Source organism: Schistocerca piceifrons, chromosome 3 (genome assembly GCF_021461385.2).
Source record: "Schistocerca piceifrons isolate TAMUIC-IGC-003096 chromosome 3, iqSchPice1.1, whole genome shotgun sequence".
Lineage (NCBI taxonomy): Eukaryota > Metazoa > Arthropoda > Insecta > Orthoptera > Acrididae > Schistocerca > Schistocerca piceifrons.
The window spans coordinates 8,695,884-8,767,972 of NC_060140.1; positions in this window are offsets into that span (position 1 = coordinate 8,695,884).

Sequence of the window (72,089 nt, forward strand, 5' to 3'; positions counted from 1 at the left end):
AGCTTTACCTCAGGTTTACTGTATCCCTTGGACCTTCTTATTGACGATGAAACACACATATTGTATCGGAATTAAATACAAAAGGCACAATGCCGACTTAAGTGAAAGAAGACTGACTCTCCTTTCTGACTGAGATTTGAACCATTCCTGTGACACTAGTTATGAATTCCGATGCTTCACTTCAGGTTTAATGTATCCCTTGGACCTGGTTATTGACGATGAAACCCAGAAATTGCATCGGAAATAAATAGAAAAGGCACAATGCCGACTTAAGTACAAGTAGACTGACTCTTCTTACTGACTATGTTTTAAACCATTGCTGTGACACTAGTTATAGATTCCGATGCTTCACTTCAGGATTACTGTATCCCTCCGACCTTCTTATTGACGATGAAACACTGAAATTGCATCGGCATTAAAAAGAAAAGGAACAATGCCGACTTAAGTACAAGAAGACTGACTCTTCTTTCTGTCTATATTTTGAACCATCCCTGTGACACTAGTTATAAATTCCGATGCTTCACTTCAGGTTTACTGTATCCCTTGGACCTTCTTATTGACGATGGAACAGAGAAATAGCATCGGAATTAAATACAAAAGGCACAATGCCGACTTAAGGACAAGAAGACTGACTCTTCTAACTGACTTTGTTTGAACCATTCCTGTGACACTAGTTATAGATTCCGATGCTTCACTTCAGGTTTATTGTATCCCTCTGACTTTCTTATTGACGATGAAACACAGAAATAGCATCGGAATTAAATAGAAAAGGCACAATGTCGACGTAAGTACTAGAAGACCGACTCTTCTTACTGTCTATGATTTGAACCATTCCTGTGACACTAGTTATAGATACCGATGCTTCACTCCAGGTTTACTATATCCCTTGGACCTTCTTATTGACGATGAAACACAGAAATTGCATCGGAAATAAATAGAAAAGGCACAATGCCGACTTAAGGACAAGAAGACTGACTCTTCTTACTGACTATGTTTTGAACCATTCCTGTGACACTAGTAATAGATTCCGATGCTTCACTTCAGGATTACTGTATCCCTCCGACCTTCTTATTGACGATGAAACACAGAAATTGTATCGGAATAAAATAGAAAAGGAATAATGCCGACTTAAGTACAAGAAGACTGACTCTTCTTACTGTCTATGCTTTGAACCATCCCTGTGACACTAGTTATAAATTCCGGTGCTTCTCTTCAGGTTTACTGTATCCCTTGAACCTTCTTAATGACGATGAAACACAGAAATTGCATCAGAATTAAATACAAAAGGCACAATGCAGAATTAAGTACAAGAAGACTGACTCTTCTTACTGCCCATGTTGTGAACCATTCCTGTGACACTAGTTATAGATTCCGATGCTTCACTTCAGGTTTACTGTATCCCTTGGACCTTCGTATTGTCGATGAAGCACAGAAATTCTATCGGAATTAAATACAAAAGGCACAATGCCGACTTAAGAATCAAGAAGACTGACTCTTCTTACTGTCTATGTTTTGAACCATCCCTGTGACACTAGTTATAAATTCCGGTGCTTCACTTCAGGTTTACTGTATCCCTTGGACCTTCTTATTGACTATGAAACACAAAAATTGCATCGGAATTAAATACAAAAGGCAAAATGCCGACTGAAGTGAACGAAGACTGACTCTTCTTACAGTCTATGATTTGAACCATTCCTGTGACACCAGTTACAGATTCCGATGCTTCACTCCAGGTTTACTGTATCCCTTGGAACTTCTTATTGACGATGAAACACAGAAATAGCATCGGAATTGAATACAAAAGGCACAATTTCGACTTAAGTGCAAGAAGACTAACTCTTCTTACTGACTATGTTTTGAACCATTCCTGTGACACTAGTTATAAATTCCGATGCTACACTTCAGGTATACTGTATCCCTTGGACATTCTTATTGACGATGAAGCACAGAAATTGCATCGGAATTAAATACAAAAGGCACAGTGCAGAATTAAGTACAAGGAGACTGACTCTTCTTACTGATTATGTTTTGAACCATTCCTGTGACACTAGTTATAAATTCGGATGCTACACTTCAGGTATACTGTATCCCTTGGACATTCTTATTGACGATGACACACAGAAATTGCATCGGAATTAAATACAAAAGGCACAGTGCAGAATTAAGTACAAGGAGACTGACTCTTCTTACTGTCTATGTTTTGAAATATTCCTGTGACACTAGTTATAGATTCCAATGCTTCACTTCAGGTTTAGTGTATCCCTCTGACCTTCTTATTGACGATGAAACACAGAAATTGCATCGGAATTAAATACAAAAGGCACAATGCCGACTTAAGTACAAGAAAATGACTCTTCTTACTGTCTATGTTTTGAACTATACCATTGACACTAGTTATAGATTCCGATGCTTGACTCCAGGTTTACTGTATCCCTTGGACATTCTTATTGACAATGAAACACAGAAATTGCATCGGAATTAAATACAGAAGGCACAATGCCGAATTAAGTTCAAGAAGACTGACTCTTCTTACTGTCTATTTTTGAACCAGTCCTGTGACACTAGTTATAGACTCCGATGCTTCACTCCAGGTTTACTGTACCCCTTGGTCCTTCTTATTGACAATGAAACACAGAAATTGCATCGAAATTAAATACAAAAGGCACAGTGCAGAATTATGTACAAGGAGACTGACTCTTCTTACTGTCTATGTTTTGAACCATTCCATTGACACTAGTTATAGATTCCGAAGCTTTACCTCAGGTTTACTGTATCCCTTGGACCTTCTTATTGACGATGAAACACAGATATTGTATCGGAATTAAATACAAAAGGCACAATGCCGACTTAAGTGAAAGAAGACTGACTCTCCTTTCTGACTGAGATTTGAACCATTATTGTGACACTAGTTATGAATTCCGATGCTTCACTTCAGGTTTAATGTATCCCTTGGACCTGGTTATTGACGATGAAACCCAGAAATTGCATCGGAAATAAATAGAAAAGGCACAATGCCGACTTAAGTACAAGTAGACTGACTCTTCTTACTGACTATGTTTTAAACCATTGCTGTGACACTAGTTATAGATTCCGATGCTTCACTTCAGGTTTACTGTATCCCTTGGACCTTCTTATTGACGATGAAACAGAGAAATAGCATCGGAATTAAATACAAAAGGCACAATGCCGACTTAAGGACAAGAAGACTGACTCTTCTAACTGACTTTGTTTGAACCATTAATGTGACACTAGTTATAGATTCCGATGCTTCACTTCAGGTTTATTGTATCCCTCTGACCTTCTTATTGACGATGAAACACAGAAATTGCATCAGAATTAAATACAAAAGGCACAATGCAGAATTAAGTACAAGAAGACTGACTCTTCTTACTGCCTATGTTGTGAACCATTCCTGTGACACTAGTTATAGATTCCGATGCTTCACTTCAGGTTTACTGTATCCCTTGGACCTTCGTATTGACGATGAAGCACAGAAATTCTATCGGAATTAAATAGAAAAGGAACAATGCCGACTTAAGAATCAAGAAGACTGACTCTTCTTACTGTCTATGTTTTGAACCATCCCTGTGACACTAGTTGTAAATTCCGGTGCTTTACTTCAGGTTTAATGTATCCCTTGGACCTTCCTATTGACTATGAAACACAAAAATTGCATCGGAATTAAATACAAAAGGCAAAATGCCGACTGAAGTGCACGAAGACTGACTCTTCTTACAGTCTATGATTTGAACCATTCCTGTGACACCAGTTACAGATTCCAATGCTTCACTCCAGCTTTACTGTATCCCTTGGACCTTCTTATTGACGATGAAACACAGAAATTGCATCGGAATTAAATACAAAAGGCACAGTGAAGAATTAAGTACAAGGAGACTGACTTTTCTTACTGTCTATGTTTTTAAATATTCCTGTGACACTAGTTATAGATTCCAATGCTTCACTTCAGGTTTAGTGTATCCCTCTGACCTTCTTATTGACGATGAAACACGGAAATGGCATCGGAAATAAATACAAAAAGCAAAATGCCGACTGAAGTACAAGAAAACTGACTCTTCTTACTGTCTATGTTTTGAACCATACCATTGACACTAGTTATAGATTCCGATGCTTGACTCCAGGTTTACTGTATCCCTTGGACCTTCTTATTAACGATGAAACACACAAATTGCATCGGAATTAAATAGATAAGGCACTATGCCGACTTAAGTACAAGAAGACTGACTCTTCTTACTGACTATGCTTTGAACGATTCCTGTGACACTAGTTACAGATCCCGATGCTTCACTTCACGTATACTGTATCCCTTGGACCTTCTTATTGACGATGAAACACAAAAATTGCATCGGAATTAAGTACAAAAGGCAAAATGCCGACTGAAGTACACGAATACTGACTCTTCTTACTGTCTATGATTTGAACCATTCCTGTGACACTAGTTACAGATTCCGGTGTTTCCCTCCAGGTTTACTGTATCCCTTGGACCTTCTTATTGACGATGAAACACAGAAATTGCATCGGAATTAAATACAAATGGCACAATGCCGACTTAAGTACAAGAAGACTAACTCTTCTTACTGACTATGTTTTGAACCATTCCTGTGACACTAGTTATGGATTCCAATGCTTCACTTCAGGTTTACTGTATCCCTCTGACCTTCTTATTGACGATGAAACACAGAAATTGCATCGGAATTAAATACAGAGGGCACAATGCCGAATTAAGTTCAAGAAGACTGACTCTTCTTACTGTCTATTTTTGAACCAGTCCTGTGACACTAGTTATAGACTCCGATGTTTCACTCCAGGTTTACTGTATCCCTTGGTCCTTCTTATTGACAATGAAACACAGATATTGCATCGGAATTAAATACAAAAGGCACAGTGCAGAATTATGTACAAGGAGACTGACTCTTCTTACTGTCTATGTTTTGAACCATTCCATTGACACTAGTTATAGATTCCGAAGCTTCACCTCAGGTTTACTGTATCCCTTGGACCTTCTTATTGACGATGAAACACAGAAATAGCATCGGAATTAAATACAAAAGGCACAATGCCGACATAAGTGCAAGAAGACTGACTCTCCTTTCTGACTGTGATTTGAGCCATTCCTGTGACACTAGTTATGAATTCCGATGCTTCACTTCAGGTTTAATGTATCCGTTGGACCTGCTTATTGACGATGAAACACAGAAATTGCATCGGAAATAAATAGAAAAGGCACAATGCCGAGTTAAGTACAAGTAGACTGACTCTTCTTACTGACTATGTTTTAAACCATTCCTGTGACACTAGTTATAGATTCCGATGCTTCACTTCAGGATTACTGTATCCCTCCGACCTTCTTATTGACGATGAAACACTGAAATTGCATCGGAATTAAATAGAAAAGGAACAATGCCGACTTAAGTACAAGAAGACTGACTCTTCTTACTGTCTATATTTTGAACCATCCCTGTGACACTAGTTATAAATTCCGATGCTTCACTTCAGGTTTACTGTATCCCTTGGACCTTCTTATTGACGATGATACACAGAAATAGCATCGCAATTAAATACAAAAGGCACAATGCCGACTTAAGGACAAGAAGACTGACTCTTCTAACTAACTTTGTTTGAACCTTTCCTGTGACACTAGTTATAGATTCCGATGCTTCACTTCAGGTTTGTTGTATCCCTCTGACCTTCTTATTGACAAAGAAACACAGAAATAGCATTGGAATTAAATAGAAAAGGCACAATGTCGACGTAAGTACTAGAAGACTGACTCTTCTTACTGTCTATGTTTTGAACCATTCCTGTGACACTAGTTATAGATACCGATGCTTCACTCCAGGTTTACTATATCCCTTGGACCTTCTTATTGACGATGAAATACAGAAATTGCATCGGAAATAAATAGAAAAGGCACAATGCCGACTTAAGGACAAGAAGACTGACTCTTCTTACTGACTATGTTTTGAACCATTCCTGTGACACTAGTTATAAATTCCGGTGCTTCACTTCAGGTTTACTGTATCCCTTGGACCTTCTTATTGACGATGAAACACAGAAATTGCATCGGAATTAAATACAAAAGGCACAATGCAGAATTAAGTACAAGAAGACTGACTCTTCTTACTGCCTATGTTTTGAACCATTCCTGTGACCCTAGTTATAGATTCCGATGCTTCACTTCAGGTTTACTGTATCCCTTGGACCTTCGTATTGACGATGAAACACAGAAATTGCATCGGAATTAAATACAAAAGGCACAATGCAGAATTAAGTACAAGAAGACTGACTCGTCTTACTGTCTATGTTTTGAACCATTCCTGTGACACTAGTTATAGATTCCGATGCTTCACTCCAGGTTTACTGTATCCCTCTGACCTTCTTATTGATGATGAAACGCTGAGATTACATAGGAATTAAATACAAAAGGCACTATGCCGACTTAAGGACAAGAAGACTGACTCTTCTTACTGCCTATGTTTTGAACCATTCCTGTTACACTAGCTATACATTCCGATGCTACACTTCCGGTTTACTGTATCCCTCTGACCTTCATATTGACGATGAAACACAGAAATTGCATCGAAATTAAATAGAAAAGGCTCAATGCCGACTTATGTACAAGAAGACTGACTCTTCTTACTGACTATGTATTGAACCATTCCTGTGACACTAGTTACAGATTCCGATGCTTCACCTCAGGTGTACTGTATCCCTTGGACCTTCTTATTGACAATGAAACACAGAAATTGCATCAGAATTAAATACAAAAGGCACAATGCCGACTTAAGTACAAGAAGACTGAATCTTCTTACAGACTATGATTTAAACCATTCCTGTGACACTAGTTATTGATTCTGATGCTTCACATCTGGTTTACTGTATCCCTCTGACTTTCTTATTGACGATGAAACACAGAAATTGCATCGGAATTAAATACAATAGGCACAATAACGACTTAAGTACAAGAAGACTGACTCTTCTACTGTCTATGCTTTGAACCATTCCTGTGACACTAGTTATAGATTCCGATGCTTCACTCCAGGTTTACTGTATCCCTTGGACCTTCTTATTGACGATGAAACACAGAAATTGCATCGGAAGTAAATACAAACGGCTGAATGCCGACTTAGGTACACGAAGACTGACTTTTCTTAGTGTCTATGTTTTGAACCCTTCCTGTGACACTAGTTATAGACCGATGCTTCACTCCAGGTTTGCCTTATCCCTCTAACCTTCTTATTCACGATGAAACACAGAAATTGCATCGGAATTAGATACGAAAGGCACAATGCCGACTTAAGTACAAGAAGACTGACCCTTCCTACGGTCTATGTTTTGAACCATTCCTGTGACACTAGTCATAGATTCCGATGCTTCACTTCAGGTTTACTGTATCCCTTAGACCTTCTTATTGACGATGAAACACAGAAATTTCATCGGAATTAAATACAAAAGACACAATGCTGACTTAAGTACAAGAAGACTGACTCTTCTTACTATCTATATTTTGAACCATTCCAGTGACACTAGTTATAGATTCCGATTCTTCACTCCAGGTTTATTGTATCCCTCTGACCTTCTTATTGACGATGCATCACTGAAATTGCATCGGAATTAAATAGAAAAGGCACAAAGTCGACTTAAGTACAAGAAGTCTGGCTCTTCTTACTGTCTATGTTTGAACCATTCCTGTGACACTAGTTATAGATTCCGATGCTTTACTCCAGGTTTACTGTATCCCTTGGACCTTCTTGTTGACGATTAAACACAGAAATTAATTCGGAATTAAATACTAAAGGCACAATGCCGACTTAAGGACAAGAAGACTGACTCTTCTTACTGACTATGTTTTGAACCATTCCTGTGACACTAGTTATAGATTCCGATGCTTCACTTCCGGTTTACTGTATACCTCCGACCTTCATATTGACGACGAAACACAGAAATTGCATCGGAATTATATACAAAAGGCACAATGCCGACTTAGGTACATGAAGACTGACTCTTCTTACTGTCTACGTTTGAACCATTCCTGTGCCACTAGTTATAGATTCCGATGCTTCACTTCAGGTTTACTGTATCCCTCTGACCTTCTTATGGACGGTGAAGCACATAAATTGCATCGGAATTCAATACGAAAGGGTAATGCCGAATTAAGTACAAGAAGACTGACTCTTCTTACTGACTATGTTTTGAACCATTCCTGTGACACTAGTTTTAGAATCCGATGCTTCACTTCAGGTTCACTGTATCCCTCTGACCTTCTTATTAACGATGAAACATAGAAATTGCATAGGAATTAAATACAAAAGGCACAATGCCGACTTAAGTACAAGAAGACTGACTCTTCTTACTGACTATGTTTTGAACCAATCCTGTGACACTAGTTATAGATTCCGATGCTTCCCTTCAGGATTACGGTATCCCTCTGACCTTCTTATTGACGATGAAACACAGAAATTGCATCGGAATTAAATAGAAAAGGCACAATGCCGACTTAAGTACATCAAGTCCGACTCTTCCTACTGACTATGCTTTGAACCATTCCTGTGACACCCGTTATAAATTCCGATGCTTCACTTGAGGTTTACTGTATCCCTTGGCCCATCTTATTGACGATGAAACACAGAAACTGCATCGGAATTAAATACAAAAGGCACAATGCCGACTTAAGGACAACAAGATTGACTCTTCTTACTGACTATGTTTTGAACCATTCCTGTGACACTAGCTATAGATTCCGATGCTTCACTTCAGGTTTACTGTATCCCTCTGATCTTCTTAATGTCGATGAAACACAGACATTGCTTCGTAATTAAATACAAAAGGCACAATGCCGACTTAAGTACAAGAAGACTGACTCTTCTTACCGTCCATGCTTTGAACCATACCATTCACACTAGTTATAGATTCCGATGCTTCACTCCAGGTTTACTGTATCCCTTGGACCTTATTATTGACGATGAAACACAGAAATTGCATCGGAATTAAATACAAAAGTCACAATGCAGAATTAAGTACAAGAAGACTGACTCTTCATAATGTCTATGATTTGAACCATTCCTGTGACACTAGTTATAGATTCCGATGCTTCACTCCAATTTTACTGTATCCCTCTGACCTTCATATTGACGATGACACACAGAAATTGCATCGAAATTAAATACAAAAGGCTCAATGCCGACTTAAGTACAAGAAGACTGACTCTTCTTACTGTCTATGTTTTGAACCATTCCTGTGACACTAGATATAGATTCCGATGCTACACTCCAGGTTTACTGTATCCCTTGGACCTTCTTATTGACGATGAAACACAGAAATTGCATCGGAATTAAATAGAAAAGGCACAATTGCGACTTAAGTACAAGAAGACTGTCTCTTCCTACTGTCTACGATTGATCCATTCCTGTGACACTAGTTATAGATTCCGATGCTTCACTTCAGGTCTACTGTATCCCTTCTACCTTCTTATTGACGATGAAACACTGAAATTGCATCGGAATTACATATTAAAAGGCACAATGCCGACTTAAGTACATGAAGACCGACTCTTACTACTGACTATGAGTTGAACCATTCCTGTGACACTAGTTATAGATTCCGATGCTTCACTTGAGGTTTACTGTATCGATTGGACCTTCTTATTGACGATGAAACACAGAAATTGCATCGGAAATAAATACAAAGAGCACAATGCCGACTTAAGTACAAGAATACTGACTCATCTTACTGTCTATGTTTTGTACCGTCCCTGTGACACTACTTATAGATTCCGATGCTTCACTGCAGGTTTACTGTACCCCTTGGACCTTCTTATTGACGATGAAACACAGAAATTGCATCAGAATTAAATACAAAAGGCACAATGCCGACTTAAGTACAAGAAGACTGAATCTTCTTACAGACTATGATTTAAACCATTCCTGTGACACTAGTTATTGATTCTGATGCTTCACATCTGGTTTACTGTATCCCTCTGACTTTCTTATTGACGATGAAACACAGAAATTGCATCGGAATTAAATACAATAGGCGCAATAACGACTTAAGTACAAGAAGACTGACTCTTCTACTGTCTATGCTTTGAACCATTCCTGTGACACTAGTTATAGATTCCGATGCTTCACTCCAGGTTTACTGTATCCCTTTGACCTTCTTATTGACGATGAAACACAGAAATTGCATCGGAAGTAAATACAAAAGGCTGAATGCCGACTTAGGTACACGAAGACTGACTTTTCTTAGTGTCTATGTTTTGAACCATTCCTGTGACACTAGTTATAGATTCCGATGCTTCACTCCAGGTTTGCCTTATCCCTCTAACCTTCTTATTCACGATGAAACACAGAAATTGCATCGGAATTAGATACGAAAGGCACAATGCCGACTTAAGTACAAGAAGACTGACCCTTCCTACGGTCTATGTTTTGAACCATTCCTGTGACACTAGTCATAGATTCCGATGCTTCACTTCAGGTTTACTGTATCCCTTGGACCTTCTTATTGACGATGAAACACAGAAATTTCATCGGAATTAAATACAAAAGGCACAATGCTGACTTAAGTACAAGAAGACTGACTCTTCTTACTGTCTATATTTTGAACCATTCCAGTGACACTAGTTATAGATTCCGATGCTTCACTCCAGGTTTATTGTATCCCTCTGACCTTCTTATTGACGATGCATCACAGAAATTGCATCGGAATTAAATAGAAAAGGCACAAAGTCGACTTAAGTACAAGAAGTCTGACTCTTCTTACTGTCTATGTTTGAACCATTCCTGTGACACTAGTTACAGATTCCGATGCTTTACTCCAGGTTTACTGTATCCCTTGGACCTTCTTATTGACGATGAAACACAGAAATTAATTCGGAATTAAATACTAAAGGCACAATGCCGACTTAAGGACAAGAAGACTGACTCTTCTTACTGACTATGTTTTGAACCATTCCTGTGACACTAGTTATAGATTCCGATGCTTCACTTCCGGTTTACTGTATACCTCCGACCTTCATATTGACGACGAAACACAGAAATTGCATCGGAATTATATACAAAAGGCACAATGCCGACTTAGGTACATGAAGACTGACTCTTCTTACTGTCTACGTTTGAACCATTCCTGTGCCACTAGTTATAGATTCCGATGCTTCACTTCAGGTTTACTGTATCCCTCTGACCTTCTTATTGACGGTGAAGCACATAAATTGCATCGGAATTCAATACGAAAGGGTAATGCCGAATTAAGTACAAGAAGACTGACTCTTCTTACTGACTATGTTTTGAACCATTCCTGTGACACTAGTTTTAGAATCCGATGCTTCACTTCAGGTTCACTGTATAACTCTGACCTTCTTATTAACGATGAAACATAGAAATTGCATCGGAATTAAATAGAAAAGGCACAATGCCGACTTAAGTACATCAAGTCCGACTCTTCCTACTGACTATGCTTTGAACCATTCCTGTGACACCCGTTATAAATTCCGATGCTTCACTTGAGGTTTACTGTATCCCTTGGACCTTGTTATTGACGATGAAACACAGAAATTGCATCGGAATTAAATACAAAAGGCACAATGCCGAATTAAGTACAAGAAGACTGACTCTTCTTACTGTCTATGTTTTGAACCATTTCGGTGGCACTAGTTATAGATTCCGTTGCTTCACTCCTGGTTTACTGCATCCCTTGGCCCATCTTATTGACGATGAAACACAGAAACTGCATCGGAATTAAATACAAAATGCACAATGCCGACTTAAGGACAACAAGATTGACTCTTCTTACTGACTATGTTTTGAACCATTCCTGTGACACTAGCTATAGATTCCGATGCTTCACTTCAGGTTTACTGTATCCCTCTGACCTTCTTAATGTCGATGAAACACAGACATTGCTTCGTAATTAAATACAAAAGGCACAATGCCGACTTAAGTACAAGAAGACTGACTCTTCTTACCGTCCATGCTTTGAACCATACCATTCACACTAGTTATAGATTCCGATGCTTCACTCCAGGTTTACTGTATCCCTTGGACCTTCTTATTGACGATGAAACACACAAATTGCATCGGAATTAAATAGAAAAGGCACTATGCCGACTTACGTACAAGAAGACTGACTCTTCTTACTGACTATGTTTTGAACGATTCCTGTGACACTAGTTATAGATCCCGATGCTTCACTTCAGGTTTACTGTATCCCTTGGACCTTCTTATTGACGATGAAACACACAAATTGCATCGGAATTAAATAGAAAAGGCACTATGCCGACGTAAGTACAAGAAGACTGACTCTTCTTACTGTCTTTGTTTTGAACCATTCCTGTGACACTAGTTATAGTTTCCGATGCTTCACTCCAGGTTTACTATATCCCTTGGACCTTCTTATTGACGATGAAACACAGAAATTGCATCGGACTTAAATAGAAAAGGCACAATGCCGACTTAACTACAAGAAGACTGACTGTTCTTACTTACTATGTTTTGAACCATTCCTGTGACACTAGTTATAGATTCCGATGCTTCCGTTCAGGATTACTGTATCCCTCTGACCTTCTTATTGACGATGAAACACAGAAATTGCATCGGAATTAAATAGAAAAGGCACAATGCCGACTTAAGTACAAGAAGACTGAGTCTTCTTACTGACTATGTTTTGAACCATTCCTGTAAAACTAGTTATAGATTCCGATGCTTCACCTCAGGTATACTGTATCCCTTGGACCTTCCTATTGACGATGAAAGACAGAAATTGCATCCGAATTAAATACAAAAAGCACAATGCCGACTTAAGTACAAGAAGACTGACTCTCCTTTCTGACTATGTTTTGAACCATTTCTGTGACGCTAGTTATGAATTCTGATGCTTCACTTCAGGTTTAGTGTATCCCTCTGACCTTCTTATTGACGATGAAACACAGAAATTGCATCGGAATTAAATACAAAAGGCACAATGCCGACTTAAGTAAAAGAAGACTGACTCTTCTTACTGTCTATGTTTTGAACCATACCATTGACACTAGGTATACATTCCGATGCATGACTCCAGGTTTACTGTATCCCTTGGACCTTCTTATTGACGATGAATCACACAAATTGCATCGGAATTAAATAGATAAGGCACTATGCCGATTTAAGTACAAGAAGACTGACTCTTCTTACTGACTATGTTTTGAACGATTCCTGTGACACTAGTTACAGATCCCGATGCTTCACTTCAGGTTTACTGTATCCCTTGGACCTTCTTATTGACGATGAAACGCAAAAATTGCATCGGAATTAAATACAAAAGGCAAAATGCCAACTGAAGTACACGAAGACTGACTCTTCTTACTGTTTATGATTTGAACCATTCCTGTGACACTAGTTACAGATTCCGGTGTTTCCCTCCAGGTTTACTGTATCCCTTGGACCTTCGTATTGACGATGAAACACAGAAATTGCATCGGAATTAAATACAAAAGGCACAATGCCGACTTAAGTACAAGAAGACTAACTCTTCTTACTGACTATGTTTGAACCATTCCTGTGACACTAGTTATGGATTCCGATGCTTCACTTCAGGTTTACTGTATCCCTCTGACCTTCTTATTGACGATGAAACACAGAAATTGCATCGGAATTAAATACAGAAGGCACAATGCCGAATTAAGTTCAAGAAGACTGACTCTTCTTACTGTCTATTTTTGAACCAGTCCTGTGACACTAGTTATAGACTCCGATGCTTCACTCCAGGTTTACTGTATCCCTCGGTCCTTCTTATTGACGATGAAACACAGAAATTGCATCGGAATTAAATACAAAAGGCACAGTGCAGAATTAAGTACAAGGAAACTGACTCTTCTTACTGTCTATGTTTTGAACCATTCCTGTGACACTAGTTATAGATTCCGATGCTTCACTCCAGGTTTACTGAATCCCTTGGACCTTCTTATTGATGATGAAACACAGAAATTGCATCGGAATTAAATACAAAAGGCACAATGACGACTTAAGGACAAGAAGACTGACTCTTCTTACTGACTATGCTTTGAACCATTCCTGTGACACTAGCTATAGATTCCGATGCTTCACTTCAGGTTTACTGCACCCCTCTGACCTTCTTATTGACGATGAAACACAGAAACTGCATCGGAATTAAATACAAAGTTCACAATGCCGACTTAAGTACAAGAAGACTGACTCTTCTTACTGTCTATGTTTTGAACCATTCCATTGACACTAGTTATAGATTCCGATGCTTCACTCAAGGTTTACTGTATCCCTTGGACCTTCTTATTGACGATGAAACACAGAAATTGCATCGGAATTAAATAGGAAAGGCACAATGCCGACTTAAGTACAAGAAGACTGACTCTTCTTACTGACTATGTTTTGAACCATTCCTGTGACACTAGTTATAGATTCCCATGCTTCACCTCAGGTTTACTGTATCCCTTGGACCTTCTTATTGACGATGAAGCACAGAAATTGCATCGGAATTAAATACAAAAGGCACAATGCCGACTTAAGTGCAAGAAGACTGACTCTCCTTTCTGACTGTGATTTGAACCATTCCTGTGACACTAGTTATGAATTCCGATGCTTCACTTCAGGTTTAATGTATCCCTTGGACGTTCTTATTGACGATGAAACACAGAAATTGCATCGGAAATAAATAGAAAAGGCACAATGCCGACTTAAGTACAAGTAGACTGACTCTTCTTACTGACTATGCTTTAAACCATTCCTGTGACACTAGTTATAGATTCCGATGCTTCACTTCAGGATTACTGTATCCCTCCGACCTTCTTATTGACGATGAAACACTGAAATTGCATCGGAATTAAATAGAAAAGGAACAATGCCGACTTAAGTACAAGAAGACTGACTCTTCTTACTGTCTATATTTTGAACCATCCCTGTGACACTAATTATAAATTCCGATGCTTCACTTCAGGTTTACTGTATCCCTTGGACCTTCTTATTGACGATGAAACACAGAAATTGCATCGGAATTAAATACAAAAGGCACAATGCCGACTTAAGGACAAGAAGACTGACTTTTCTTACTGACTTTGTTTGAACCATTGCTGTGACACTAGTTATAGATTCCGATGCTTTACTTCAGGTTTATTGTATCCCTCTGACCTTCGTTATGACGAAGAAACACAGAAATAGCATCGGAATTAAATAGAAAAGGCACAATGTCGACGTAAGTACTAGAAGACTGATACTTCTTACTGTCTATGGTTTGAACCATTCCTGTGACACTAGTTATAGATACGGATGCTTCACTCCAGGTTTACCATATCCCTTGGACCTTCTTATTGACGATGAAACACAGAAATTGCATCGGAAATAAATAGAAAAGGCACAATGCCGACTTAAGGACAAGAAGACTGACTCTTCTTACTGACTATGCTTTGAACCATTCCTGTGACACTAGTTATAGAGTCCGGTGCTTCACTTCAGGATTACTGTATCCCTCCGACCTTCTTATTGACGATGAAACACTGAAATTGCATCGGAATTAAATAGAAAAGGAACAATGCCGACTTAAGTACAAGAAGACTGACTCTTCTTACTTTCTATGTTTTGAACCATCCCTGTGACACTAGTTATAAATTCCGATGCTTCACCTCAGGTTTACTGTATCCCTTGGACCTTCTTATTGACGATGAAACACAGAAATTGCATCGGAATTAAATACAAAAGTCACAATGCAGAATTAAGTACAAGAAGACTGACTCTTCTTAATGTCTATGATTTGAACCATTCCTGTGACACTAGTTATAGATTCCGATGCTTCACTCCAATTTTACTGTATCCCTTGGACCTTTGTATTGACGATGAAACACAAAAATTGTATCGGAATTAAATACAAAAGGGACAATGCCGACTTAAGTACAAGAAGGCTGACTCTCCTTATTGACTTTGATTTGAACCATTCCTGTGCCACTAGTTATTGATTCCGATGCTTCACTCCAGGTTTACTGTATCCCTCTGACCTTCTTATTGACGATGAAACACAGAGATTACATCGGAATTAAATACAAAAGGCACTATGCCGACTTAAGGACACGAAGACTGACTCTTCTTACTGCCTATGTTTTGAACCATTCCTGTTACACTAGCTATACATTCCGATGCTACACTTCCGGCTTACTGTATCCCTCTGACGTTCATATTGACGATGAAACACAGAAATTGCATCGAAATTAAATACAAAAGGCTCAATGCCGACTTAAGTACAAGAAGACTGACTCTTCTTTCAGACTATGTTTTGAACCATTCCTGTGACACTAGTTACAGATTCCGATGCTTCACCTCAGGTGTACTGTATCCCTTGGACCTACTTATTGACGATGAAACACGGAAATTGCATCGGAATTAAATACAAAAGGCAAAATGCCGACTTAAGTATACGAAGATTGACTCTTCTTACTGTCTACGTTTGAACCATTCCTGTGCCACTAGTTATAGATTCCGATGCTTCACTTCAGGTTTACTGTATCCCTCTGACCTTCTTATTGACGGTGAAGCACATAAATTGCATCGGAATTCAATACGAAAGGGTAATGCCGAATTAAGTGCAAGAAGACTGACTCTTCTTACTGACTATGTTTTGAACCATTCCTGTGACACTAGTTTTAGAATCCGATGCTTCACTTCAGGTTCACTGTATCCGTCTGACCTTCTTATTAACGATGAAACATAGAAATTGCATAGGAATTAAATACAAAAGGCACAATGCCGACTTAAGTACAAGAAGACTGACTCTTCCTACTGTCAATGTTTTGAACCATTCCTGTGACACTAGTTATAGATTCCGATGCTTCACTTCAGGTTTACCGTATCCCTCTGACCTTATTGCCGATGAAACACAGAAATTGCATCAGAATTAAATACAAAAGGCACAATGCCGCCTTAAGGACAAGAAGACTGACTCTTCTTACTGACTATGTTATGAACCATTCCTGTGACACTAGTTATAGATTCCGATGCATCACTCCAAGTATACTGTATCCCTTGGACCATTTTATTGACGATGAAACACAGAAATTGCATCGGAAATAAATACAAAAGGCACAATGCCGACTTAAGGACAAGATGACTGACTCTTCTTACTGACTTTGCTTTGAACCATTCCTGTGACACTAGTTATAGATTCCGATACTTCACTTCAGGTTTATTGTATCCATCTGACCTTCTTATTGACGATGAAACACAGAAATTGCTTCGGAATTAAATAGAAAAGGCACAATGTCGACTTAAGTATAAGAAGTCTGACTCTTCTTACCGTCTATCTATTGAACCATTCCTGTGACACTAGTTATAGTTTCCGATGCTTCACTCCAAGTATACTGTATCCCTTGGACCATCTTATTGACGATGAAACACAGAAATTGCATCGGAATTAAATACAAAAGGCTCAATGCCGACTTAAGTACAAGAAGACTGACTCTTCTTACTGACTATGTTTTGAACCATTCCTGTGAAACTAGTTTTGATTCCGATGCTTCACTTCAGGTTTACTGTATCCCTTGGACCTTCTTATTGACGATGAAACACGGAAATTGCATCGGAATTAAATACAAAAGGCAAAATGCCGACTTCAGTATACGAAGATTGACTCTTCTTACTGTCTATGTTTTGAATCATTCCTGTGACACTAGATATAGATTCCCATGCTACACTCCAGGTTTACTGTATCCCTTGGACCTTCTTATTGACGATGAAACACAGAAATTGCATCGGAATTAAATAGAAAAGGCACAATTGCGACTTAAGTACAAGAAGACTGTCTCTTCCTACTGTCTACGATTGATCCATTCCTGTGACACTAGTTATAGATTCCGATGCTTCACTTCAGGTCTACTGTATCCCTTCTACCTTCTTGTTGACGATGAAACACTGAAATTGCATCGGAATTACTTATTAAAAGGCACAATTCCGACTTAAGTACATGAAGACCGACTCTTACTACTGACTATGATTTGAACCATTCCTGTGACACTAGTTATAGATTCCGATGCTTCACTTGAGGTTTACTGTATCCCTTGGACCTTCTTATTGACGATGAAACACAGAAATTGCATCGGAAATAAATACAAAAAGCACAATGCCGACTTAAGTACAAGAATACTGACTCATCTTACTGTCTATGTTTTGTACCGTCCCTGTGACACTACTTATAGATTCCGATGCTTCACTGAAGGTTTACTGTATCCCTTGGACCTTCTTATTGACGATGAAACACAGAAATTGCATCAGAATTAAATACAAAAGGCACAATGCCGACTTAAGTACAAGAAGACTGAATCTTCTTACAGACTATGTTTTGAACCATTCCTGTGACACTAGTTATTGATTCTGATGCTTCACATCTGGTTTACTGTATCCCTCTGACTTTCTTATTGACGATGAAACACAGAAATTGCACCGGAATTAAATACAATAGGCACAATAACGACTTAAGTACAAGAAGACTGACTCTTCTACTGTCTATGCTTTGAACCATTCCTGTGACACTAGTTATAGATTCCGATGCTTCACTTCCGGTTTACTGTATACCTCCGACCTTCATATTGACGACGAAACACAGAAATTGCATCGCAATTATATACAAAAGGCACAATGTCGACTTAGGTACATGAAGACTGACTCTTCTTACTGTCTACGTTTGAACCATTCCTGTGCCACTAGTTATAGATTCCGATGCTTCACTTCAGGTTTACTGTATCCCTCTGACCATCTTTTTGACGGTGAAGCACATAAATTGCATCGGAATTCAATACGAAAGGGTAATGCCGAATTAAGTGCAAGAAGACTGACTCTTCTTACTGACTATGTTTTGAACCATTCCTGTGACACTAGTTTTAGAATCCGATGCTTCACTTCAGGTTCACTGTATCCCTCTGACCTTCTTATTAACGATGAAACATAGAAATTGCATAGGAATTAAATACAAAAGTCACAATGCCGACTTAAGTACAAGAAGAATGACTCTTCCTACTGTCAATGTTTTGAACCATTCCTGTGACACTAGTTATAGATTCCGATGCTTCACTTCAGGTTTACCGTATCCCTCTGACCTTATTGCCGATGAAACACAGAAATTGCATCAGAATTAAATACAAAAGGCACAATGCCGCCTTAAGGACAAGAAGACTGACTCTTCTTACTGACTATGTTATGAACCATTCCTGTGACACTAGTTATAGATTCCGATGCTTCACTCCAAGTATACTGTATCCCTTGGACCATCTTATTGACGATGAAACACAGAAATTGCATCGGAATTAAATACAAAAGGCACAATGCCGACTTAAGGACAAGATGACTGACTCTTCTTACTGACTTTGCTTTGAACCATTCCTGTGACACTAGTTATAGATTCCGATACTTCACTTCAGGTTTATTGTATCCATCTGACCTTCGTATTGACGATGAAACACAGAAATTGCTTCGGAATTAAATAGAAAAGGCACAATGTCGACTTAAGTATAAGAAGTCTGACTCTTCTTACCGTCTATGTATTGAACCATTCCTGTGACACTAGTTATAGTTTCCGATGCTTCACTCCAAGTATACTGTATCCATTGGACCATCTTATTGACGATGAAACACAGAAATTGCATCGGAATTAAATACAAAAGGCTCAATGCCGACTTAAGTACAAGAAGACTGACTCTTCATACTGACTATGTTTTGAACCATTCCTGTGAAACTAGTTTTGATTCCGATGCTTCACTTCAGGTTTACTGTATCCCTTGGACCTTCTTATTGACGATGAAACACGGATATTGCATCGGAATTAAATACAAAAGGCAAAATGCCGACATAAGTATACGAAGATTGACTCTTCTTACTGTCTATGTTTTGAACCATTCCTGTGACACTAGATATAGATTCCGATGCTACACTCAAGGTTTACTGCATCCCTTGGACCTTCTTATTGACGATGAAACACAGAAATTGCATCGGAATTAAATAGAAAAGGCACAATGCCGACTTAAGTACAAGAAGACTGACTCTTCCTATTGTCTATGTTTGATCCATTCCTGTGACACTAGTTATAGATTCCGATGCTTCACTTCAGATCTACTGTATCCCTTCTACCTTCTTATTGACGATGAAACACTGAAATTGCATCGGAATTACATATTAAAAGGCACAATGCCGACTTAAGTACATGAAGTCCGACTCTTACTACTGACTATGATTTGAACCATTCCTGTGACACTAGTTATAGATTCCGATGCTTCACTTGAGGTTTACTGTATTTCTTGGACCTTCTTATTGACGATGAAACACAGAAATTTCATCGGAATTAAATACAAAAGGCACAATGCTGACTTAAGTACAAGAAGACTGACTCTTCTTACTGTCTATATTTTGAACCATTCCAGTGACACTAGTTATAGATTCCGATGCTTCACTCCAGGTTTATTGTATCCCTCTGACCTTCTTATTGACGATGCATCACAGAAATTGCATCGGAATTAAATAGAAAAGGCACAAAGTCGACTTAAGTACAAGAAGTCTGACTCTTCTTACTGTCTATGTTTGAACCATTCCTGTGACACTAGTTATAGATTCCGATGCTTTACTCCAGGTTTACTGTATCCCTTGGACCTTCTTATTGACGATGAAACACAGAAATTAATTCGGAATTAAATACTAAAGGCACGATGCCGACTTAAGGACAAGAAGACTGACTCTTTTTACTGACTATGTTTTGAACCATTCCTGTGACACTAGTTATAGATTCCGATGCTTCACTTCCGGTTTACTGTATACCTCCGACCTTCATATTGACGACGAAACACAGAAATTGCATCGCAATTATATACAAAAGGCACAATGCCGACTTAGGTACATGAAGACTGACTCTTCTTACTGTCTACGTTTGAACCATTCCTGTGCCACTAGTTATAGATTCCGATACTTCACTTCAGGTTTACTGTATCCCTCTGACCTTCTTTTTGACGGTGAAGCACATAAATTGCATCGGAATTCAATACGAAAGGGTAATGCCGAATTAAGTGCAAGAAGACTGACTCTTCTTACTGACTATGTTTTGAACCATTACTGTGACACTAGTTTTAGAATCCGATGCTTCACTTCAGGTTCACTGTATCCCTCTGACCTTCTTATTAACGATGAAACATAGAAATTGCATAGGAATTAAATACAAAAGGCACAATGCCGACTTAAGTACAAGAAGAATGACTCTTCCTACTGTCAATGTTTTGAACCATTCCTGTGACACTAGTTATAGATTCCGATGCTTCACTTCAGGTTTACCGTATCCCTCTGACCTTATTGCCGATGAAACACGGAAATTGCATCAGAATTAAATACAAAAGGCACAATGCCGCCTTAAGGACAAGAAGACTGACTCTTCTTACTGACTATGTTATGAACCATTCCTGTGACACTAGTTATAGATTCCGATGCTTCACTCCAAGTATACTGTATCCCTTGGACCATCTTATTGACGATGAAACACAGAAATTGCATCGGAATTAAATACAAAAGGCACAATGCCGACTTAAGGACAAGATAACTGACTCTTCTTACTGACTTTGCTTTGAACCATTCCTGTGACACTAGTTATAGATTCCGATACTTCACTTCAGGTTTATTGTATCCATCTGACCTTCGTATTGACGATGAAACACAGAAATTGCTTCGGAATTAAATAGAAAAGGCACAATGTCGACTTAAGTATAAGAAGTCTGACTCTTCTTACCGTCTATGTTTTGAACCATTCCTGTGACACTAGTTATAGTTTCCGATGCTTCACTCCAAGTATACTGTATCCATTGGACCATCTTATTGACGATGAAACACAGAAATTGCATCGGAATTAAATACAAAAGGCTCAATGCCGACTTAAGTACAAGAAGACTGACTCTTCTTACTGACTATGTTTTGAACCATTCCTGTGAAACTACTTTTGATTCCGATGCTTCACTTCAGGTTTACTGTATCCCTTGGACCTTATTATTGACGATGAAACACGGATATTGCATCGGAATTAAATACAAAAGGCAAAATGCCAACATAAGTATACGAAGATTGACTCTTCTTACTGTCTATGTTTTGAACCATTCCTGTGACACTAGATATAGATTCCGATGCTACACTCAAGGTTTACTGCATCCCTTGGACCTTCTTATTGACGATGAAACACAGAAATTGCATCGGAATTAAATAGAAAAGGCACAATGCCGACTTAAGTACAAGAAGACTGACTCTTCCTACTGTCTATGTTTGATCCATTCCTGTGACACTAGTTATAGATTCCGATGCTTCACTTCAGATCTACTGTATCCCTTCTACCTTCTTATTGACGATGAAACACTGAAATTGCATCGGAATTACATATTAAAAGGCACAATGCCGACTTAAGTACATGAAGTCCGACTCTTACTACTGACTATGATTTGAACCATTCCTGTGACACTAGTTATAGATTCCGATGCTTCACTTGAGGTTTACTGTATTTCTTGGACCTTCTTATTGACGATGAAACACAGAAATTGCATCGGAAATAAATACAAAAAAACACAATGCCGACTTAAGTACAAGAATACTGACTCATCTTACTGTCTATGTTTTGTACCGTTCCTGTGACACTACTTATAGATTCCGATGCTTCACTGCAGGTTTACTGTATCCCTTGGACCTTCTTATTGACGATGAAACACAGAAATTGCATCAGAATTAAATACAAAAGGCACAATGTCGACTTAAGTACAAGAAGACTGAATCTTCTTACAGACTATGTTTTGAACCATTCCTGTGACACTAGCTATTGATTCTGATGCTTCACATCTGGTTTACTGTATCCCTCTGACTTTCTTATTGACGATGAAACACAGAAATTGCATCGGAATTAAATACAAAAGGCACAGTGCCAACTTAAGTACAAGAAGACTGACTCTTCCTACTGTCTATGTTTTGAACCATTCCTGTGACATTAGTTTTGGATTCCGATGCTTCACTTCAAGTTAGCTGTATCCCTCTGACCTTCTTATTGTCGATGAAACACAGAAATGGCATCGGAATTAATTACAAAAGGCACAATGCCGACTTAAGTACAAGAAGACTGATTCTTCCTACTGTCTATGTTTTGAACCATTCCTGTGACACTAGTTATAGATTCCGAAGCTTCACTTCAGGTTTACTGTATCCCTCTGACCTTATTGCCGATGAAACACAGAAATTGGATCGGAATTAAATTCAAAAGGCACAATGCCGACTTAAGGACAAGAAGACTGACTTTTCTTACTGACTATGTTTTGAACCATTCCTGTGACACTAGTTATAGATTCCGATGCTTCACTCAGGTAAACTGTTTCTCTTGGACCTTCTTATTGACGATGAACCACAGAAATTCCATCGGAATTAAATACAAAAGGCTCAATAACGACTTAAGTACAAGAAGACTGACTCTTCTACTATCTATGTTTTGAACCATTTCTGTGACACTAGTTATAGTGTCCGATGCTACACTCCAGTTTTCTGTAACCCTTGGGCCTTCATATTGACGATGAATCACAGAAATAGCATCGGAATTAAAGATAAAAGGCACAATGCCGACTTAAGTACACGAAGACTGACTCCTCTTACTGTCTATGCTTTGAACCATTCCTGTGACACTAGTTATAGATTCCGATGCTTCACTCCAGGTTTACTGTATCCCTTGGACCTTCTTATTGACGATGAAACACAGAAATTGCAACGGAATTAAATGCAAATGGCACAATGCCGACTTAAGGACAAGAAGACTGACTCTTCTTACTGACTTTGTTTTGAACCATTCCTGTGACACTAGTTATAGATTCCGATGCTTCACTTCAGGTTTATTGTATCCCTCTGGCCATCTTATTGACAATGAAACACAGAAATTGAATCGGAATTAAATAGAAAAGGCACAATGTCGACTTAAGTACAAGAAGTCTGACTCTTCTTACTGTCTACGTTTAGAACCATTCCTGTGACACTAGTTATTGATTCCGATGCCTCTCTCCAGGTTTACTGTATCCCTTGGACCTTCTTATTGACGATGAAACACAGAATTAGCATCGGAATTAAATTGAAAAGGCACAATGAAGACTTAAGTACAAGAAGACTGACTCTTCTTACTGACTATGTTTTGAACCATTCCTTTGAAACTAGTTATAGATTCCGATGCTTCACTTTAGTTTTACTGTATACCTTGGACCATCTTTTTGACGATGAAACATAGAAATTGCATCGGAAGTAAATACAAAAGGCTGAATGCCGACTTAAGTACACGAAGACTGACTTTTCTTACTGTCTATGTTTTGAACCATTCCTGTGACACTAGTTATAGATTCCGATGCTTCACTCCAGGTTTGCCGTATCCCTCTGACCTTCTTATTGACGATGAAACACAGAAATTGCATCGGAATTAGATACGAAAGGCACAATGCCGACTTAAGTACAAGAAGACTGACCCTTCCTACGGTCTATGTTTTGAACCACACCTGTGACACTAGTTATAGATTCCGATGCTTCACTTCAGGTTTACTGTATCCATTGGACCTTCTTATTGACGATGAAACACAGAAATTTCATCGGAATTAAATACAAAAGGCACAATGCCGACCTAAGTACAAGAAGACTGACTCTTCTTATTGTCTATATTTTGAACCATTCCAGTGACACTAGTTATAGATTCCGCAGCCTCACTCCAGGTTTATTGTATCCCTCTGAACTTCTTATTGACGATGCATCACAGAAATTGCATCGGAATTAAATAGAAAAGGCACAAAGTCGACTTAAGTACAAGAAGTCTGACTCTTCTTACTGTCTATGTTTGAACCATTCCTGTGACACTAGTTATAGATTCCGATGCTTCACTTCCGGTTTACTGTATACCTCTGACCTTCATATTGACGATGAAACACAGAAATTGCATCGGAATTATATACAAAAGGCACAATGCCGACTTAGGTACATGAAGACTGACTCTTCTTACTGTCTACGTTTGAACCATTCCTGTGCCACTAGTTACAGATTCCGATGCTTCACTTCAGGATTACTGTATCCCTCTAACCTTCTTATTGACGGTGAAGCACATAAATTGCATCGGAATTCAATACGAAAGGGTAATGCCGAATTATGTACAAGAAGACTGACTCTTCTTACTGACTATGTTTTGAACCATTCCTGTGACACTAGTTATAGATTCCGATGCTTCACTTCAGGTTTACTGTATCCCTTGAACCATCTTATTGACGATGAAACACAGATATTTCATCGGAATTAAGTACAAAAGGCACAATGCCGACTTAAATACATGAAGACCGACTCTTCTTATTGACAATGATTTGAAACATTCCTGTGACACTAGTTATGGATTCCGATGCTTGACTTCAGGTTTACTCAACCCCTCTGACCTTCTTGTAGACGATGAAACACAGAAATTGCATCGGAATTAATTACAAAAGGCACAATGCCGACTTAAGTACAAGAAGACTGACTGTTCCTACTGTCTATGTTTTGAACCATTCCTGTGACATTAGTTTTAGAATACGATGCTTCACTTCAGGTTTACTGTATCCCTCTGACCTTCTTATTAACGATGAAACATAGAAATTGCATCGGAATTAAATACAAAAGGCACAATGCCGACTTAAGTAGAAGAAGACTGACTCTTCTTACTGTCTATATTTTGAACCATTCCAGTGACACTAGTTATAGATTCCGATGCTTCACTCCAGGTTTAGTGTATCCCTCTGACCTTCTTACTGACGATGAATCACAGAAATTGCATCGGAATTAAATAGAAAAGGCACAAAGTCGACTTAAGTACTAGAAGTCTGACTCTTCTTACTGTCTATATTTTGAACCATTCCAGTGACACTAGTTATAGATTCCGATGCTTCACTCCAGGTTTATTGTATCCCTCTGACCTTCTTATTGACGATGCATCACAGAAATTGCATCGGAATTAATAGAAAAGGCACAAAGTCGACGTAGGTACATGAAGACTGTATCTTCTTACTGTCTATATTTTGAAACATTCCAGTGACACTAGTTATAGATTCCGATGCTTCACTTCAGGTTTACTGTATCCCTCTGACCTTATTGCCGATGAAACACAGAAATTGCATCAGAATTAAATACAAAAGGCACTATGCCGCCTTAAGGACAAGAAGACTGACTCTTCTTACTGACTATGCTTTGAACCATTCCCGTGACACTAGTTATAGATTCCGATGCTTCGCTCCAAGTATACTGTATCCCTTGGACCATCTTATTGACGGTGAAACACAGAAATTTCATCGGAATTAAATACAAAAGGCACAATGCCGACTTAAGTACAAGAACACTGACTCTTCTTACTGTCTATATTTTGAACCATTCCAGTGACACTAGTTATAGATTCCGATGCTTCACTCCAGGTTTATTGTATCCCTCTGACCTTCTTATTGACGATGCATCACAGAAATTGCATCGGAATTAAATAGAAAAGGCACAAAGTCGACTTAAGTACAAGAAGTCTGACTCTTCTTACTGTCTATGTTTGAACCATTCCTGTGACACTAGTTATAGATTCCGATGCTTCACTTCCGGTTTACTGTATACCTGTGACCTTCATATTGACGATGAAACACAGAAATTGCATCGGAATTATATACAAAAGGAACAATGCCGACTTAGATACATGAAGACTGACTCTTCTTACTCTCTACGTTTGAACCATTCCTGTTCCACTAGTCATAGATTCCGATGCTTCACTTCAGGTTTACTGTATCCCTCTGACCTTCTTAATAACGGTGAAGCACATAAATTGCATCGGAATTCAATACGAAAGGGTAATGCCGAATTAAGTACAAGAACACTGACTCTTCCAACTGTCTATGTTTTGAAAAATTCCTGTGACACTAGTTATGGATTCCGATGCTTCACTTCAGGTTTACTGTATCCCTTGAACCATCTTATTGACGATGAAACACAGAAATTTCATCGGAATAAAATACAAAAGGCACAATGCCGACTTAAATACTTGAAGACCGACTCTTCTTATTGACAATGATTTGAAACATTCCTGTGACACTAGTTATGGATTCCGATGCTTCACTTCAGGTTTACTCAATCCCTCTGACCTTCTTGTAGACGATGAAACACAGAAATTGCATCGGAATTAATTAAAAAAGGCACAATGCCGACTTAAGTACAAGAAGACTGACTGTTCCTACTGTCTATGTTTGAACCATTCCTGTGACATTAGTTTTAGAATCCGATGCTTCACTTCAGGTTTACTGTATCCCTCTGATCTTCTTATTAACGATGAAACATAGAAATTGCATCGGAATTAAATACAAAAGGCACAATGCCGACTTAAGAACAAGAAGACTGACTCTTCCTACTGTCAATGTTTTGAACCATTCCTGTGACACTAGTTATAGATTCCGATGCTTCACTTCAGGTTTACTGTATCCCTCTGACCTTATTGCCGATGAAACACAGAAATTGCATCAGAATTAAATACAAAAGGCACAATGCCGCCTTAAGGACAAGAAGACTGACTCTTCTTACTGACTATGCTTTAAACCATTCCTGTGACACTAGTTATAGATTCCGATGCTTCACTCCAAGTATACTGTATCCCTTGGACCATCTTATTGACGATGAAACACAGAAATTGCATCGGAATTATATACAAAAGGCACAATGCCGACTTAAGGACAAGATGACTGACTCTTCTTACTTACTTTGTTTTGAACCATTCCTGTGACACTACTTATAGATTCCGATGCTTCACTTCAGGTTTATTGTATCCCTCTGCCCTTCTTATTGACGATGAAATACAGAAATTGCTTCGGAATTATATAGAAAAGGCACAATGTCGACTTAAGTATAAGAAGTCTGACTCTTCTTACCGTCTATGTTTTGAACCATTCCCGTGACACTAGTTATAGATTCCGATGCTTCACTCCAGGTTTACTGTATCCCTTGGACCTTCTTATTGACGATGAAACACAGAAATTGTATCGGAATTAAATAGAAAAGCCACAATGCCGACTTAAGTACAAGAAGACTGACTCTTCTTACTGACTATGTTTTTAAACCATTCCTGTGAAACTAGTTTTGATTCCGATGCTTCACTTCAGGTTTACTGTATCCCTCTGACCTTCTTATTGATGACGAAACACAGAAATTGCATCGGAATTAAAAACAAAAGACACAATGCCGACTTAAGTATAAAAAGACTGACTCTTCCTACTGTCTATGTTTTGATCCATTTCTGTGACACTAGTTATGGAGTCCGATGCTTCACTTCAGGATTACTGTATCCTTTGGTCCTTCTTATTAACGACGAAACACAGAAATTGCATCGGAATGAAATACAAAAGGCACAATGCCGACTTAAGTACAAGAAGACTGACTCTTCTTACTGTCTATATTTTGAACCATTCCGGTGACACTACTTATAGATTCCGATGCTTCACTTTAGGTTTACAGTATGCCCCTTACCTTCTTATTGACGATGAAACACAGAAATTGCATCGGTATTAAATGGAAAAGACACAATGGGGTCTTAAGTACAAGAAGACTGACTTTTCTTACTGTCTATGTTTTGAACCATTCCTGTGTTACTAGTTATAGATTCCGATGCTTCACTTCAGGTTTACTGTATCCCTCTGACCTTATTGCCGATGAAACACATAAATTGCATCAGAATTAAATACAAAAGGCACAATGCCGCCTTAAGGACAAGAAGACTGACTCTTCTTACTGACTGTGCTTTGAACCATTCCTGTGACACTAGTTATAGATTCCGATGCTTCACTCCAAGTATACTGTATCCCTTGGACCATCTTATTGACGGTGAAACACAGAAATTGCATCGGAATTAAATACAAAAGGCACAATACCGACTTAAGGACAAGATGACTGACTCTTCTTACTGACTTTGTTTTGAACCATTCCTGTGACACTAGTTATAGATTCCGATGCTTCACTTCAGGTTTATTGTATCCCTCTGACCTTCTTATTGACGATGAAACACAGAAATTGGTTCGGAATTAAATAGAAAAGGCACAATGTCGACTTAAGTATATGAAGTCTGACTCTTCTTACCGTCTATGCTTTTAACCATTCCTGTGACACTAGTTATAGATTCCGATGCTTCACTCCAGGTTTACTGTATCCCTTGGACCTTCTTATTGACGATGAAACACAGAAATTGCATCGGAATTAAATAGAAATGGCACAATGCCGACCTAAGTATAAGAAGACTGACTCTTCTTACTGACTATGTTTTGAACCATTCCTGTGACTCTAGTTTTGATTCCGATGCTTCACTTCAGGTTTACTGTATCCCTCTGACCTTATTATTGACGATGAAACACAGAAATTGCATCGGAATTAAATACAAAAAAGCACAATGCCGACTGAAGTACTAGAAGACTGCCTCATCCTACAGTCTATGTTTTGAACCATTGCTGTGACACTAGTTATAGATTCCGATGCTTCACTTCAGGTTTACTGTATCCCTCTGACCTTATTGCCGATGAAACACAGAAATTGCATCGGAATTAAATAAAAAAGCCACAATGCCAACTTAAGGACAGGAAGACTGACTCTTCTTACTGACTATGATTTGAACCATTCCTGTGACACTAGTTATAGATTCCGATGCTTCACTTCAGGTTTAATGTATCCCTCTGACCTTCGTTTTGACGATGAAACACAGAAATTGCATCGGAATTAAATACAAAAGGCACAATGCCGACTTGAGTATAAAAAGACTGACTCCTGCAGTCTATGTTTGACCCATTTCTGTGACACTAGTTATGGAGTCCGATGCTTCACTTCAGGTTTACTGTATCCTTTGTACCTTCTTATACGATGAATCACAGAAATTGCATCGGAATGAAATACAAAAAGGACAATGAAGACTTAAATACAAGAAGACTGACTCTTCTTACTGTCTATATTTTAAACCATTCCGGTGACACTAGTTATAGATTCCGATGCTTCACATAAGGTTTACTGTATCCTTTGGACCTTCTTATTGACGATGAAACACAGAAATTGCATCGGATTTAAATACAAAAGGCACAATGCCGACTTAAGTACAAGAAGACTGACTCTTTTTACTGTCTACGTTTTGAACCATTCCTGTGACACTAGTTATACGTTCCGATGCTTCACTTCCGGTTTACTGTATCCCTCTGACCTTCTTATTGACGATGAAACACAGAAATTGCATCGGAATTAAATAGAAAAGGCACAATGCCGACTTAAGTACAAGAAGACTGACTCTTCTTACTGACTATGTTTTGAACCATTCCTGTGAAACTAGTTTTGATTCCGATGCTTCACTTCAGGTTTACTATATCCCTCTGACCTTATTATTGACGATGAAACGCAGAAATAGCATCCGAATTAAATACAAAAAAGCACAATGCCGACTGAAGTACAAGAAGACTGACGCTTCCTACAGTCTATGTTTTGAACCATTGCTGTGACACTAGTTATAGATTCCGATGCTTCACTTCAGGTTTACTGTATCCCTCTGACCTTATTGCCGATGAAACACAGAAATTGCATCGGAATTAAATAAAAAAGGCACAATGCCGACTTAAGGACAAGAAGACTGACTCTTCTTACTGACTATGATTTGAACCATTCCTGTGACACTAGTTATAGATTCCGATGCTTCACTTTAGGTTTACTGTATTCCTCTGACCTTCGTATTGACGATGAAACACAGAAATTGCATCGGAATTAAATACAAAAGCCACAATGCCGACTTATGTACATGAAGACTGACTCTTCGTACTGTCTATGCTTTGAACCATTCCTGTGACACTAGTTATAGATTCCGATGCTTCACGTCAGGTTTACTGTTTCCCTTGGACCTTCTTATTGATGATGAAACACAGAAATTGCATCGGAATTAAATACAAAAGGCACAATGCCGACTTAAGTATAAAAAGACTGACTCTTCCTACTGTCTATGTTTTGATCCATTTCTGTGACACTAGTTATGGAGTCCGATGCTTCACTTCAGGTTTACTGTATCCTTTGGACCTTCTTATTGACGATGAAACACAGAAATTGCATCGGAATGAAATACAAAAGGCACAATGCCGACTTAAGTACAAGAAGACTGACTTTTCTTACTGTCTATATTTTGAACCATTTCGGTGACACTAGTTATAGATTCCGATGCTTCACTTTAGGTTTACAGTATGCCTCTGACCTTCTTATTGACGATGAAACACAGAAATTGCATCGGTATTAAATGGAAAAGACGCAATGGGGTCTTAAGTACAAGAAGACTGACTTTTCTTACTGTCTATGTTTTGAACCATTCCTGTGTTACTAGTTATAGATTCCGCTGCTTCACTTCAGGTTTACTGTATCCCTCTGACCTTCTTATTGACGATGAAACACAGAAATTGCATCGGAATTAAATACAAAAGCCACAATGGCGACTTATGTACATGAAGACTGACTCTTCGTACTGTCTATGCTTTGAATCATTCCTGTGACACTAGTTATAGATTCCGATGCTTCACTTCAGGTTTACTGTTTCCCTTGGACCTTCTTATTGATGATGAAACACAGAAATTGCATCGGAATTAAATACAAAAGGCACAATGCCAACTTAAGTATGAAAAGACTTACTCTTCCTACTGTCTATGTTTTGATCCATTTCTGTGACACTAGTTATGGAGTCCGATGCTTCACTTAATGTTTACTGTATCCTTTGGACCTTCTTATTGTCGATGAAACACAGAAATTGCATCGGAATGAAATACAAAAGGCACAATGCCGACTTAAGTACAAGAAGACTGACTCTTCTTACTGTCTATATTTTGAACCATTCCGGTGACACTAGTTATAGATTCCGATGCTTCACTTCAGGTTTACTGTATCCCTTGGACCTTCTTATTGACGATGAAACACAGAAATTGCATCGGAATTAAATACAAAATGCACAATGCCGACTTAAGTACAAGAAGACTGACTCTTTTTACTGTCTACGTGTTGAACCATTCCTGTGACACTAGTTATATGTTCCGATGCTTCACTTCCGGTTTACTGTATCCCTCTGACCTTCTTATTGACGATGAAACACAGAAATTGCATCGGAATTAAATAGAAAAGGCACAATGCCGACCTAAGTATAAGAAGACTGACTCTTCTTACTGACTATGTTTTGAACCACTCCTGTGAAACTAGTTGTGATTCCGATGCTTCGCTTCAGGTTTACTGTATCCCTCTGACCTTATTATTGACGATGAAACACAGAAATTGCATCGGAATTAAATACAAAAAAGCACAATGCCGACTGAAGTACGAGAAGACTGACTCATCCTACAGTCTATGTTTTGAACCATTGCTGTGACACTAGTTATAGATTCCGATGCTTCACTTCAGGTTTACTGTATCCCTCTGACCTTATTGCCGATGAAACACAGAAATTGCATCGGAATTAAATAAAAAAGGCACAATGCCGACTTAAGGACAGGAAGACTGACTCTTCTTACTGACTATGATTTGAACCATTCCTGTGACACTAGTTATAGATTCCGATGCTTCACTTCAGGTTTAATGTATCCCTCTGACCTTCGTATTGACGATGAAACACAGAAATTGCATCGGAATTAAATACAAAAGGCACAATGCCGACTTAAGTATAAAAAGACTGACTCTTCCTACTCTCTATGTTTTGATCCATTTCTGTGACACTAGTTATGGAGTCCGATGCTTCACTTCAGGTTTACTGTATCCTTTGGACCTTCTTATTGACGATGAAACACAGAAATTGCATCGGAATGAAATACAAAATGCACAATGCCGACTTAAGTACAAGAAGACTGACTCTTCTTACTGTCTATATTTCGAACCATTCCAGTGACACTAGTTATAGATTCCGACGCTTCACTTTAGGTTTACAGTATGCCTCTGACCTTCTTATTGACGATGAAACACAGAAATTGCATCGGTATTAAATAGAAAAGGCACAATGGGGACTTAAGTACAAGAAGACTGACTTTTCTTACTGTCTATGTTTTGAACCATTCCTGTGTTACTAGTTATAGATTCCGATGCTTCACTTCAGGTTTACTGTATCCCTCTGACCTTATTGCCGATGAAACACATAAATTGCATCAGAATTAAATACAAAAGGCACAATGCCGCCTTAAGGACAAGAAGACTAACTCTTCTTACTGACTATGCTTTGAACCATTCCTGTGACACTAGTTATAGATTCCGATGCTTCACTCCAAGTATACTGTATCCCTTGGACCATCTTATTGACGGTGAAACACAGAAATTGCATCGGAATTAAATACAAAAGGCACAATGCCGGCTTAAGGACAAGATGACTGACTCTTCTTACTAACTTTGTTTTGAACCATTCCTGTGACACTAGTTATAGATTCCGATGCTTCACTTCAGGTTTATTGTATCCCTCTGACCTTCTTATTGACAATGAAACACAGAAATTGCTTCGGAATTGAATAGAAAAGGCACAATGTCGACTTAAGTATAAGAAGTCTGACTCTTCTTACCGTCTATGTTTTGAACCATTCCTGTGACACTAGTTATAGATTCCGATGCTTCACTCCAGGTTTACTGTATCCCTTGGACCTTCTTATTGACGATGAAACACAGAAATTGCATCGGAATTAAATAGAAAAGGCACAATGCTGACTTAAGTACAAAAAGACTGACTCTTCCTACTGTCTATGTTTTGATCCATTTCTGTGACACTAGTTATGGAGTCCGATGCTTCACTTCAGGTTTACTGTATCCTTTGGACCTTCTTATTGACGATGAAACACAGAAATTGCATCGGAATGAAATACAAAAGGCACAATGCCGACTTAAGTACAAGAAGACTGACTTTTCTTACTGTCTATATTTTGACCATTTCGGTGACACTAGTTATAGATTCCGATGCTTCACTTTAGGTTTACAGTATGCCTCTGACCTTCTTATTGACGATGAAACACAGAAATTGCATCGGTATTAAATGGAAAAGACGCAATGGGGTCTTAAGTACAAGAAGACTGACTTTTCTTACTGTCTATGTTTTGAACCATTCCTGTGTTACTAGTTATAGATTCCGCTGCTTCACTTCAGGTTTACTGTATCCCTCTGACCTTCTTATTGATGATGAAACACAGAAATTGCATCGGAATTAAATACAAAAGCCACAATGGCGACTTATGTACATGAAGACTGACTCTTCGTACTGTCTATGCTTTGAATCATTCCTGTGACACTAGTTATAGATTCCGATGCTTCACTTCAGGTTTACTGTTTCCCTTGGACCTTCTTATTGATGATGAAACACAGAAATTGCATCGGAATTAAATACAAAAGGCACAATGCCAACTTAAGTATAAAAAGACTTACTCTTCCTACTGTCTATGTTTTGATCCATTTCTGTGACACTAGTTATGGAGTCCGATGCTTCACTTAATGTTTACTGTATCCTTTGGACCTTCTTATTGTCGATGAAACACAGAAATTGCATCGGAATGAAATACAAAAGGCACAATGCCGACTTAAGTACAAGAAGACTGACTCTTCTTACTGTCTATATTTTGAACCATTCCGGTGACACTAGTTATAGATTCCGATGCTTCACTTCAGGTTTACTGTATCCCTTGGACCTTCTTATTGACGATGAAACACAGAAATTGCATCGGAATTAAATACAAAATGCACAATGCCGACTTAAGTACAAGAAGACTGACTCTTTTTACTGTCTACGTGTTGAACCATTCCTGTGACACTAGTTATATGTTCCGATGCTTCACTTCCGGTTTACTGTATCCCTCTGACCTTCTTATTGACGATGAAACACAGAAATTGCATCGGAATTAAATAGAAAAGGCACAATGCCGACCTAAGTATAAGAAGACTGACTCTTCTTACTGACTATGTTTTGAACCACTCCTGTGAAACTAGTTTTGATTCCGATGCTTCGCTTCAGGTTTACTGTATCCCTCTGACCTTATTATTGACGATGAAACACAGAAATTGCATCGGAATTAAATACAAAAAAGCACAATGCCGACTGAAGTACGAGAAGACTGACTCATCCTACAGTCTATGTTTTGAACCATTGCTGTGACACTAGTTATAGATTCCGATGCTTCACTTCAGGTTTACTGTATCCCTCTGACCTTATTGCCGATGAAACACAGAAATTGCATCGGAATTAAATAAAAAAGGCACAATGCCGACTTAAGGACAGGAAGACTGACTCTTCTTACTGACTATGATTTGAACCATTCCTGTGACACTAGTTATAGATTCCGATGCTTCACTTCAGGTTTAATGTATCCCTCTGACCTTCGTATTGACGATGAAACACAGAAATTGCATCGGAATTAAATACAAAAGGCACAATGCCGACTTAAGTATAAAAAGACTGACTCTTCCTACTCTCTATGTTTTGATCCATTTCTGTGACACTAGTTATGGAGTCCGATGCTTCACTTCAGGTTTACTGTATCCTTTGGACCTTCTTATTGACGATGAAACACAGAAATTGCATCGGAATGAAATACAAAATGCACAATGCCGACTTAAGTACAAGAAGACTGACTCTTCTTACTGTCTATATTTCGAACCATTCCAGTGACACTAGTTATAGATTCCGACGCTTCACTTTAGGTTTACAGTATGCCTCTGACCTTCTTATTGACGATGAAACACAGAAATTGCATCGGTATTAAATAGAAAAGGCACAATGGGGACTTAAGTACAAGAAGACTGACTTTTCTTACTGTCTATGTTTTGAACCATTCCTGTGTTTCTAGTTATAGATTCCGATGCTTCACTTCAGGTTTACTGTATCCCTCTGACCTTATTGCCGATGAAACACATAAATTGCATCAGAATTAAATACAAAAGGCACAATGCCGCCTTAAGGACAAGAAGACTAACTCTTCTTACTGACTATGCTTTGAACCATTCCTGTGACACTAGTTATAGATTCCGATGCTTCACTCCAAGTATACTGTATCCCTTGGACCATCTTATTGACGGTGAAACACAGAAATTGCATCGGAATTAAATACAAAAGGCACAATGCCGGCTTAAGGACAAGATGACTGACTCTTCTTACTAACTTTGTTTTGAACCATTCCTGTGACACTAGTTATAGATTCCGATGCTTCACTTCAGGTTTATTGTATCCCTCTGACCTTCTTATTGACAATGAAACACAGAAATTGCTTCGGAATTGAATAGAAAAGGCACAATGTCGACTTAAGTATAAGAAGTCTGACTCTTCTTACCGTCTATGTTTTGAACCATTCCTGTGACACTAGTTATAGATTCCGATGCTTCACTCCAGGTTTACTGTATCCCTTGGACCTTCTTATTGACGATGAAACACAGAAATTGCATCGGAATTAAATAGAAAAGGCACAATGCTGACTTAAGTACAAAAAGACTGACTCTTCTTACTGACTATGTTTTGAACCATTCCTGTGAAACTAGTTTTGATTCTGATGCTTCACTTCAGGTTTACTGTATCCCTCTGACCTTTTTATTGACGATGAAACACAGAAATTGCATCGGAATTAAATACAAAAAAGCACAATGCCGACTGAAGTACAAGAAGACTGACTCATCCTACAGTCTACGTTTTGAACCATTGCTGTGACACTAGTTATAGATTCCGATGCTTCACTTCAGGTTTACTGTATCCCCCTGACCTTATTGCCGATGAAACACAGAAATTGCATCGGAATTAAATAAAAAAGGCACAATGCCGACTTAAGGACAGGAAGACTGACTCTTCTTACTGACTATGATTTGAACCATTCCTGTGACACTAGTTATAGATTCCGATGCTTCACTTCAGGTTTACTGTATCCCTCTGACCTTCTTATTGACGATGAAACACAGAAATTGCATCGGAATTAAATACAAAAGCCACAATGCCGACTTATGTACATGAAGACTGACTCTTCGTACTGTCTATGTTTTGATCCATTTCTGTGACACTAGTTATGGAGTCCGATGCTTCACTTCAGGTTTACTGTATCCTTTGGACCTTCTTATTGACGATGAAACACAGAAATTGCATCGGAATGAAATACAAAAGGCACAATGCCGACTTAAGTACAAGAAGACTGACTCTTCTTACTGTCTATATTTTGAACCATTCCGGTGACACTAGATATAGATTCCGATGCTTCACTTCAGGTTTACTGTATCCCTTGGACCTTCTTATTGACGATGAAACACAGAAATTGCATCGGAATTAAATACAAAAGGCACAATGCCGACTTAAGTACAAGAAGACTGACTCTTTTTACTGTCTACGTTTTGAACCATTCCTGTGACACTAGTTATGGGTTCCGATGCTTCACTTCCGGTTTACTGTATCCCTCTGACCTTCTTATTGACGATGAAACACAGAAATTGCATCGGAATTCAATACGAAAGGCACAATGCCCAATTAAGTACAAGAAGACTGACTCTTCTTACTGACTATGTTTTGAACCATTCCTGTGACACTAGTTATAGATTCCGATGCTTCACTTTAGGTTTACAGTATGCCTCTGACCTTCTTATTGACGATGAAACACAGAAATTGCTTCAGAATTAAATACAAAAGGCACAATGCCGACTTAAGTATAAGAAGACTGACTCTGCCTACTGCCTATGTTTTGATCCATTTCTGTGACACTAGTTATAGAGTCCGATGCTTCACTTCAGGTTTACTGAATCCCTTGTACTTTCTTATTGACGATGAAACACAGAAATTGCATCGGAATTAAATACAAATGGCACAATGCCGACTTAAGTACATGAGGACCGACTCTTCTTTTTGACAATGATTTGAACCATTCCTGTGACACTAGTTATAGATTGCGATGCTTCACTTCAGGTTCACTGTATCCCTTGGACATTCGTATTGACGATGAATCACAAAAGTGCATCGGAATTAAATACAAAAGGCACAATGCCGACTTAAGGACAAGAAGACTGACTCTACTTACTATGTTTTGAACCAGTCCTGTGACACTAGTTATAGATTCCGATGCTTCACTTCCGGTTTACTGTATACCTCTGACCTTCTCATTGACGATGAAACACAGAAATTGCATCGGGATTAAGTACAAAAGGCACAATGCTGACAAAAGGACATGAAGACAGACTCTTCTTACTGTCTATGTTTGAACCATTCCTGTGACACTAGTTATAGATTCCGATGCTTCACTTCAGGTTTTGTGTATCCCTCTGACCTTCTTATAGACGGTGAAACAATAGAAATTGCATCGGAATTCAATACGAAAGGCACAATGCCGAATTAAGAACAAGAAGACAGACTCTTCCTACTGACTATGTTTTGAACTATTCTTGTGACACTAGTTTTAGATTCCGATGCTTCTCTTCAGGTTTACTGTATCCCTCTGACCTTCTTATTAACGATGAAACACAGAAATTATATCAGTATGAAATAGAAAAGGCACAATGCCGACTTAAGTACAAGAAGACTGACACTTCTTACTGTCTAAGTTTTGAAGCAATCCTGTGACACTAGTTGTAGATTCCGATGTTTCACTTCAGGTTTACTGTATCCCTTGGACCTTCTTATTGACGATGAAACACTGAAATTGCATCGGAATTAAATACAAAAGGCACAATGCCGACTTAAGTACAAAAACACTGACTCTTCCTACTGTCTATGTTTTGAACCATTCCTGTGACACTAGTTATAGATTCCGATGCTTCCCTTCAGGTTTACTGTACCCCTTGTACTTTCTTTGTGACGATGAAACACAGAAATTGCATCGGAATTAAATACAAAAGGCACAATGCCGACTTAATTACATGAAGACCGACTCTTCTTATTGACAATGATTTGAACCATTCCTGTGACACTAATTATAGATTCCGATGCTTCATTTCAGGTTTACTGTATCCCTTGGACATTTTTATTGACGATGAAACTCAGTTATTGCATCGGAATTAAATACTAAAGGCACAATGCCGACTTAAGAACAAGAAGACTGACTCTTCTTACTGACTTTGCTTTGAACCATTAGTGTGACGCTAGTTATAGATACCGATGCTTCACTTCCGGTTAACTGTATCGCTTGGACCTTCTTATTGACGATGAAACATAGAAATTGCATCGGAATTAAATACAAAAGGAACAATGCCGACTTATGTACAAGAATACTGACTCTTCTTACTGACTTTGCTTTGAACCATTAGTGTGACGCTAGTTATAGATACCGATGCTTCACTTCCGGTTAACTGTATCGCTTGGACCTTCCTATTGACGATGAAACACAGAAATTGCATCGGAATTAAATACAAAAGGCACAATGCCGACTTCAGTACATGAAGACCGACTCTTCCTACTGACTATGATTTGAACCATTCCTGTGACACTAGTTATAGAATCCGATGCTTCACTTGAGGTTTACTGTATCCCTTGGACCTTCTAATTGACGTTGAAACACAGAAATTGCTTCAGAATTAAATACAAAAGGCACAATGGCGACTTAAGTTCAAGAAGACTTACTCTTCTTACTGTCTATGTTTGAACCAATCCTGTGACACTAGTTATAGATTCCGATGCTTCACTTCAGGTTTACTGTATCCCTCTGACCTTCTTATTGACGGTGAAGCATAGAAATTGCATCGGAATTACATACGAAACGCACAATGCCCAATTACGTACAAGAAGACTGACACTTCTTACTGACTATGTTTTTAACCATTCCTGTGACACTAGTTATAGATTCCGATGCTTCACTTCAGGTTTACTGTATCCCTCGGACCTTCTTATTGACGATGAAACACAGAAATTGCATCGGAATTAAATACAAAAGGCACAATGCCGACTTAAGTACATGATGACCGACTCTTCCTACTGACAATGATTTGAACCATTCCTGTGTCACTAGTTATAGATTCCGATGCTTCACTTTAGGTTTACTGTATCCCTTGGACCTTCTTATTGACGATGAAACACAGAAATTGCATCGGAATTAAATAGAAAAGGCACAATGCCGACTTAAGTATAAGAAGACTGACTCTTCCTACTGTCTATGTTTTGATCCATTTCTGTGACACTAGTTATAGAGTCCGATGCATCACTTCAGGTTTACTGTATCCCTTGCACCTTCTTATTGACGATGAATCACAGAAATTGCATCGGAATTAAATACAAAAGACACAATGCCGACTCAAGTACAAGAAGACTGACTCTTCTTACTGTCTATACTTTGAACCTTTCCTGTGACACTAGTTATAGATTCCGATGCTTCACTTCAGGTTTAATGTATCCCTTGGACCTTCTTATTGTCAATGAAACACAGAAATTGCATCGGAATTAAATACAAAAGGCACAATGCCGACTTATGTACAAGAGAATTGACTCTTCTTACTGTGTATGTTTTGAACCATTCCTGTGTTACTAGTTATAGATTCCGATGCTTCACTTCAGGTTTACTGTATCCCTCTGACCTTATTGCCGATGAAACACATAAATTGCATCAGAATTAAATACAAAAGGCACAATGCCGCCTTAAGGACAAGAAGACTAACTCTTCTTACTGACTATGCTTTGAACCATTCCTGTGACACTAGTTATAGATTCCGATGCTTCACTCCAAGTATACTGTATCCCTTGGACCATCTTATTGACGGTGAAACACAGAAATTGCATCGGAATTAAATACAAAAGGCACAATGCCAACTTAAGGACAAGAAGACTGACTCTTCTTACTAACTTTGTTTTGAACCATTCCTGTGACACTAGTTATAGATTCCGATGCTTCACTTCAGGTTTATTGTATCCCTCTGACCTTCTTATTGACAATGAAACACAGAAATTGCTTCGGAATTGAATAGAAAAGGCACAATGTCGACTTAAGTATAAGAAGTCTGACTCTTCTTACCGTCTATGTTTTGAACCATTCCTGTGACACTAGTTATAGATTCCGATGCTTCACTCCAGGTTTACTGTATCCCTTGGACCTTCTTATTGACGATGAAACACAGAAATTGCATCGGAATTAAATAGAAAAGGCACAATGCTGACTTAAGTACAAAAAGACTGACTCTTCTTACTGACTATGTTTTGAACCATTCCTGTGAAACTAGTTTTGATTCCGATGCTTCACTTCAGGTTTACTGTATCCCTCTGACCTTATTATTGACGATGAAACACAGAAATTGCATCGGAATTAAATACAAAAAAGCACAATGCCGACTGAAGTACAAGAAGACTGACTCATCCTACAGTCTATGTTTTGAACCATTGCTGTGACACTAGTTATAGATTCCGATGCTTCACTTCAGGTTTACTGTATCCCTCTGACCTTATTGCCGATGAAACACAGAAATTGCATCGGAATTAAATATAAAAGGCACAATGCCGACTTAAGGACAGGAAGACTGACTCTTCTTACTGACTATGATTTGAACCATTCCTGTGACACTAGTTATAGATACCGATGCTTCACTTCAGGTTTACTGTATCCCTCTGACCTTCTTATTGACGATGAAACACAGAAATTGCATCGGAATTAAATACAAAAGCCACAATGCCGACTTATGTACATGAAGACTGACTCTTCGTACTGTCTATGCTTTGAATCATTCCTGTGACACTAGTTATAGATTCCGATGCTTCACTTCAGGTTTACTGTTTCCCTTGGACCTTCGTATTGATGATGAAACACAGAAATTGCATCGGAATTAAATACAAAAGGCACAATGCCGACTTAAGTATAAAAAGACTTACTCTTCCTACTGTCTATGTTTTGATCCATTTCTGTGACACTAGTTATGGAGTCCGATGCTTCACTTCAGGTTTACTGTATCCTTTGGACCTTCTTATTGTCGATGAAACACAGAAATTGCATCGGAATGAAATACAAAAGGCACAATGCCGACTTAAGTACAAGAAGACTGACTCTTCTTACTCTCTATATTTTGAACCATTCCGGTGACACTAGATATAGATTCCGATGCTTCACTTCAGGTTTACTGTATCCCTTGGACCTTCTTATTGATGATGAAACACAGAAATTGCATCGGAATTAAATACAAAAGGCACAATGCCGACTTAAGTACAAGAAGACTGACTCTTTTTACTGTCTACGTTTTGAACCATTCCTGTGACACTAGTTATGGGTTCCGATGCTTCACTTCCGGTTTACTGTATCCCTCTGACCTTCTTATTGACGATGAAACACAGAAATTGCATCGGAATTCAATACGAAAGGCACAATGCCCAATTAAGTACAAGAAGACTGACTCTTCTTACTGACTATGTTTTGAACCATTCCTGTGACACTAGTTATAGATTCCGATGCTTCACTTTAGGTTTACAGTATGCCTCTGACCTTCTTATTGACGATGAAACACAGAAATTGCATCGGTATTAAATAGAGAAGGCACAATGGGGACTTAAGTACAAGAAGACTGACTCTTCTTACTGACTATGTTTTGAACCAATCCTGTGACACTAGTTGTAGATCCCAATGATTCACTTCGGGTTTACTGTATCCCTTGGACCTTCTAATTGACGTTGAACACAGAAATTGCTTCAGAATTAAATACAAAAGGCACAATGCCGACTTAAGTATAAGAAGACTGACTCTGCCTACTGCCTATGTTTTGATCCATTTCTGTGACACTAGTTATAGAGTCCGATGCTTCACTTCAGGTTTACTGAATCCCTTGTACTTTCTTATTGACGATGAAACACAGAAATTGCATCGGAATTAAATACAAATGGCACAATGCCGACTTAAGTACATGAGGACCGACTCTTCTTTTTGACAATGATTTGAACCATTCCTGTGACACTAGTTATAGATTGCGATGCTTCACTTCAGGTTTACTGTATCCCTTGGACATTCGTATTGACGATGAAACACAAAAGTGCATCGGAATTAAATACAAAAGGCACAATGCCGACTTAAGGACAAGAAGACTGACTCTACTTACTATGTTTTGAACCAGTCCTGTGACACTAGTTATAGATTCCGATGCTTCACTTCCGGTTTACTGTATACCTCTGACCTTCTTATTGACGATGAAACACAGAAATTGCATCGGGATTAAGTACAAAAGGCACAATGCTGACAAAAGGACATGAAGACTGACTCTTCTTACTGTCTATGTTTGAACCATTCCTGTGACACTAGTTATAGATTCCGATGCTTCACTTCAGGTTTTGTGTATCCCTCTGACCTTCTTATAGACGGTGAAACAATAGAAATTGCATCGGAATTCAATACGAAAGGCACAATGCCGAATTAAGTACAAGAAGACAGACTCTTCCTACTGACTATGTTTTGAACTATTCCTGTGACACTAGTTATAGATTCCGATGCTTCACTTCAGGTTTACTGTATCCCTCTGACCTTCTTATTAACGATGAAACACAGAAATTGCATCAGTATTAAATAGAAAAGGCACAATGCCGACTTAAGTACAAGAAGACTGACACTTCTTACTGTCTAAGTTTTGAAGCAATCCTGTGACACTAGTTGTAGGTTCCGATGTTTCACTTCAGGTTTACTGTATCCCTTGGACCTTCTTATTGACGATGAAACACTGAAATTGCATCGGAATTAAATACAAAAGGCACAATGCCGACCTAAGTACAAAAACACTGACTCTTCCTACTGTCTATGTTTTGAACCATTCCTGTGTCACTAGTTATAGATTCCGATGCTTCACTTCAGGTTTACTGTATCCCTTGTACTTTCTTTGTGACGATGAAACACAGAAATTGCTTCGGAATTAAATACAAAAGGCACAATGCCGACTTAAGTACATGAAGACCGACTCTTCTTATTGACAATGGTTTGAACCATTCCTGTGACACTAATTATAGATTCCGATGCTTCATTTCAGGTTTACTGCATCCCTTGGACATTTTTATTGACGATGAAACTCAGTTATTGCATCGGAATTAAATACTAAAGGCACAATGCCGACTTAAGAACAAGAAGACTGACTCTTCTTACTGACTTTGCTTTGAACCATTAGTGTGACGCTAGTTATAGATACCGATGCTTCACTTCCGGTTAACTGTATCGCTTGGACCTTCTTATTGACGATGAAACACAGAAATTGCATCGGAATTAAATACAAAAGGAACAATGCCGACTTAAGTACAAGAATACTGACTCTTCTTACTGACTTTGCTTTGAACCATTAGTGTGACGCTAGTTATAGATACCGATGCTTCACTTCCGGTTAACTGTATCGCTTGGACCTTCCTATTGACGATGAAACGCAGAAATTGCATCGGAATTAAATACAAAGGCACAATGCCGACTTCAGTACATGAAGACCGACTCTTCCTACTGACTATGATTTGAACCATTCCTGTGACACTAGTTATAGAATCCGATGCTTCACTTGAGGTTTACTGTATCCCTTGGACCTTCTAATTGACGTTGAAACACAGAAATTGCTTCAGAATTAAATACAAAAAGCACAATGGCGACTTAAGTACAGGAAGACTTACTCTTCTTACTGTCTATGTTTGAACCAATCCTGTGACACTAGTTATAGATTCCGATGCTTCACTTCAGGTTTACTGTATCCCTCTGACCTTCTTATTGACGGTGAAGCACAGAAATTGCATCGGAATTACATACGAAACGCACAATGCCCAATTAAGTACAAGAATACTGACACTTCTTACTGACTATGTTTTTAACCATTCCTGTGACACTAGTTATAGATTCCGATGCTTCACTTCAGGTTTACTGTATCCCTCGGACCTTCTTATTGACGATGAAACACAGAAATTGCATCGGAATTAAATACAAAAGGCACAATGCCGACTTAAGTACATGGTGACCGACTCTTCCTACTGACTATGATTTGAACCATTCCTGTGTCACTAGTTATAGATTCCGATGCTTCACTTTAGGTTTACTGTATCCCTTGGACCTTCTTATTGACGATGAAACACAGAAATTGCATCGGAATTAAATAGAAAAGGCACAATGCCGACTTAAGTATAAGAAGACTGACTCTTCCTACTGTCTATGTTTTGATCCATTTCTGTGACACTAGTTATAGAGTCCGATGCATCACTTCAGGTTTACTGTATCTCTTGCACCTTCTTATTGACGATGAATCACAGAAATTGAATCGGAATTAAATACAAAAGACACAATGCCGACTCAAGTACAAGAAGACTGACTCTTCTTACTGTCTATACTTTGAACCTTTCCTGTGACACTAGTTATAGATTCCGAAGCTTCACTTCAGGTTTAATGTATCCCTTGGACCTTCTTATTGTCAATGAAACACAGAAATTGCATCGGAATTAAATACAAAAGGCACAATGCCGACTTATGTACAAGAGAATTGACTCTTCTTACTGTGTATGCTTTGAACCATTACTGTGACTCTAGTTATAGATTCCGATGCTTCACTCCAGGTTTACTGTATCCCTTGGACCTTCTTATTGACGATCAAACACAGAAATTGCATCGGAATTAAATACAAAAGGCACAATGCCGACTTAAGGACAAGAAGACTGACTCTTCTTACTATCTATGTTTGAACCATTCCTGTGACACTAGTTAAGAGACTCCGATGCTTCACTTCTGGTTTACTGTATCCCTCTGACCTTCTTATTGACGGTGAAGCACAGAAATGGCATCGGAATTAAATACGAAAGGCACAATGCCCAATTAAGTACAAGAAGACTGACTCTTCTTTCTGACTATGTTTTAAACCATTCCTGTGACACTAGTTATAGATTCTGATGCTTCACTTCAGGTTTACTGTATCCCTCTGACCTTCTTATTGACAATGAAACACAGAAATTGCATCGGTAGTAAATAGAAAAGGCACAATGCCGACTTAAGTACAAGAAGACTGACTCTTCTTACTGTCTATGTTTTGATCCAATCCTGTGACACTAGTTGTGGATTCAGATGCTTCACTTCAGGTTTACTGTATCCCTTGGACCTTCTTTTTGACGATGAAACACAAAATTGCATCGGAATTAGATCCAAAAGGCACAATGCGGACTTAAGAACAAGAAGACTGACTCTTCTTACTGACTTTGCTTTGAACCATTAGTGTGACGCTAGTTATAGAATCCGATGCTTCACTTGAGGTTCACTGTATCCCTTGGACCTTCTAATTGACGTTGAAACACAGAAATTGCTTCAGAATTAAATACAAAAGGCACAATGGCGACTTAAGTACAAGAAGACTTACTCTTCTTACTGTCTATGTTTGAACCAATCCTGTGACACTAGTTATAGATTCCGATGCTTCACTTCAGGTTTACTGTATCCCTCTGACCTTCTTATTGACGGTGAAGCACAGAAATTGCATCGGAATTACATACGAAACGCACAATGCCCAATTAACTACAAGAAGACTGACACTTCTTACTGACTATGTTTTTAACCATTCCTGTGACACTAGTTATAGATTCCGATGCTTCACTTCAGGTTTACTGTATCCCTCAGACCTTCTTATTGACGATGAAACACAGAATTTGCATCGGAATTAAATACAAAAGGCACAATGCCGACTTAAGTACATGATGACCGACTCTTCCTACTGACTATGATTTAAACCATTCCTGTGTCACTAGTTATAGATTCCGATGCTTCACTTTAGGTTTACTGTATCCCTTGGACCTTCTTATTGACGATGAAACACAGAAATTGCATCGGAATTAAATAGAAAAGGCACAATGCCGACTTAAGTATAAGAAGACTGACTCTTCCTACTGTCTATGTTTTGATCCATTTCTGTGACACTAGTTATAGATTCCGATGCTTCACTTCAGGTTTAATGTATCCCTTGGACCTTCTTATTGTCAATGAAACACAGAAATTGCATCGGAATTAAATACAAAAGGCACAATGCCGACTCAAGTACAAGAAGACTGACTCTTCTTACTGTCTATACTTTGAACCTTTCCTGTGACACTAGTTATAGATTCCGAAGCTTCACTTCAGGTTTAATGTATCCCTTGGACCTTCTTATTGTCAATGAAACACAGAAATTGCATCGGAATTAAATACAAAAGGCACAATGCCGACTTATGTACAAGAGAATTGACTCTTCTTACTGTGTATGCTTTGAACCATTACTGTGACTCTAGTTATAGATTCCGATGCTTCACTCCAGGTTTACTGTATCCCTTGGACCTTCTTATTGACGATCAAACACAGAAATTGCATCGGAATTAAATACAAAAGGCACAATGCCGACTTAAGGACAAGAAGACTGACTCTTCTTACTATCTATGTTTGAACCATTCCTGTGACACTAGTTAAGAGACTCCGATGCTTCACTTCTGGTTTACTGTATCCCTCTGACCTTCTTATTGACGGTGAAGCACAGAAATGGCATCGGAATTAAATACGAAAGGCACAATGCCCAATTAAGTACAAGAAGACTGACTCTTCTTTCTGACTATGTTTTAAACCATTCCTGTGACACTAGTTATAGATTCTGATGCTTCACTTCAGGTTTACTGTATCCCTCTGACCTTCTTATTGACAATGAAACACATAAATTGCATCGGTATTAAATAGAAAAGGCACAATGCCGACTTAAGTACAAGAAGACTGACTCTTCTTACTGTCTATGTTTTGAACCAATCCTGTGACACTAGTTGTGGATTCAGATGCTTCACTTCAGGTTTACTCTATCCCTTGGACCTTCTTTTTGACGATGAAACACAAAAATTGCATCGGAATTAAATACAAAATGCACAATGCCGACTTAAGTACAAGAACACTGACTCTTCCTACTGTCTATGTTTTGAACCATTCCTGTGATTCCTGTGACACTAGTAACAGATTCCGATGCTTCACTACAGGTTTACTGTATCCCTTGGACATTCTTATTGACGATGAAACACAAAATTGCATCGGAATTAGATCCAAAAGGCACAATGCCGACTTAAGGACAAGAAGACTGACACTTCTTACTGACTATGTTTTGAACCATTCCTGTGACACTAGTTAAGAGATTCCGATGCTTCACTTCAGGTTTACTGTATCACTTGGACCTTCTTTTTGACGATGAAACACAAAAATTGCATCGGAATTAAATACAAAAGGCACAATGCCGACTTAAGTACATGAAGACTGACTCTTCTTAATGTCTGTGTTTGAACCATTCCTGTGACACTAGTTATAGATTCCGATGCTTCACTTCAGGTTTACTGTATCCCTCTGACGTACTTATTGACGGAGAAACACAGAAATTGCATCGGAATTTAATACGAAAAGCACAATGCCGAATTAAGTACAAGAAGACTGACTCTTCTTACTGACTATGTTTGAACCATTCCTGTGACACTAGTTATAGATTCCGGTGCTTCACTTCGGGTTTACTGTATCCCTCTGACCTTCTTATTGACGATGAAACACAGAAATTGCATCGGTATTAAATAGAAAAGGCACAATACCGACTTAAGTACAAGAAGACTGACTCTTCTTATTGTCTATGTTTTGAACCGATCCTGTGACACTAGTTGTAGATTCCGATGCTTCACTTCAGGTTTACTGTATCCCTTGGACCTTCTTATTGACGATGAAACACAGAAATTGCATCTTAATTAAACACAAAAGGCACAATGCCGACTTAAGTACAAGAACACTGACTCTTCCTACTGTCTATGTTTTGAACCATTCCTGTGACACTAGTTATAGATTCCGATGCTTCACTTCGGGTTTACTGTTTCTCTTGTACTTTCTTATTGACGATGAAACACAGAAATTGCATCGGAATTAAATACAAAAGGCACAATGGCGACTTAAGTACAAGAAGACTGACTCTTCCTACTGTCTATGTTTTGAACAATTCCTGTGACACTAGTTTTAGATTCCGATGCTTCACTTCAGGGTTACTGTATCCCTCTGACCTTCTTATTGACGATGAAACACAGAAATAGCATCGGAATTAAATACAAAAGGCACAATGCCGACTTAAGTACATCAAGACCGATTCTTCTTATTGACAATGATTTTAACCATTCCTGTGACACTAGTTATAGATTCCGATGCTTTACTTCCGGTTTACTGTATCGCTTGGACCTTCTTATTGACGATGAAACACAGAAATTGCATCGGAATTAAATACAAAGGGCACAATGTCGACTTAAGTACGTGAAGGCCGACTCTTCTTATTGACAATGATTTGAACCATTCCTGTGACACTAGTTATAGATTCCGATGCTTCACTTCAGGTTTACTGTATCCCTTGGACATTTTTATAGACGATGAAACACAAAATTGCATCGGAATTAAATACAAAAGGCACAATGACGACTTATGAACAAGAAGACTGAGTCATCTTACTGATTATGCTTTGAACCATTCCTGTGACACTAGTTATAGATTCCGATGCTTCACTTCCAGTTTACTGTATCCCTCTGACCATCTAATTGACGATGTCACACAGAAATTGCATCGGGATTAAATACAAAAGGCACAATGCCGACTTAAGTACATGAAGACTGACTGTTCTTACTGTGTATGTTTAAACCATTCCTGTGACACTAGTTATAGATTCCGATGCTTCACTTCAGGTTTACTGTATCCCTCTGACATTCTTATTGACGGTGAATCACAGAAATTGCATCGGAATTGAATACGAAAGGCACAATGCCGAATTAAGTACAAGAAGACTATCTCTTCTTCCTGACTATGTTTGAACCATTCCTGTGACACTAGTTATAGATTCCGATGCTTCACTTCAGGTTTACTGTATCCCTCTGACCTTCTTATTGACGACGAAACACAGAAATTGCATCGGTATTAAATAGAAAAGGCATAATAACGACTTAAGTACAAGAAGACTGACTCTTCTTACTGTCTATGTTTGAACCAATCCTTTGACACTAGCTGTAGATTCCGATGCTTCACTTCAGGTTTACTGTATCCCTTGGACCTTCTTATTGACGATGAAACACAGAAATTGCGTCGGAATTAAATACAAAATGCACAATGCCAACTTAAGTACAAGAACACTGACTCTTCTTACTGTCTATGCTTTGAACCATTACTGTGACACTAGTTCTAGATTCCGATGCTTCACTTCAGGTTTACTGTATCCCTTGGACCTTCTTATTGACGATGAAACACAGAAATTGCATCGGAATTAAATACAAAAGGCACAATGACGACATAAGTACAAGAAGACAGACTCTTCTTACTGTCAATGTTTTGAACCATTACTGTGACTCTAGTTATAGATTCCGATGCTTCACTACAGGTTTACTGTATCCCTTGGACCTTCTTATTGACGATGAAAGACAGAAATTGCATCGGAATTAAATACAAAAGGCACAATGCCGACATAAGGACAAGAAGACTGATTCCTCTTACTGACTATGTTTGAACCATTCCTGTGACACTAGGTATAGGTTCCGATGCTTCACTTCCGGTTTACTGTATCCCTCTGACCTTCTTATTGACGATGAAACACAGAAATTGCATCGGAAATAAATACAAAAGGCACAATGCCGACTTAAGTACAAGAAGACTGACTCTTCTTACTGTCTATGTTTGAACCATTCCTGTGACACTAGTTATAGATTCGGATGCTTCACTTCAGGATTACTGTATCCCTCTGACAGTCTTATTGACGGTGAAGCACAGAAATTGCATCGGACTTACATACGAAACGCACAATGCCCAATTAAGTACATGAAGACTGACACTTCTTACTGACTATGTTTTTAACCATTCCTGTGACACTAGTTAGGGATTCCGATGCTTCACTTCAGGTTTACTATATCCCTTGGACCTTCTTATTGACGATGAAACACAGAAATTGCATCGGAATTAAATACAAAAGGCACAATGCCGACTTAAGTACATGATGACCGACTCTTCCTACTGACTATGATTTGAACCATTCCTGTGTCACTAGTTATACATTCCGATGCTTCACTTTAGGTTTACTGTATCCCTTGGACCTTCTTATTGACGATGAAACACAGAAATTGCATCCGAATTAAATACAAAAGGCACAATGCCGACTTAAGTATAAGAAGACTGACTCCTCCTACTGTCTTTGTTTTGATCCATTTCTGTGACACTAGTTATAGAGTCCGATGCTTCACTTCAGGTTTACTGTATCCCTTGGACCTTCTTATTGACGATGAATCACAGAAATTGCATCGGAATTAAATACAAAAGACACAATGCCGACTCAAGTACAAGAAGACTGACTCTTCTTACTGTCTATACTTTGAACCATTCCTGTGACACTAGTTATAGATTCCGATGCTTCACTTCAGGTTTAATTTATCCCTTGGATCTTCTTATTGACGATGAAACACAGAAATTGCATCGGAATTAAATACAAAAGGCACAATGCCGACTTATGTACAAGGGAAGTGACTCTTCTTACTGTGTATGTTTTGAACCATTACTGTGACTCTAGTTATAGATTCCGATGCTTCACTCCAGGTTTACTGTATCCCTAGGACCTTCTTATTGACGATCAAACACAGAAATTGCATCGGAATTAAATACAAAAGGCACAATGCCGACTTAAGGACAAGAAGACTGACACTTCTTACTGTCTATGTTTGAACCAGTCCTGTGACACTAGTTAAGAGATTCCGATGCTTCACTTCTGGTTTACTGTATCCCTCTGACCTTCTTATTGACGGTGAAGCACAGAAATTGCATCGGAATTAAATACGAAAGGCACAATGCCCAATTAAGTACAAGAAGACTGACTCTTCTTTCTGACTATGTTTTAAACCATTCGTGTGACACTAGTTATAGATTCTGATGCTTCACTTCAGGTTTACTGTATCCCTCTGACCTTATTGACGATGAAACACAGAAATTGCATCGGTATTAAATAGAAAAGGCACAATGCCGACTTAAGTACAAGAAGACTGACTGTTCTTACTGTCTATGTTTTGAACCATTCCTGTGACACTAGTTATAAATTCCGATGCTTCACTTCAGGTTTACTGTATCCCTTGTACTTTCTTATTGCCGATGAAACACAGAAATTGCATCGGAATTAAATACAAAAGTCACAATGCCGACTTAAGTACATGAAGGCCGACTCTTCTTATTGACAATGATTTGAACCATTCCTGTGACACAAGTTATAGATTCCGATGCTTCACTACAGGTTTACTGTATCCCTTGGACATTCTTATTGACGATGAAACACAAAATTGCATCGGAATTAGATGCAAAAGGCACAATGCCGACTTCAGGACAAGAAGACTGACTCTTCTTACTGACTATGTTTTTAACCATTCCTGTGAAACTAGTTATAGATTCCGATGCTTCACTTCAGGTTTACTGTATCCCTTGGACCTTCTTATTGACGATGAAACACAGAAATTGCATCGGAATTAAATATAAAAGGCACAATGCCGACTTAAGTACAAGAAGACTGACTCTTCTTACTGTCTATGCTTTGAAGCAATCCTGTGACACTACTTGTGGATTCAGATGCTTCACTTCAGGTTTACTGTATCCCTTGGACCTTCTCATTGACGATGAAACACAAAAATTGCATCGGAATTAAATACAAAATGCACAATGCCGAATTAAGTACAAGAACACTGACTCTTCCTACTGTCTATGTTTTGAACCATTCCTGTGACACTAGTTATAAATTCCGATGCTTCAATTCAGGTTTACCGTATCCCTTGTACTTTCTTATTGCCGATGAAACACAGAAATTGCATCGGAATTAAATACAAATGTCACAATGCCGACATAAGTACATGAAGACCGACTCTTCTTATTGACAATGATTTGAACCATTCCTGTGACACTAGTTATAGATTCCGATGCTTCACTACAGGTTTACTGTATCCCTTGGACATTCTTATTGACGATGAAACACAAAATTGCATCGGAATTAAATGCAAAAGTCACAATGCCGACTTAAGGACAAGAAGACTGACTCTTCTTACTGACTATGTTTTGAACCATTCCTGTGACACTAGCTATAGATTCCGATGCTTCACTTCCGGTTTACTGTATCCCTCTGACCTTCTTATTGACGATGAAACACAGAAATTGCTTCAGGATTAAATACAAAATGCACAATGCCGTCTTAAGTACATGAAGACTGACTCTTCTTAATGTCTATGTTTGAACCATTCCTGTGACACTAGTTATAGATTCCGATGCTTCACTTCAGGTTTACTGTATTCCTCTGACGTTCCTATTGTCGGTGAAACACAGAAATTGCATCGGAATTTAATACGAAAGGCACAATGCCGAATTAAGTACAAGAAGACTGACTCATCTTACTGACTATGTTTGAACCATTCCTGTGACACTAGTCATAGATTCCGATGCTTCACTTCAGGTTTACTGTATCCCTCTGACCTTCTTGTTGACGATGATACACAGAAATTGCATCGGTATTAAATAGAAAAGGCACAATGCCGACTAAAGTACAAGAAGACTGACTCTTCTTATTGTCTTTGTTTTGAACCGATCCTGTGACACTAGTTGTAGATTCCGATGCTTCACTTCAGGTTTACTGTATCCCTTGGACCTTTTTATTGACGATGAAAAACAGAAATTGCATCTTAATTAAACACAAAAGGCACAATGCCGACTAGAGTACAAGGACACTGACTCTTCCTACTGACAATGTTTTGAACCATTCCTGTGACACTAGTTATAGATTCCGATGCTTCACTTCGGGTTTACTGTTTCTCTTGTACTTTCTTATTGACGATGAAACACAGAAATTGCATCGGAATTAAATACAAAGGGCACAATGCCGACTGAAGTACATGAAGACCGACTCTTCTTATTGACAACGATTTGAATCATTCCTGTGACACTAGTTACAGATTCCGATACTTCACTTGAGGTTTACAGTATCCCTTGGACCTTCTTATTGACGATGAAACACAGAAATTGCATCGGAAATAAATACAAAAAGCACAGTGCCGACTTAAGTACAAGAATACTGACTCATCTTACTGTCTATGTTTTGAACCGTCCCGGTGACACTAGTTATAGATTCCGAAGCTTCACTCCAGGTTTACTGTATCCCTTGGACCATCTTATTGACGATGAAGCACAGAAATTGCATCGGAATTAAATACAAAAGGCACAATGGCGACTTAAGTACAAGAAGACTGACTCTTCCTACTGTCTATGTTTTGAACATTTCCTGTGACACTAGTTTTAGATTCCGATGCTTCACTTCAGGGTAACTGTATCCCTCTGACCTTCTTATTGACGATGAAACACAGAAATAGCATCGGAATTAAATACAAAAGGCACAATGCCAACTTAAGTACATCAAGACCGATTCTTCTTATTGACAATGATTTTAACCATTCCTGTGACACTAGTTATAGATTCCGATGCTTCACTTCAGGTTCACTGTATCCCTTGGACATTCTTATTGACGATGAAACACAGAAATTGCATCGGAATTAAATATAAAAGCCACAATGCCGGCTTAAGGATATGAAGACTGACTCTTCTTACTGACTTTGTTTTGAACCATTAGTGTGACACTAGTTATAGATTCCGATGCTTCACTTCCGGTTTACTGTATCGCTTGGACCTTCTTATTGACGATGAAACACAGAAATTGCATCGGAATTAAATACAAACGGCACAATGCCGACTTAAGTACATGAACACCGACTCTTCCTACTGACTAAGTTTTGAACCATTCCTGTCACACTAGTTATAGATTCCGATGCTTCACTTCAGGTTTACTGTATCCCTTGGACCTTCTTATTGACGATGAAACACAGAAATTGCATCGGAAATAAATACAAAAGGCACAATTCCGACATAAGTACAAGAAGACTGACTCTTCTTACTGACTATGTTTTGAACCATTCCTGTGACACTAGTTATAGATTCTGATACTTCACTTCAGGTTTACTGTATCCCTCTGACCTTCTAATTGACCGTGAAGCACAGAAATTGCATCGGAATTAAATACGAAAGGCACAATGCCCAATTAAGTTCAAGAAGAATGACTCTTCTTACTGACTATGTTTTGAACCATTTCTGTGACACTAGTTATAGATTCCGATACTTCACTTCAGGTTTACTGAATCCCTCTGATCTTCTTATTGACGATGATACACAGAAATTGAATCGGTGTTAAATAGAAAATTCGCTAAGCCGACTTAAGTACAAGAAGACTGGCTCCTCTTACTGTCTATGTTTTGAACCATTCCTGTGACACTAGTTATAGATTCCGATGCTTCACTTCAGGTTTACCGTATCCCTCTGACCATCTTATTGATGGTGAAGCACAGAAATTGCATCGGAATTTAATACGAAAGGCACAATGCCGAATTAAGTACAAGACGACTGACTCTTCTTACTGACTATGTTTTGAACCATTCCTGTGACACTAGTTATTGACTCCGATGCTTCACTTCAGGTTTACTGTATCACTTGGACCTTCTTATTGACGATGAAACACAGAAATTGCATCGGAATTAAATACAAAAGGCACAATGCCGATTTAAGGACAAGAAGATTGACTCTTCTTACTGACTATGTTTTGAACCATTCCTGTGACACTAGTTATAAATTCCGATGCTTCACTTCCGGTTTACTGTATCCCTCTGACCTTCTTGTTGACGATGAAACACAGAAACTGCATCGCAATGAAATACAAAAGGCACGATGCCGACTTAAGTACAAGAAGATTGACTCTTCTTACTGTCTATGTTTGAACCATTCCCGTGACACTAGTTATAGATTCCGATGCTTCACTTCAGGTTTACTGTATCCCTCTGACCTTCTAATTGACGGTGAAGCACAGAAATTGCATCGGAATTAAATACGAAAGGCACAATGCCGACTGAAGTACATGAAGACCGACTCTTCTTATTGACAACGATTTGAACCATTTCTGTGACACTAGTTATAGATTCCGATATTTCACTTCAGGTTTACTGTACCCCTCTGACCTTCTTATTGACGATGATACACAGAGATTGCATCGGTATAACATAGAAAAGGCACAATGCCGACTTAAGTACTAGAAGACAGGCTCTTCTTACTGTCTATGTTTTGAACCAATCCTGTGACACTAGTTGTAGATTCCGATGCTTCACTTCAGATTTACTGTATCCCTTGGACCTTCTTATTGACGATGAAACACAAAATTCTATCGGAATTAAATACATAAGGCACAATGCCGACTAAAGTACAGAAGACCGACTCTTCCTACTGACTATGCTTTGAACCATCCCTGTGACACCCGTTATAGATTCCGATGCATCACTTGAGGTTTACTGTATCCCTTGGACCTTCTTATTGACGATGAAACACAGAAATTGCATCAGAATTAAATACAAAAGGCACAATGCCTTCTTAAGTACAAGAAGACTGACTCTTCTTACTGTCTATGTTTTGAACCATTCCTGTGACACTAGTTATAGATTCCGATACTTTACTCCAGGTTTACTGTATCCCTTGGACCATCTTATTGACGATGAAACACAGAAATTGCATCGGAATTAAATACAAGAGGCACAAAGCTGACTTAAGGACAAGAAGACTGACTCTTCTTACTGACTATGTTTTGAACCATTCCTATGACACTAGGTATAGATTTCGATGCTTCACTTCAGGTTTACTGTATCCCTCTGACTTTCTTATAGACGATGAAACACAGAAAAGGCATCGGAGTTAAATACAAAAGGCACAATGCCGACTTAAGTACATGAAGGCTGACTCTTCTTACTGTCTATGTTTTGAACCATTCCATGGACACTAGTTATAGATTCCGATGCTCCACTAAAGGTTTACTGTATCCCTTGGACCTTCTTATTCACGATGAAACACAGAAATTGCATCGGAATTAAATAGAAAAAGCACAATGCCGACTTAAGTTCAAGAAGACTGACTCTTCTATCTGACTATGTTTTGAACCATTCCTGTGACATTAGTTATAGATTCCGATGCTTCACTACAGGTTTCCTATATCCCTTGGACCTTCTTATTGACGATGAAACAGAGAAATTGCATCGGCATTAAATACTAAAGGCAAAATGACGACTTAAGTACACGAAGACTGACTCATCTTACTGTCTATGTATTGAACCATTCCTGTGACACTAGTTATAGATTCCGATGCTTCCCTCCAGGTTTACTGTGTCCCTTGGACCTTCTTATTGACGATGAAACACAGAAATTGCATCGGAATTAAATACAAATGGCACAATGCCGTCTTAAGTACAAGGAGACTGTCTCTTCGTACTGTCTATGTTTTGAACCATTCCTGTGACACTAGTTATAGATTCCGATGCTTCACTTCAGGTTTACTGTTTCCCTTGGACCTTCTTATTGACGATGAAACACAGAAATTGCATCGGATTTAAATACAAAGGGCACAATGCCGACTTAAGGAAAAGAAGACTGACTCTTCCGACTGTCTTTGTTTTGAACCGTTTCTGTGACACCCTTTATAGAGTCCGATGCTCACTTCAGGTTTACTGTATCCCTTGGACATTCTTATTGACGATGAATCACAGAAATTGCATCGGCATTATATACTAAAGGCAAAATGCCGACTTAAGTACACGAAGACTGACTCATCTTACTGTCTATGTATTGAGCCATTCCTGTGACACTAGTTATAGGTTCCGATGCTTCACTTCAGGTTTACTGTATCCCTCTGACCTTATTGCCGATGAAACACAGAAATTGCATCGGAATGAAATACAAAATGTACAATGCCGACTTAAGGACAAGAAGACTGACTCTTCTTACTGACTATGTTTTGAACCATTCCTGTGACACTAGTTATAGATTCCGATGCTTCACTTAAGGTTTACTGTATCCCTCTGACCTTCTGATTGACGATGAAACACAGAAATTGCATCAGAATTAAATACAAAAGCCACAATGCCGACTTATGTACATGAAGACTGACTCTTCGTACTGTCTATGTTTTGAACCATTTCTGTGACACTAGTTATAGATTCCGATGCTTCACTTCAGGTTTACTGTTTCCCTTGGACCTTCTTATTGACGATGAAACACAGAAATTGCATCGGAATTAAATACAAAAGGCACAATGCCGACTTAAGTATAAGAAGACTGACTCTTCCCACTGTCAAAGGTTTGATCCATTTCTGTGACACTAGTTATAGAGTCCGATGCTTCACTTCAGGTTTACTCTATCCTTTGGACCTTCGTATTGACGATGAATCACAGAAATTGCATCGGAATTATATACAAAAGGCACAATGCCGACTTAAGTACAAGAAGACTGACTCTTCTTACTGTCTATATTTTGAACCATTCCAGTGACACTAGTTATAGATTCCGATGCTTCACTTCAGGTTTACTGTATCCCTTCGACCTTCTAAATGACGACAAAACACAGAAATTGCATCGGAATTAAATACAAAAGGCACAATGCCGACTTAAGTACAAGAAGACTGACTCTTCTTACTGTCTATATTTTGAACCATTCCAGTGACACTAGTAATAGATTCCGATGCTTCACTTCAGGTTTACTGTATCCCTTGGACCTTCTAATTGACGATGAAACACAGAAATTGCATCGGAATTAAATACAAAAGTCACAATGCCGACCTAAGGACAAGAAGACTGACTCTTCTTACTGACTATGATTTGAACCATTCCCGTGACACTAGTTATGGATTCCGACGCTTCACATCCGGTTTACTGTATCCCTCTGACCTTCTTATTGACGATGAAACACAGAAATTGCATCGGAATTAAATAGAAAAGGCACAATGCCGCCTTAAGTACAAGAAGACTGACTCTTGTTACTGACTAGGCTTTGAACCATTCCTGTGGAACTAGTTATAGATTCCGATGCTTCACTTCAGGTTTACTGTATACCTTGGACCTTCTTATTGACGATGAAACACAGAAATTGCATCGGAATTAAATACAAAAGGCACAATGCCAACTAACGTAAAAGAAGACTGGTTCTTCCTACTGTCTATGTTTTGAACCATTCCTGTGACACTTGTTTTGGATTCCGATGCTTCACTTCAGGTTTACTGTTTCCCTCTGACTTTCGTATTGACGATGAAACACAGAAATTCCATCGGAATTAAATACAAAAGGCACAATGCCGACTTAAGTACAGGAATACTGACTCTTCCTACTGTCTATGTTTTGAACCATTGCTGTAACACTAGTTATAGATTCCGATGCTTCACTTCAGGTTTACTGTATCCCTCTGACCATATTGCCGACGAAACACAGAAATTGCATCGGAATTAAATACAAAAGGCACAATGCCGACTTAAGGACAAGAGGACTGACTCTTCTTACTGACTATGGTTTGAACATTTCACGTGACACTAATTATAGATTCCGATGCTTCACTTCAGGTTTACTGGATCCCTCTGACCTTCTTATTGACGATGAATCACAGAAATTGCATCGGAAGTAAATACAAAAGCCACAATGCCGGCTTATGGCATGAAGACTGACTCTTCGTACTGTCTATGCTTTGAACCATTCCTGTGACACTAGTTATAGATTCCGATGCTTCACTCCAGGTATACTGTATCCCTTGGAACTTCTTATAAACGATGAAACACATAAATTGCGTCGGAATTAAATACAAAAGGCACAATGCCGACTTAAGGACAAGAAGACTGTCTCTTCTTACTGACTTTGCTTTGAAATATTCCTGTGACACTAGTTATAGATTCCGATGCTTCACTTCAGGTTTATTGTATCCCTCTGACCTACTTATTGACGATGAAACACAGAAATTGCATTGGTATTAAATACAAAAGGCACGATGTCGACTTAAGTACAAGAAGTCTGACTCTTCTTACTGTCTATGTTTTGAACCATTCCTGTGACACTAGTTATAGATTCCGATGCTTCACTCCAGGTTTACTGTATCCCTTGGACCTTCTTATTGACGATGAAACACAGAAATTGCATCGGAATTAAATACAAAAGGCACAATGCCGACTTACGTACAAGAAGACTGGTTCTTCCTACTGTCTATGTTTTGAACCATTACTGTGACACTAGTTTTGGAGTCCTATGTTTCACTTCAGGTTTACTGTATCCCTCTGACCTTCGTATTGACGATGAGACGCAGAAATTGCATCGGAATTAAATACAAAAGGCACAATGCCGACTTAAGTACAAGAAGACTGACTCTTCAACCTATCTATGTTTTGAACCATTGCTGTGACACGAGTTATAGATTTCGATGCTTCACTTCAGGTTTACAGTATCCCTCTGACCTTCTGATTGACGGTGAAGCACAGCAATTGCATCGTAATTAAATACGAAAGGCACAATGCCCAATTAAGTTCAAGATGACTGACTCTTCTAACTGACTATGTTTTGAACCATTTCTGTGACACTAGTTATAGATTCCGATACTTCACTTCAGGTTTACTGAATCCCTCTGATCTTCTTATTGACGTTAATACACAGAAATTGCATCGGTATTAAATAGAAAAGGCACAATGCCGACATAAGTACAAGAAGACTGACTCTTCTTACTGTCTATGTTTGAACCAATCCTGTGACACTAGTTGTAGATTCCGATGCTTCACTTCAGGTTTACTGTATCCCTTGGACCTTCTTATTGACGATGAAACACAGAAATTGCATCGGAATTAAATACAAAAGGCACAATGCCGACTTAAGTAGAAGAACACTGACTCTTCCAACTGTCTATGTTTTGAACCATTCCTGTGGCACCAGTTATAGATTCCGATGCTTCACTTCAGGATTACTGTATCCCTTGTACTTTCTTATTGACGATGAAACACCGAAATTTCATCGGAATTAAATACAAAGGGCACAATGCCGACTTAAGTACATGAAGACCGACTCTTCTTATTGACAATCATTTGAACCATTCCTGTGACACTAGTTATTGATTCCGATGCTTCACTTCAGGTTTACTGTATCGCTTGGACATTCTTCTTGACGATGAAACACAAAATTGTATCGGAACTAAATACAAAAGGCACAATGCCGACTTCAGGACAAGAAGACTGACTCTTCTTACTGACTTTGTTTTGAACCATTAGTGTGACACAAGTAATAGATTCCGATGCTTCACTTCTGGTTTACTGTAACGCTTGGACCTTCTTATTGACGATGAAACACAGAAATTGCATCGGAATTAAATACAAAAGGCACAATGCCGACTTAAGTACAAGAAGACTGACTCTTCTTACTGTCTGTTTTTGAACCATTCCTGTGACACTAGTTATAGATTCCGATGCTTTACACCAGGTGTACTGTATCCCTTGGACCATCTTATTGACGATGAAGCACAGAAATTGCATCGGAATTAAATACAAAAGGCACAATGCCGACTTAAGGACAAGAAGACAGACTCTTCTTACTGACTATGTTTGAACCATTCCTGTGACACTAGCTATAGATTCCGATGCTTCACTTCAGGTTTACTGTATCCCTCTGACTTTCTTATAGACAATGAAACACAGAAATGGCAAAGGAATTAAATACAAACTGCACAATGCCGACTTAAGTGCAAGAAGACTGACTCTTCTTACTGTCTATGTTTTGAACCATTCTTGTGGCACTAGTTATAGATTGCGATGCTTCACTTGACGTTTTCTGTATCCCTTGGACCTTGTTATTCACGATGAAACACAGAAATGGCATCGGAATTAAATAGAAAAGGCACAATGCCGATTTAAGTACAAGAAGACTGACTCTTCTTACGGTCTATTTTTTGAACCATTCCTGTGACACTAGTTATAGATTCCGATGCTTCACTCCATGTTTACTGTATCCCTTGGACCTACTTATTGACGATGAAACACAGAAATTGAATCGGAATTAAATACAAAAGGCACAAAGCCTACTTAAGTACAAGGAGACTGTCTCTTCGTACTGTCTACGTTTTGAACCATTCCTGTGACACTAGTTATAGGTTCCGATGCTTCACTTCAGGTTTACTGTTTCCCTTGGACCTTCTTATTGACGATGAAACACAGAAATTGGATCTGATTTAAATACAAAGGTCACAATGCCGACTTAAGTGTAAGAAGACTGACTCTTCCTACTGTCTATGTTTTGAACCATTTCTGTGACACTAGTTGTAGAGTCCGATGCATCACTTCAGGTTTACTGTATCCCTTGGACCTTCATATTGACGATGAATCACAGAAATTGCATCGGAATTAAATACTAAAGGCACAAGGCCGACTTAAGTACAAAAGGACTCACTCTTCTTACTGTCTATATTTTGGACCATTCCAGTGACACTATTTATAGATTCCGATGCTTCACTTCAGGTTTACTGTATCCCTTGGACCTTCTTATTGACGATGAAACACAGAAATTGCATCGGAACTACATACAAAAGGCACAATGCCGACTTAAGTACAAGAAGACTGACTCTTCTTAGTGTATATGTTTGAACCATTCCTGTGACACTAGTTATAGATTCCGATGCTTCACTTCTGGTTTACTGTATCCCTCTGACCTTCTTATGAACGATGAAACACAGAAATTGCATCGGAATTAAATACAAAAGGCACAATGCCGACTTAAGTACAAGAAGACTGACTCTTCTTACTGACTATGCTTTGAACCATTCCTGTGACACTAGTTATTGACTCCGATGCTTCACTTCAGGTTCACTGTATCTCTTGGACCTTCTTGTTGACGATGAAATACAGAAATTGCATCGGAATTAAATACAAAAAGCACAATGCCGACTTAAGGACAAGATGACTGACTCTTCTTACTGACTATGTTTTGAACCATTCCTGTGACACTAGTTATAGATTCCGATGCTTCACTTCCGGTTTACTGTATCTCTTGGACCTTCTTGTTGACGATGAAACACAGAAACTGCATCGGAATTAAATACAAAAAGCACAATGCCGACTTAAGGACAAGAAGACTGACTCTTCTTACTGACTATGTTTTGAACCATTAGTGTGACACTAGTTATAGATTCCGATGCTTCACTTCAGGTTTACTGTATCCCACTGACCTTCTTATTGACGATGAAACACAGAAATTGCATCGCAATTAAATACAAAAGGCACGATGCCGACTTAAGTACAATAAGACTGACTCTTCTTACTGTCTATGTTTGAACCATTCCTGTGACACTAGTTATAGATTTCGATGCTGCACTTCAGGTTTACTGTATCCCTCTGACCTTCTAATTGACGGTGCAGCACAGAAATTGCATCGGAATTAAATACGAAGGGCACAATGCCCAATTAACTTCAAGAAGACTGACTCTTCTTACTGACTATGTTTTGAACCACTTCTGTGACACTAGTTACAGATTCCGATACTTTACTTCAGGTTTACTGTATCCCTCTGACCTTCTTATTGACGATGATACACAGAGATTGCATCGGTATAAAATAGAAAAGGCACAATGATGACTTAAGTACTAGAAGACAGATTCTTCTTACTGTCTATGTTTTGAACCAATCCTGTGACACTAGTTGTAGATTCCGATGCTTCACTTCAGGTTTACTGTATCGCTTGGACCTTCTTATTGACAATGAAACACAGAAATTGCATCGGAATTAAATGCAAAATGCACAATGCCGACTGAAGTACATGAAGACCGACACTACCTACTGACTATGTTTTGAACCATTCCTGTGACACCCGTTATAGATTGCGATGCATCACTTGAGGTTTACTGTATCCCTTGGAACTTCTTATTGACGATGAAACACAGAAATTGCATCGGAATTAAATACAAAAGGCACAATGCCGACTTAAGTACAAGAAGACTGACTCTTCTTACTGTCTATGTTTTGAACCATTCCTGTGATACTAGTTATAGTTTCCGATGCTTTACTCCAGGTTTACTGTATCCCTTGGACCATCTTATAGAGGATGAAACACAGAAAAGGCATCGGAGTTAAATACAAAAGGCACAATGCCGACTTAAGTACAAGAAGACTGACTCTTCTTACTGTCTATGTTTTGAACGATTCCATGGACACTAGTTATAGATTCCGATGCTCCACTCCAGGTTTACTGTATCCCTTGGACCTTGTTATTTACGATGAAACACAGAAATTGCATCGGAATTAAATACAAAAGCCACAATGCCGACTTAAGTACAAGAAGACTGACTCTTCATACTGTCTATGTTTGAACCATTCCTGTGACACTAGTTATAGATTCCGTTGCTTCACTTCACGTTTACTGTATCCCTCTGACCTTCTTATTGACGGTGAAGCACAGAAATTACATCGGAATTAAATACGAAAAGCACAATGCCGACTTAAGTACACGAAGACTAACTCTTCTTACTGTCTATGTTTTGAACCATTCCATGGACACTAGTTATAGATTCCGATGCTCCACTCCAGGTTTGCTGTATCCCTTGTACCTTCTTATTGACGATGAAACACAGAAATTGCATCGGAATTAAATACAAAAGGCACAAGGTCGTCTCAAGTACATGAAGACCGACTCTTCTTATTGACAATGATTTCAACCATTCCTGTGACACTAGTTATAGGTTCTGATGCTTCACTTCAGGTTTACTGTATCCCTTGGACATTCTTATTGACGATGAAACAAAGAAATTGCATCGGAATTAAATACAAATGCACAATGCCGACTTAAGTACAAGAAGACTGACTCTTCTTACTGACTATGGTTTGAACCATTCCTGTGACACTAGTTACGGATTCCGATGCTTCACTTCAGGTTTACTGTATCCGTTGGACCTTCTTATTGACGATGAAACACAGATATTGCATCGGAATTATATACAAAAGGCAAAATGCCGACTTATGTACACGAAGACTGACTGTTCTTACTGTCTATGTTTCGAACCATTCCTGTGACACTAGTTATAGATTCCGATGCTCCACTCCAGGTTTACTGTATCTGTTGGACCTTCTTATTGACGATGAAACACAGAAATTGCATCGGAATTAAATACAAAAGGCACAATGCCGACTTAAGTACAAGAACACTGCCTCTTCTTAAGGTCTATGCTTTGAACCATTCCTGTGACAATAGTTATAGATTCCGATGCTTCACTCTAGGTTTACTGTATCCCTGGGACCTACTTATTGACGATGAAACACAGAAATTGCATCGGAATTAAAAACAAAAGGCACAATGCCGACTTCAGTTCAAGAAGGCTGACTCTACTTACTGACTATGTTTTGAACAAGTCCTGTGACACTAGCTATAGATTCCGATGCTTCACTTCAGGTTTACTGTATCCCTCTGACTTTCCTATTGACGATGAAACACTGAAATGGCATCGGAGTAAAATACAAAAGCCACAATGCCGACTTAAGTTCAAGAAGACTGACCCTTGTTACTGTCTATGTTTTGAACCATTCCATTGACACTAGTTATAGATTCCGAAGCTTCACTCCAGGGTTACTGTATCCCTTGGACCTTGTTATTGACGATGAAACACAGATATTCCATTGGAATTAAATAGAAAAGGCTCAATGCCGACTTAAGTACAAGAAGACTGACTCTTCTTACTGACTATAATTTGAACCATTCCTGTGACACTAGTTATGGATTCCGATGCTTCACTCCAGGTTTACTGTATCCCTAGGACCTTCTTATTGACGATGAAACACAGAAATTGAATCGGAATTAAATACAAAAGGCACAATGCCGACTTAAGTACAAGAACACTGACTCTTCCTACTGTCTATGTTTTGAACCATTGCTGTGACACTAGTTATTGTTTCCGATGCATTACTCCAGGTTTACTGTATCCCTCTGACCTTATTGCCGATGAAACACAGAAATTGCATCAGAATTAAAAACATAAGGCACAATGCCGACTTAAGTACAAGAAGACTGACTCTTCTTACTGTCTATATTTTGAACCAATCCAGTGACACTAGTTATAGATTCCGATGCTTCACTTCAGGTTTACTGATCCCCATGGACATTCTTATTGACGATGAAACACAGAAATTGCATCGGAATTAAATAAAAAAACGCACAATGCCGACTTAAGTACAAGAAGACGACTTTTCTTACTGCCTATGTTTGAACCATTACTGCGACTCTAGTTATAGATTCCGATGTTTCACTCCAGGTTTACTGTATCCCTTGGACCTTCTTATTGACGATGAAACACAGAAATTGAATCGGAATAAAATACAAAAGGCCAATGCCGACTTAAGTACAAGAACACTGACTCTTCCTACTGTCTATGTTTTGAACCATTCCTGTGACACTAGTTATAGATTCCGATGCTTCACTTCAGGATTACTGTATCCCTTGTACGTTCTTATTGACGACGAAACACAGAAATTGCATCGGAATTAAATACAAAAGTCCAATGCCGACTTAAGTACAAGAACACTGACTCTTCCTACTGTCTATGTTTTGAACCATTCCTGTGACACTAGTTACAGATTCCGATGCTTCACTTCCGGTTTACTGTGTCCCTCTGACCTTCTTATTGACGATGAAACACAGATATTGCATCGGAATTAAATACAAAAGGCACAATGCCGACTTAAGTACAAGAAGACTGTCTCTTCTTTCTGACTTTGTTTTGAACCATTAGTGTGACACTAGTTATAGATTCCGATGCTTCACTTCAGGTTTACTGTATCCCTCTGACCTTCTTATTGACGATGAAACACAGAAATTGCATCGGATATAAATAGAAAAGGCACAATGCCGACTTAAGTACATGAAGATTGACTCTTCTTACTGTCTATGTTTTGAACCAATCCTGTGACACTAGTTGTAGATTCCGATGCTTCATTTCAGGTTTACTGTATCCCTTGGACCTTCTTATTGACGATGAAACACAGAAATTGAATCGGAATTAAATACAAAAGGCACAATGCCGACTTAAGTACAAGAACACTGACTCTTCCTACTGTCATTGATTTGAACCATTCCTGTGACACTAGTTATAGATTCCAATGCTTCACTTCAGGTTTACTGTATGCCTTGTACGTTCTTATTGACGATGAAACACAGAAATTGCGTCGGAATTAAATATAAAAGGCACAATGCCGACTTAAGTACATGAAGACCGACTCTTCTTATTGACAATGATTTGCACCATTCCTGTGACACTAGTTACAGATTCCGATGCTTCACTTCAGGTTTACTGTATCCCTCTGACCTTCGTATTGACGATGAAACACAGATATTGCATCGGAATTAAATACAAAAGGCTCAATGCCGACTTAAGTACAAGAAGACTGACTCTTCTTACTGTCTATGTTTGAACCATTCCTGTGACACTAGTTATCGATTCCGATGCTTCACTTCAGGTTTACTGTATCCCTCTGAACTTTTTATTGACGGTGAAGCACAGAAATTGCATCGGAATTAAATTCGAAAGGCACAATGCCGACTTAAGTACACGAAGACTGACTCGTCTTACTGTGTATGTTTTGAACCATTCCTGTGAAACTAGTTATAGATTCCGATGCTTCACTTCAGGTTTGCTGTATCCCTTGGACCTTCTTATTGACGATGAAACACAGAAATTGCATCGGAATTAAATACAAAAGGCAGAATGCCGACTTAAGGAAAAGAAGACTGACTCTTCTTACTGACTTTGTTTTGAACCATTCCTGTGACACTAGTTATAGATTCCGATGCTTCACTTCAGGTTTATTGTATCCCTCTGACCTTATTATTGACGATGAATCACAGAAATTGCACCGGAATTAAATAGAAAAGGCACAATTTCGACTTAAGTAACAAGAGGACTGACTCTTCTTACTGCCTGTTTTTTGAACCATTCCTGTGACACTATTTATAGAATCCGATGCTTCACTCCAGGTTTACTGTATTTCTTGGACCTTCTTATTGACGATGAAACACAGAAATTGCATCGGAATTAAATTGAAAAGGCACAATGCCGACTTAAGTACAAGTAGACTGACTCCTCTTACTGACTATGTTTGAACCATTCCTGTGACACTAGTTATAGATTCCGATGCTTCACTTCAGGTTTACTGTATCCCTTGGACATTCTTATTGACGATGAAACACAGAAATTGCATCGCAATTAAATACAAAAGGCACAATGCCGACTTAAGGACAAGAAGACTGACTCTTCTTACTGACATTGTTTTGAACCATTAGTGTGACACTAGTTATAGATTCCGATGCTTCACATCAGGTTTACTGTATCCCTTGGACCTTCTTATTGACGATGAAGCACAGAAACTGCATCGGAATTAAATACAAAAGGCACAATGCCGACTTAAGTACCAGAACATTGACCCTTCCTACTGTCTACGTTTTGAACCATTCCTGTGACACTAGTTATAGATTCCGATGCTTCACTTCAGGTTTACTGTATCCCTTTGACCTTCTTATTGACGATGAAACAAAGAAATTGCATCGGAATTAAATAGAAAAGGCGCAATGCCGACTTAAGTACATGAAGACCGACTCTTCCGACTGACTATGTTTTGAACCATTCCTGTGACACTACTTATAGATTCCGATGCTTCACTTGAGGTTTACTGTATCAATTGGACCTTCTTATTCACGATGAAACACAGAAATTGCATCGGAATTAAATACAAAAGGCATAATGCCGATTGAAGTACAAGAAGACTGACTCTTCTTACTGTCTATGTTTTGAACCATTCCTGTGACACTAGTTATAGATTCAGATGATTCACTCCAGGTTTACTGTATCCCTTGGACCTTCGTATTGACGATGAAACACAGAAATTGCATCGGAATTAAATACAAAATGCACAATGCCGACTTAAGTACAAGAAGACTGACTCATCTTACTGACTATGTTTCGAACCATTCCTGTGACACTAGTTATAGATTCCGATTCTTCCCTCCAGGTTTACTATATTCCTTGGACCTTCTTATTGACGATGAAACACAGAAATTGCACCGGAATTAAATACAAAAGGCACAATGCCGACTTAAGGACAAGAAGACTGACTCTTCTTACTGACTTTGTTTTGAACCATTCCTGTGTTATTAGTGATATATTCCGATGCCTCACTTCAGGTTTATTGTATCCCTCTGACCTTCTTATTGACGATGAATCACAGAAATTGCATCGGAATTAAATAGAAAAGGCACAATTTCGACTTAAGTAGAAGAAGACTGACTCTTCTTACTGTCTATGTTTTGAACCATTACTGTGACACTAGTTATAGATTCCGATGCTTCAGTACAGGGTTGCTATTTCATTTGGACCATCCTATTGACGATGAAACACAGAAATTGCATCGCAATTAAATACAAAAGGCACAATGCCGACTTAAGAACAAGAAGACTGACTCTTCTTACTGACTTTGTTTTGAACCATTAGTGTGACACTAGTTATAGATTCCGATGCTTCACTTCAGGTTTACTGTATCTCTTGGACCTTCTTATTGACGATGAAGCACAGAAACTGCATCGGAATTAAATACAAAAGGCACAATTCCGACTTAAGTACCAGAACATTGACTCTTCCTACTGTCTATGTTTTGAACCATTCCTGTGACACTAGTTATAGATTCCGATGCTTCACTTCAGGTTTACTGTATCCCTTTGACCTTCGTATTGACGATGAAACACAGAAATTGCATCGGAATTAAATACAAAATGCACAATGCCGACTTAAGTACAAGAAGACTGACTCATCTTACTGACTATGTTTCGAACCATTCCTGTGACACTAGTTATAGATTCCGATTCTTCCCTCCAGGTTTACTGTATCCCTTGGACCTTCTTATTGACGATGAATCACAGAAATTGCATCGGAATTAAATACAAAAGGCACAATGCAGACTCAAGGACAAGAAGACTGACTCTTCTTACTGTCTATGTTTTGAACCATTACTGTGACACTAGTTATAGATTCCGATGCCTCAGTCCAGGGTTACTATATCCCTTGGACCTTCTTGTTGACGATGAAACACAGAAATTGCATCGGAATTAAATTCAAAAGGCACAATGCCGACTTTAGTATAAGAAGACTGACTCTTCCTACTGTCTACGTTTTGAACCATTTCAGTGACACTAGTTATAGAGTCCGATGCTTCACTTCAGGTTTACTGTATACCTCTGACCTTCGTATAGACAATGAAACACAGAAATTGCATCGGAATTAAATAGAAAAGGCACAATGCCGACTTAAGTACAAAAGGGCTGACTCTTCTTACTGTCTACGTTTGAACCATTCCAGTGAGACTAGTTATAGATTCCGATGCTTCACCTCAGGTTTACTGTATCCCTCTAACCTTCTTATTGACGGTGAAACACAGAAATTGCATCGGAATTAAACACGAAAGCACAATGCCGACATAAGTACAAGAAGACTGACTCTTCTTAATGTCTATGTTTTGAATCATTCCTGTGACACTAGTTATAGATTCCGATGCTTCACGTCAGGTTTACAGTATCCCTCTGACTTTCTTATTGACGATGAAACACAGAAATTGCATCGGAATTAAATACAAAAGGCACTATACCGATTTAAGTACAGGAAGACTGACTCTTCTTACTGTCTATGTTTGAACCATTCCTGTGACACTAGTTATAGATTCCGATGCTTCACTGCAGGTTTACTGTATCCCTCTGACCTTCTTATTGACTGTGAAACACAGAAATTGCATCGGAATTAAATATGAAAGGCACAATGCCGACTTAACTACAAGAAGACTGACTCTTCTTACTGACTATGTTTTGAACCATTCCTGTGACACTGGTTATAGATTCCGATGCTTCACCTCAGGTTTACTGTATCCCTCTGACCTTCTTATAGACGATGAAACACAGAAATTGCATCGGAATTAAATAGAAAAGGCACAATGCCGACTTAAGTACAACAAGAGTGACCCTTCTTACTGTCTACGTTTGAACCATTCCTGTGACACTAGTTATAGATTCCGATGCTTCACATCAGGTTTACTGTATCCCTGTGACCTTCTTATTGACGATGAAACACAGAAATTGCATCGGATTAAATAGAAAAGGCACAATGCCGACTTAAGTACACGAATTTGAATTTTCTTACTATCTATGCTTTGAACCATTCCTGTGACACTAGTTATAGATTCCGATGCTTCACTTCAGGTTTACTGTATCCCCTGTGCGTTCTTATTGACGATGAAACACAGAAATTGCGTCGGAATGAAATACAAAAGGCACAATGCCGACTTAAGTACATGAAGACCGACTCTTCTTATTGACAATGATTTGCACCATTCCTGTGGCACTAGTTACAGATTCCGATGCTTCACTTCCTGTTTACTCTATCCCTCTGACCTTCGTATTGACGATGAAACACAGATATTGCATCGGAATTAAATACAAAAGGCTCAATGCCGACTTAAGTAAAGAAGACTGACTCTTCCTACTGTCTATGTTTTGAACCATTCCTGTAACACTAGTTATAGATTCCGATGTTTCACTTCAGGTTTACTGTATCCCTTTGACCTGCTTATTGACGATGAAACACAGAAATTGCATCGGAATTAAATAGAGGAGGCACAATGCCGACTTAAGTACATGAAGACCGTCTCTTCCTACTGACTATGTTTTGAACCATTCCTGTGACACTAGTTTTAGATTCCGATGCTTCACGTGAGGTTTACTGTATCCCTTGGACCTTCTTATTGACGATGAAACACAGAAATTGCATCGGAATTAAATACAAAAGGCATAATGCCGACTTAAGTACAAGAAGACTGACTCTTCTTACTGTCTATGTTTTGAACCATTCCTGTGACACTAATTATAGATTCCGATGCTTCACTCCAGGCTTACTGTATCCCTTGGACCTTCTTATTGACGATGAAACACAGAAATTGCATCGGAATTAAATACAAAAGGCACAATGCCGACTTAAGGACAAGAAGACTGACTCTCCTTACTGACTATGTTTTGAACCATACCTGTGACACTAGCTCTAGATTCACATGCTTCACTTCAGGTTTACTGTATCCCTCTGAGTTTCTTATTGACGATGAAACACAGAAATGGCATCGGAGTTAAATACAAAAGGCACAATGCCGACTTAAGTACAAGGAGACTGACTCTTCTTACTGTCTATGATTTGAACCATTCCATTGACACTAGTTTTAGATTC